Source organism: Erpetoichthys calabaricus, chromosome 6, assembly GCF_900747795.2.
Source record: "Erpetoichthys calabaricus chromosome 6, fErpCal1.3, whole genome shotgun sequence".
In the NCBI taxonomy this organism is placed as follows: Eukaryota; Metazoa; Chordata; class Cladistia; order Polypteriformes; family Polypteridae; genus Erpetoichthys; species Erpetoichthys calabaricus.
Genome location: NC_041399.2, coordinates 46,714,851 through 46,769,489, shown reverse-complemented (window position 1 = coordinate 46,769,489; position 54,639 = coordinate 46,714,851). Strand labels below are relative to the sequence as shown.

General features: G+C 38.7%; 1 protein-coding gene across 1 annotated transcript; it reads right to left on the bottom strand.

Annotated features, from left to right (window-relative positions):
* Positions 1-5,953: 5,953 nt before the first annotated feature.
* Positions 5,954-54,405, bottom strand: sdcbp (syndecan binding protein (syntenin)). Its single transcript, XM_028803558.2, has 10 exons — positions 54,203-54,405; positions 35,798-35,848; positions 34,881-34,955; positions 30,852-30,948; positions 25,521-25,630; positions 15,127-15,288; positions 14,230-14,405; positions 13,946-14,117; positions 12,649-12,740; positions 5,954-11,613 (listed from the first exon to the last, which is right to left on the bottom strand). The coding sequence occupies exons 3-10, from the start codon at positions 34,929-34,931 to the stop codon at positions 11,559-11,561; spliced, it is 915 nt and encodes a 304-aa protein (XP_028659391.1). The 5' UTR covers positions 34,932-34,955; positions 35,798-35,848; positions 54,203-54,405; the 3' UTR covers positions 5,954-11,558.
* Between the last annotated feature and the right edge of the window lie 234 nt (positions 54,406-54,639).

The window sequence follows — 54,639 nt, the reverse complement described above, 5'->3', positions numbered from 1 at the left end:
CCATAACAGCTCAGCAGTGCCACAGGCTGATCGCTGCGTTGATGCAGTAATTCATGCAAAAGGCACCCCAACCAAGTATTGAGTGCATACATGGACATACTTTTCAGTAGGCCAACATTTCTGTATTAAAAATCATTTTGTATTGGTCTTATGTAATATTCTAATTTTCTGAGATACTGAATTTTGAGTTTTCATTACCTGTAGGCCATAATCAGCAAAGTGAAAAGAAATAAACGCTTGAAATATATCACTTTGTGCGTAATGAATCTATATAATGTATGAGTTTCACTTTTTGAATCGAATTACTGAAATAAATGAATTTTTCGATGATATTCTAATTTATTGAGATGCACCTGTATAATATGAGCTCTAAGGCTCCAATGCTCCATGTTTCTTTAGCTAGTAGTACCACACCAGAGAGAAACATGGGAGTCACCAGAGAGGAATCACTCAGAGCCCTGCCCTCTCACTTTCATGCCCTCACACAAAGGGACCTCCTGAAAACGTGGGGTCTCCAAGTTGGCAAACAGAAGCTTACTCAGTTAAGCTAAAGGAGAAGCCCCCCTCGGTACAAAAGTAAATCAGGTTTCTAACTCCAAGAGTCTCTCTGAACCCCCAATGCGCTCGCCCCCTTCCTGGAGGAATTCTGGGTTTGTGGCCCCATTTGTCTGTTTAGGGAGAAGCTTCCACTCAGCTGCTCATGGACCCAGAGACAGCAGAAGCTGAAGGGCTCAAACCCGGGACCTGTGCACTACAGCTCTAAGAAAGGAGTTCTCCTTTAGTACAACTGAATAGCCAGCCATTTATGTGTCAGTGCCCCAATTTGTCAAGTGTCTCAAGAGAAAACAGACCTGACTGGCTGAAAATTCTCAGACTGATGCAAATTTGGTCCCACTTTTAGGAGTAGAACTAAAAGCACTTTATCAGTTTTCCTAATTTGGGAAACTTCTCCTATTTTACCATAAATTGGAGAGCTCATGAACTGTCCTAACCAGAAGATGGCAGTCAAGCAGAGATTGTCACACACATTCCAGGACAGGCTGAACATTTTGGAAATGCTAGCTAGACAACAATGAACTTGTAAAAAGACACCAATTATGCAGAGATGGAATGATATACTGCTCAAAAAAAATGAAAGGAACACTTTTTAATCTGAGTATAACATCAAGTCAATGAAACTTCTGGCCTATTGATACGTACAGTGCATCCGGAAAGTATTCACAGCACATCACTTTTTCCACATTTTGTTATGTTACAGCCTTATTCCAAAATGGATTAAATTCATTTTTTTCCTCAGAATTCTACACACAACACCCCATAATGACAACGTGAAAAAAGTTTACTTGAGGTTTTTGTAAATTTATTAAAAATAAAAAAACTGAGAAATCCCATGTACATAAGTATTCACAGCCTTTGCTCAATACTTTGTCGATGCACCTTTGGCAGCAATTACAGCCCCAAGTCTTTTTGAATATGATGCCACAAGCTTGGCACACCTATCCTTGGTCAGTTTCGCCCATTCCTCTTTGCAGCACCTCTGAAGCTCCATCAGGTTGGATGGGAAGCGTCGGTGCACAGCCATTTTAAGATCTCTCCAGAGATGTTCAATCGGATTCAAGTCTGGGCTCTGGCTGGGCCACTCAAGGACATTCACAGAGTTGTCCTGAAGCCACTCCTTTGACATCTTGGCTGTGTGCTTAGGGTCGTTGTCCTGCTGAAAGATGAACCGTCGCCCCAGTCCCAGGTCAAGAGCGCTCTGGAGCAGGTTTTCATCCAGGATGTCTCTGTACATTGCTGCAGTCATCTTTCCCTTTATCCTGACTAGTCTCCCAGTCTCTGCCGCTGAAAAACATCCCCACAGCATGATGCTGCCACCACCATGCTTCACTGTAGGGATGGTATTGGCCTGGTGATGAGCGGTGCCTGGTTTCCTCCAAATGTGACGCCTGGCATTCACACCAAAGAGTTCAATCTTTGTCTAATCAGACCAGAGAATTTTCTTTTTCACGGTCTAAGAGTCTTCAGGTGGCTTTTGGCAAACTCCAGGCGGGCTGCCATGTGCCTTTTACTAAGGAGTGGCTTCCGTCTGGCCACTCTAACATACAGGCCTGATTGGTGGATTGCTGCAGAGATGGTTGTTCTTCTGGAAGGTTCTCCTCTCTCCACAGAGGACCTCTGGAGCTCTGACAGAGTGACCATCAGGTTCTTGCTCACCTTTCCTGACTAAGGCCCTTCTCCCCGGATCACTCAGTTAAGATGGCCGGCCAGCTCTAGGAAGAGTCCTGGTGGTTTCAAACTTCTTCCACTTACGGATGATGGCGGCCACTGTGCTCATTGGGACCTTCAAAGCAGCAGAAATTTTTCTATAACCTTCCCCAGACTTGTGCCTCGAGACAATTCCTTTGACTTCATGCTTGGTTTGTGCTCTGACATGAACTGTCAACTGTGGGACCTTATATAGACAGGTGTGTGCCTTTCCAAATCATGTCCAACCAACTGAATTTACCACAGGTGGACTCCAATTAAGCTGCAGAAACACCTCAAGGATGATCAGGGGAAACAGGATGCACCTCAGCTCAATTTTGAGCTTCACGGCAAAGGCTGTGAATACTTATGTACATGGGATTTCTCAGTTTTTTTATTTTTAATAAATTTGCAAAAATCTCAAGTAAACTTTTTTCACGTTGTCATTATGGGGTGTTGTGTGTAGAATTCTGAGGAAAAAAATGAATTTAATCCATTTTGGAATAAGGCTGTAACATAAGAAAATGTGGAAAAAGTGATGCGCTGTGAATACTTTCCAGATGCACTGTAAGTAGCAGAGGGAGTTGTTAATCAGTTTCAGCTGCTTTGGTGTTAATGAAATTAACAACAGGTGCACTAGTGGGGCAACAATGAGATGACCCCCAAAACAGGAATGGTTTAACAGGTGGAGGCCACTGACATTTTTCCTCCTTATCTTTTCTGTTTCCTCACTTGTTTTGCATTTGGCTACGGTTAGTGTCACTACTGGTAGCATGAGGCGATACCTGGACCCTACAGAGGTGACACAGGTAGTCCAACTTCTCCAGGATGGCACATCAATATGTGCCATTGCCAGAAGTTTTGCTGTGTCTCCCAGCAGAGTCTCAAGGGCATGGAGGAGAGTCCAGGATACAGGCAGTTACTCTAGGAGAGCTGGACAGAGCCATAGAAGGTCCTTAACCCATCAACAGAATGGCATCTGCTCCTTTGGGCAAGGAGGAACAGGATGAGCACTGCCAGAGCCCTACAAAATGACTTACAGCAGGCCACTGGTGTGAATGTCTCTGACCAAACAATCAGAAACAGACTTCATGAGGGTGGCCTGAGGGAGTGACGTCCTCTAGTGGGCCCTGTGCTCACTGCCTAGCATCGTGGAGCTCAATTGGCAATTGCCACCCTGAGCACATGTGACAGACGTGAAATGGTCCGGAGAAGCCGTGGAGAACGTTATGCTGCCTGTAACATCGTTCAGCATGACCGATTTAGTGGTGGGTCAGTGATGATCTAGGGAGGCATATCCATGGAGGGGTCTGCTAGAGCCAATCCCAGCCAACACAGGGCACAAGGCAGGAACCAATCTCGGGCAGGGTGCCAACCCACCGCAGGACACACACAAACACACCCACACACCAAGCACACACTAGGGCCAATTTAGGATCGCCAATTCACCTAACCTGCATGTCTTTGGACTGTGGGAGGAAACCCACGCAGACACGGGGAGAACATGTATTATTATTCATTTTATGATTATTATTATTATAATCTTTGTGGTGAACCCTTAGCATCAGTATCAGAAAACTACAAAATGCCTTCATGAGTGGCATTTTGCTGTTCGGGTGCCGTAATATTCTTGATGTCATTCGTTGAACTCGTACTCCTAGCTAGGAGTCCATGTAGGATGCTTCAGAACTACTTCTCATGTCCTACAATGGGGAAGGACAGATTCTCATCCTAGTTAGAATTCAGTGAAATTCCCAGGAGTAATCGTGAGATGCTTGACAAATACTGGCCAGGTATGTAGCCGGATTCTCCATGTTACAATAAGTGAAGAAGGATGAGGCCATTAATGTTTTCCTGCTGCTGATGACAGGTCCTTGCAGCGTGTGGATGCACTGCTAGAATGGCTACTTTAGGAAGATTTCTTGACCAAACAACTGCAATTCAAACACAGTTTTGCTGCTCAGTCAGTGGCCTGTGTAGAAGGGATTTCTCAGCTGTACACCCAACAATTGTTTTTGTCCGTGTGTTTTAATAATTGGATAAAGGAATTACAAACAAAGTATAAATGAGATGTTCAAAAATGTAAATGAGGAACACCAACCTTCCCAACACTGGCAATCACAGCCTAGTATGAAGACCATTAAAATCTATGCCTCTTTTGAAATTAGCATATACAGTACAATCAACGACACAATGGAGCTTCAAGTCCAAACACTCTCTATGAAAAAAGAAATCCCTCATGGGAGGATTCTCTGACCATCTGATCAGATTACTTCACCTTGTACTGAACACAGAAGCCTCTTTCATTTATTACCTACCATTATGTTCTCGGGTTGCATCATTGTACAGTACACCTCCCTTTATAGTCTGTCAGTTTCAGAGCTCTCTGGATACAAAACCCTGGCGCTGGCTTACTGTGATCTTCAGGTCTTTGCTCACCATATGCATCTTTACGGCTGGCCTGTGTGAGTAATTTGAACACAGCATTACAAAAGAGTAGTTTGTCAGCTCTGCTATTGCATTATTAGAAAAACCGTGATTACAAACGCTAAATTCCCCTTTAGTAACTGAAATGGACAGAAGGCTGAGTCCTGCCATCGTTAGGGTTCCAGTTTTGGCCTTAACCTACAGGTCTTTTCAGTTGTGTGTGTACCTGTAGGGTTTAGGATGTTAAACTGCTGTACTGAGGATCTGTATTTGTAACATACAGTACTTATGATGTTTTCATGCCAGTAAATATGCTTTGGTATTTTACACCAGATTGCATCATTTGAACATTTCAAATTGCTAAATCTTTATTTTGCTGTTTTGGAATAAACTCTTCTTCTCCTTGTTATAGTTCTTAGGGAGGACAAAAAATTCAGAACGTGTCAGTCTAAATAAAATGAGAGGATAGTCTGTATTTAGTAAAACACCACAACACACTCTGAATAGGAGCGCACGCTGATCCAGCGCATTGCCGCGCCCATCACATGACAAAAGAACTCAGGATCCCAGATTAGGACCCGAGTGCAGCCATGAGACAGGTGACACCTCAGCACCACACAAGTTCAGATGGAATGGACCAGTGTGAGGTGTTTTATGGTGGCTGGAGTGCCAATTCTGCCACCAACCCCCAGGTTTTCCATGCAGGGTTGGATGGAGATTAACGTCATACCCAGGACGGAGCAATTGCAGGTTAAGGGCCTTGCTCAAGGGCCCAATAGAGTAGAGTCACTTTTGGCGTTTATGGGATTCGAACTGGCAACTTTCCGATTACCAGTGTAAATCCCTAGCCTCAGAGCCACCACTCCGCCTAATCAATGCCTAAGGTAGAATTAAAAATGGGACACGGTTAAACCTGACGCAGCCTAAGATATTCATATGAAGTTCTAAATTCCTAAATGAGTACAATAGGCCATTCAGCCTAAGATAACTTGTTAAAGTCTACTCATCTAATGTGTACAGAATATTGTCAAGATTGGGAAGTCCTCAAAGTACTACGGTCAACAACACTGCCTGACACAAGAATCAGGTTAAAATAAGAATTATCTACCAGAGATGAATAAATACAATGAAGGTCTGTCCAGCTCACTAGGGATGGAAACATGAATTCTACAGGAAATAAAAAGAAAAAAAAAACCCTGCACCAAGAATCATTTTTAATAATGATGAGATACGTATTTAATATCTAGACAGTTGAAGAGAAATGTGCATTCACGGTTGAATGTTCAGAACAGGACACTTTTATTTTAAAGCAAAACCAATAAAAATGATGACATGTTCACAATTTCTTAGTATCACAAAATGAACATCTTCAAGTCAAACTAAAAAGCAGCAAGAAAACAAAAGGTTCAGCACATCAACATCTGACTTTATGTTCAGTAAAATAAACAAGTTGCTCCCCCATTAACAAACAATTAACAAACTCTTAAAAATATTCTCGTTTTAGAAACTTTAGTGTTATTACTATTTACACATAAAGGTACATTTCCTTATTAATAAAGCAAGTGTGAAGTGAAAAACATTTCAAAAAACAAATGTCTGCAAACAGCAAACTCCACCAGACAATGCAAGCTTACCTCGTACTGAAAATGAATCCTGAAATCTTTCATACAACTTATATTTTTGTTCAAAGCACTTTAAGACAAAAGGTCAGAAAAACTAAAGTATTAGAGAAACTCACAAGGTGGTTTTCAGATTTTCTTTTAAGGCAGAAAATACAATGCAAACGTACTAATAGGAATAAAACTGTAAGACACCACCTTATTTCAGTTTTAGACAAATATGAAAGAGTTCAGTTAAGCACACAACAGTGAGATCGTCTGGTTTTTTGGGGGTTTTGTTTGTTATATGTGTTGGGTGGCACACACAAACTGTAAATGTTTGGGATGAGTCTGCAATAGAAATATAAAAAGTAAAGTACATCTGCTCTTAACATCGTTATAAATGTGTGTCCTTTTCACCCTATGCCAGGTTGTTAGTGCCTTTTGAAAGGTGCGTTGACTTTTTCAGAAAAATATTTGTGCAGAAATTCAGACGTAATGTTAAACTGACTCACTTAGTGAACAAATCTAATTTATTAAAACTACTACTGAACTCATTCCTAGTATATGAATATGCAAGTACAGTAGAGCAGCACATTTTTCTCTCGCCCAGTAATAGTATTGTCATGTCATGTGTGCAGAGGATTAATGAAACTTTTACTTGCATTCCAAGTAAAATGCAACATTTTGACACTCTTCAGTGCCGTGACAAACAAGAATACTTGCAATGGAATGTCCATTAAAGCGTGTAACTTTATTTTACTTAATAGAAACCACAAAATTCAGCTTACTTGAGGTACTTCTTACTCCCTTGCCAGTTATGTTTCCCATTCGTGAAATCCTGTGGTGTGCAGGATTTCAACTGAAAAAACGCACTCACTCAGTAAACTGACTACCATGATGACACGTGGTCTACTCTGTCAATGAATGATTGCATGGGAATGCCCATTTTATAGAATCAATCGCCCAACGAGTATTTGAACTGTTGTGCTGATCTCATCATGGTGTGATTCTTTCACTGGATTTCTCACACCTTAAGTCATAAATAGAGAAGTCAGCCCACAAACGTGTGCTACTGGTATATGCTATGCCATTTCTGAATTTTTTATTTTATTCTTACATGGTCTGCTGCATCAAAACAAAATTACTGTGCAACATTCTGCTCATTTTACATTAATCCACAGCTTAAATTTGAGCATAAAGAAAGTTATTAATCATGAAAAAATTAATAAAAATAAAAAATGCAAAGTAAGAAAAACTCATACACGTGACAAAAAGCAGCCTCACTGTACACTGCACTTATCCATGAACTATCCATCCATCCATCCATTTTCCAAAACACTGAATCCGAACACAGGGTCACGGGGGTCTGCTGGAGCCAATCCCAGCCAACACAGGGCACAAGGCAGGGAACCAATCCCGGGCAGGGTGCCAACCCACCGCAGGACACACACAAACACACCCACACACCAAGCACACACTAGGGCCAATTTAGAATCGCCAATCCACCTAACCTGCATGTCTTTGAACTGTGGGAGGAAACCGGAGCGCCCGGAGGAAACCCACGCAGACACGGGGAGAACATGCAAACTCCACGCAGGGAGGACCCGGGAAGTGAACCCGGGTCCCCAGATCTCCCGACTGCGAGGCAGCAGCGCTACCCACTGCGCCACCGTGCCGCCCATCCATGAACTAATTAAGCAAATAAAACTAACATTTGGGTTCAGTAATACTTCATAATTTTCATTATTTTTGAAATTCTTCAAATTGACAAGGACTACAATTCATGATTATTGTTATTTGCATACACCAAATCCAGCTCCACATCTGCACATTACTTATAGATGCGTTTCATAATAGCTAGTCTTCAGAATCTGCATAATATTTCTACATTTACTTAGCAGAAAAACTTTAATCTCTAAAGTATAGACTGGCTGCATTATAATCCACCACTTCTGAATATACAGTATTTTACAGGCCGCCTTCCTTTGAAAGACCCTCGACAGCCACATGAAAATAAAATCCTTTGGGAATATCAATCAATATATACTGCAATCATAATCACTTTATTTAAATAAATTTATTATTGAGTTATTACTAGCGCATGCACAAAAAACGTTGGCTAAGCATCTTAACTCATGTACTGCAAACATTAAAGGACCATGTATACAGTTGTGGCCAGAAGTTTACATACCCTGTCAGTTTGTAAGATGTGTATGATTTTTAAAGAAACATTGAGTGATCAGACAAAACACATTTATTTTTAACGGGATTCAAATGAAACTATTGCACATCACAGAATACTAAAATCATTAAACAAAACTCAGCTATAAAGGAAATAATAAGATGATCCTGTTCAAAAGTTTGCCTACACTTTAATCTTAGTATTGTGTATTGACCCATTAAGCATCAATGGTGGCTTGCTGTCTTTTATGATAGCTGTGAGTGAGGCCCTTTATTTTCTCAGGTGGTAAAGCCGTCCATTTTCCTCAGCAAAAAAAAAAATTCAGGTTCTGTAAATTCTTTTAGTTGTCTTGCATGAACTTCATGTTTGAGATCTCTTTAAAATGGCTCAATGATGTTGAGGTCAGGAGTCCGTGATGACCATGGCAAAGCCTTTACTTTTTTCTGCTGAAGCCACTGAAGGGCCAACTTGGCCTTATGTTTCGGATCAATGTCATGTTGGAAAGTGCACCTCACACGCAGCTTTCAGGTGGATGAATGCAAATTTCCCTCTAATATTTTGTGAAAACAAATGATGTTCAACTTGCCTGCAATCTGAAATAAATTTCCTCACCCACAAAAACAGCCGAGATCCATCTCCATGCTTTACAATACAGATGGTGAGGCTCTATTCACAGGACTTGTTGATTTCTCTCCAAACATAACATTCATGGTGGTGACCATACAGTTAAATTTTGGCCTCATCACTCTAAATGATTTCATTTCAGATGTTTTATAGCTTCTCTAAATGCTGTTTGGTGTATTGTCAGCAGGCTGTTTTCTGGCATTGGTGCAGCAATGACTTTGACTTGCAAACAGTTTCTATTCAAGTATCTCCTTACTGTGCATGCTGAAACAGCAACTACACTATTTCAGAGAAGCCTGTATTTCAGTTGAAGTTGCTTGCAGTTTTTCTTGACATTTTGAACAATTTTCCTGGCAGCTGTGTCTGAAAACTTTCTTGGCCTAACAAATAGTGGCTTGGTGTTAACATAACAACCTATTTTTCCACTTCTTGATCAGATTTTGAACTCTAATGATTTGCATGTTCAAATCACTGGATATCTTGTTATATCCTTTTCCTGATTTATAAAGTTGAACTGCTTTTTCTCACAGATCCTTTGACAATTCTCTTTCTTTCTCCATGCTTCAGTAGCTAGCAAAAGAAGTACAGCCCTGACTGAAATACATAAGGGTTTCTGAAGAGCTAAAAAAAAAACTCACTGTAATTAATGTCTATAAAATAGCCAATCAAACAAGGCACGGGTATGGGTACTTACCTTCATAGCCATCTTAACCAATGTGTGTATATTATCAGGCATATAACATTAACATTCAATGTTACTTAAACTTCTGTGTGATTTCATTTAACATTAGGATTACTAATGGACAGACACAATTCTGTGATGACAAATACTGTAGTTTCACCTGAGCACTGCTTCTAAACAAAAGAATAGTGTTTTGTCTGATCATTCCTATTTTCCAAAAATGGCTAACATTTTACAGATTCTGCCAGAAATATGTAAACTTACAAGAACAACCAGTATCCCAGCCAGGGCATCCGCCAAGTATCCAATCAACATTCAGAGGGGTCAAAGGTCAAAATACAACTTAAAGTATGACAAGTTGCAGACTGAAAGAAAATGCATGTAACCCTGGAAAGACACTGGGCCTCTTGTTCAGCACAAATCAGTACCAGAGGATTGTGTGTGTGTTTGTATTTGGGGGGATATGCTCATTCATCAATAACTGCTTACTGACAAAATATCTTCAAAGACTAGCTATCATAATGAACATGCAACAATAAATCTCACAGGCATGCGCACACCCCGTACTATCACTGTATAAACTGATTCGTGTCTCAAGATTTTCAATTACATGAGCTTTGCATGTAAATTTGTGATAATATACAGAATTAAGTCTAGAAAGAATCCAAATCTGTATGCTATATACAGAGTCTTCTCTAAACTACTCTAACCTGAGATGAGATACACCAGTACCAAATGGTTATAGTTGTTACTGTATGTAGTAAAATACTTGTCAACCCCCCAAAAGTATTAAAATTTCCAGAATAAGATATCTATGTTTATGTCGATGTATGTTTAGACTTTATATTGAATAAATCTTAATTATTTTAATTACAGCATATACCATGAACACAAATGTATAGATTCAAATCACTTGTCAAAATAGCTTCCTTGAAATTTAGAGAGTGAATTTGGTTAAAATAAATAAATAAATTTATATTAGATATATATCTCCAATCATTTGTTGTCTAGACCTTGTTAAGTCCATTAAAGTGTCACATGGAGCTGGAGCTTATCTCAAAATGCACAGGACATACAACTGTTTTACTGTATGACATGAAAACACACCAAAACATCAACATTTCTATATATAATAATATTAAAGTTTATTTATATATATATTAGTGCCTTTTAAAGCCAATTTACAGTAATTTATTAAGCTAACCTGCTTGTCTTTGTAATGCAGAAGAAGCTATTGTCCCCTGAGAGTATCCAAATGCTTGAGCAAAATCTCCGGCACTATGAACTATTCACTGTGCTACCATGCTGTCCAATATCCAAAATAATAATGACTTAATTAACTATGATTCTGTGGAGGAAAAATAACTTTGTAAGCTTTTTAAAAACAAAACAGCAAAAACTAAAATATTTTCAAAATAAATGAAGAGAGCAGCATAATAAAACTAGTATTAGTGGTGTAACCAAATATATTTATGCTTTTGTCATGGTTTCCATTTTATTACATTACTGTATTACCAACCTACATGATTTTATTTTTTAAAGACCCTAACACCCTGCATTTAGGCACAGATTATCTGTAGAATATAGAAAGGACAGCATTCAGAACTGTATATACAGATCAGTGTTGTGCATTTTAGTAATTCATTCATGCAGTGGCCCCTTAGCTAAATGCTTGCTTGCATGATATGAAACTGCTGAAAATACACAGAGGCAGCAACCTGGAGGATAAAGACAGAGAACTGCAGGCCAGGGCCAGCTAAATGGCTGATCTTCCAAGAATGTCAAAGACTGCCGTACACTAAACTTCTGGAACTGAGTGATCCATGAGGCTCTTCATAATCTTTGATGACATCCTAAAATAAAATCAAGAGTTAGCATTTAAATAAAACCATTACAACCGCAATTAATTGAAAATTACTGTAAATACTTCATTTTATTAATTTGAAATACAGACATGAAAAGGATCTCAAATTTGCCCTGGAAATGTATCGGTCATTTTTAAAATGGTGTTCTACCTGTATAATAATTTTCTCTGAGTTTAGTGCTCATAGTAGGTTTTAAAATACGGTATGCATGACAGTTCCACTAAAACACAGAAGATCATCTGTAGATAATTCTCCTCAACATCTAACATGCCAAAAAAATTATCAGCAAATCAAAAGTGAGATTCTGAATTAATGGTAACACATTAAATTAAACAAAAAAAAAATACTGATTAGTGTGTAAATAGTAAAGCTGAACTCATTCACATTATTTCAAACTACAGATGACTGCTTTAGCTCTGGTAGTAAAGAAGAGTGAAATTCTAGAATATTCTCCAGAACCTACTGTACAGGGTGGTCCAGATCTAACTATGCAACTGTTCGACTGACAACCATCTCCCCACCATTTTGGAATTCAGGGCAGGTGCTGCCATCTATCAGCAATAAAAATAATTTTAAGTGAAATCTCTATGTGCAGGGCAGGTTCTGTGAATTCTCTATGTAATAAACGTAAGTTACAGAGCAATGAAAATTGCATAATTAGATCTGGACCACCCTATATATCCTCTACTTTCAGTTTATTTAATACCACAGATCCAAAACTATATGGATGTCTGCAGAGTCTCAGTTTCTAGTAATTTTGTATTTGATTATGAATACAGATGCCTCTGATTTCAAAGCATAACTAGCTTAATACTTGATCTTCTGCATCTCCACATAATACAAAATTAGACTATATTAAAGCAATGTTGCTTTCCTTAAAGGCACTGCTTTTATTTAGTATGTTAAGAATAAAAAAAAGACAGAACATCAATAGGAAAGCAGAATAATTTTTAAGCAAAATGTAAAGCAAATATACTACACTGAAAATGCCTAATATAGTTCAATAAAATAAAATATACTTACTTTTTAATCATATGGTCAAAGATGAATGAAGGCATTATTGTCATAGTTATTACACCTCCTGCTGAACTAAGAATGTCAGAGATCTGAGGATCCTAAAAATGAATAAAATATAATTTAAGAAGACCAATTTCATACCAGTAGTAATAGTTCAATATTTTTCCTATCAAACCAACAGATGCAGTGTAAAGCATTAAGAAAATTAATCTTTTAGGACGTTTTATCGGTTTGTGAAAACAGACACTGTGGTGTGGTTGCTACGGAGGTGGACTTAATACCCCAATGTCACCAGTTCAATACCCACCACTGATGTACTGTCTGACCCTGATCAAGTCACTTATCCTGCCTGTGCACCAAGTGTAATAAATGTCTGCAAAACATTGTAAAAAAATAATGATTTTGGAAGTAAAAATGGCAAAAGATGTCAGCGAAACGTACAAAAATAGTAACGTGCTATATTACTTTTATATTTATGTTAATTTAGTAAATAACAAAGTATAAAGAAACAGATTTTATAAAGAGCATTTCTTCCTACAAGTCTACTTAAAGTATCCTTTATAGAATGTTAATTTAAATACCCTAATGTATATTTATCTACACTACAGGTAGTAAAGCAAGAGAGGAACATAGCACAATGTAAGATTTCTAACCCACAGTAAGACGTGATAAAAGAACAGAATAAGAGATGGGGACTTTTTCTTTGGATCTGAAGTATACCTGACTCTTTACTGTTTTTTTGTTTAATAAAAAGAGAACAAACATTGAGGAACCTGTTACAGATAGTACATTAACCAAATGACGTTTGGCTCTAGCTGATGTACACAAAACATACTGTAATTTAACAATATCAATAAAATTAAGTTTGCTTTAAAAAAAAAATGAAAATATTCATTTCTTATTTATTATGTACTTCATCACTACATATAAGGTTTATAGAATTACACAGTACAAGAAAGAAAGAAGTAAATAACATAAATGCTGAAGTAAGGTATGGTTTTTCAAACCAGAATTAAGTTACTGCACCATGACCTAATGATGTACTCGCTCACGTGATCAGATATCAGTTGATCACAAACCATGTAGAAACACAGCCTCAAAGAGACATTCCCTCTAGAGAACGTTAGAATTATCAATCAAACTGACAGTGTATTTTTAATCACTGAAGGATGCCAGTGTTGCTAGAACAAAATTAGGTCAACTAACAGATGCAGACTCATATTTATAATGCTGATACTTTAAAAGATTAATAAGCATTTGAAGATAGTGTAAATATATTTTCCCCGCAATAGAGACTGTTTACCTTTAGTCCAATGACATTTTGTCCATTGATTTCACAAATGTTGTGTTCTGTCAAAAGACCATTTCTAGCAGCAGAGCTATCTTGCACAATGAAGCTTATCTTGCCTTTTTTAAAAACAAATCCAAGATGTCCATTGTAGTCTTTGTGCAAAGTGATGGTTCGTTCAAAAGGTCTGTCAAAATGAAATGATAGGGGAAAATTCTGACCAATGTGTAAATAGTGGAATATGAAAAGCTCAGCAATATAACAATCTTTAATTATTACAGTAGTAAGGGCTCTCCCACCTGTCACGAACAACAAATGTAATCCTTTCTGCAGATGCTTGCTTAAGAATTTTATGAGCTTTGTCTGTAGACCATCCTGCACAATTCTCTCCATTGATCTGCAACACCTGATCTCCAAATCTCATGCCAGCCAAAGCTGCTGGTGAGTTGCATTGAACAAGCTGAACAAAAATCCCCTAAGTGGGTCAAAACAAAAACATACTGTCATTACTTCACAAAACACTTGTCAGTATCAATCAAATTAATAACATTTTATATAGTAACTTTCTGACATTTCACCATCACAAAGACATATTACATATTTGGATTTAAAAACAAAATAAGTGAGTAGCAAGCTCTAGTACTGGATGGCACAAAGGTGCGAGTCATGCAGCATAAATGCTGAAAAAAGGTTTGTATCAAATTGATATTCTTTTATTACACTTTACAGAAAGTACAAACAGCAATGCCATTGTTTCTAACTGTAAGAGCACAAGGGCCATTAAGAAATCAACTTTTGAAATTAGTTGAAAATCATGCAAAAATGATCCAGATAATTATTATTATAGCTGAAATGCTCCAGGGAACAAAATTGTAATAGCTTATTCTTTTCTTTTTTTTTAATGAAACCTAAGCATTAAGAATATGGAGCTGTAGAAAATAGATTGCATGATCTACTGAAGAAAGCTCCTTAAGGCTTCCTGCTCTTAGAAATAGAATTATTCTACACATTTTTTCATAAAAATAAATGAATGTCACACATCACCTCTAATCAAGAGTACCATATTGTACATCCCAATTAAAATTAAAAAATAAACAATTAAAATGTTTATGCAATGTAATAATTTGATTTTCAAAGTACCTATTCATAGCCATATTTAATAGACCGTGTACAATTAGTCTTGGAGCACTACTTACGTTGTCAACAGATTTCAAGCGTAATCCAATTTTTCCCTCAAAGTCTTTGCACAGAACTACTTCTCGAATTCCCTGTTTGATTTCAGCTCTTAGAACTCCTGCATCATTTCCAGTTACTGGTGCAATCATGTAATTTAATGCTGATGGTCGAGCTGCTATTTCCTTCATTTAAAAATAAAACAAGCAACTTAGGTATTAAGTGTTTCTAAATATAATGTACAGTATTTTAAAGATTACTACAGATTACATACTTCTATGTTTGTGAGAAAAAATTGAGATAATAAGAGCCCCTAAAGCACAACTAAATACAAGGAACTGTACATCCACAACAATAAAGATGCCAAAAGGGGTTACAATGTACATCTATGTACATTTTATATTTAGCAGGATTTTTAAAAAATGCCAGTTTAGCTGCAAACAGGGGCAACTTAAACAAAAAACACATTATGAGTCTTGTATTTCATAATGTGATACTGAACTAGCATAAACAAAAACTAAAAAATAAACCCACTCCTATAGGAGGCAAAACTGTAGCAACATACAAATCTATAATTACTGCAATTTCTTTAATGAATTAATGAGTCAAAAGAAAAAGGTTGCATTAAATACATTCACTATCTCTCTCTCTATATATATATATAAAATCCAATGTCTGTCTGTATGTCTGTCTGCTTTTCACGAGAGAACTACTTCACGAATTTAGATCAAGTTTCTTTCTATAATTTGATTGTTTGCTTTGCTTGATTGTTGATTTTGCGACTTCTCTCATTGCGCTAAGAATCATAGTTTGCTTGCAGAAGCGATATATTTGCGCTAATCTGAGACAGAGGCTGCGGGCCAAGTGGAGGGGGAAGCGCGACGTCAGGAGTAGGCAGCCAGGCAGGGCCCTCCTCACTGTCCTTTTTCACTAATACTCAGGCGGAGCACAGCTAATACAGTATATATATTGCACTTAATGTTGTCACCAAAAAAAGGAAACACCAAAAATGAAGCAAACAGGTTAATCTAATAAAGCTAAAAACGGAATAAGATTCAAAATATAATGATAAATCGTGTGAGATGCAGTATTTGCTTTTCAGCTATTATTTCAAATTCCGTCAGCTGTTATTTCAAATTTTGTCTTACAGCATCCGCTACTTAACAGCTTCAGTGCAGAAAGCCAATGAGACTTTGAATCTGCAGTTTTGGGATACTATGCCATTCCAGCATAAGAGCCTAACAAACTTGCTGGCCATTGGCAGGCAGAGGGTCATGTCGCTGGATGTTATAATCCACACCAATACACCAGCATCTATTTCCCAACATAGCTGTTACTAGGGCAGTGGTGCTTTGTCTTACATTGTCCTTCTGTAGGGCCAAGTCATGTAGGACGTGAGAGCAGAGGACCCTTCTGGATGGCCAGCAGCACAGATCTTATTTCTATTCACCCTGTCATTGATGCACACATTGAGTTTGCTGCCAGTTTCAGCAAAAGTAAGAGTGGCAGATCTGAAAAGAAGCCTCAGGTGGATCAGCTGGATGCGTGCTGGATGTGTTCTGTTCTGGTTCGGTCACCTGCTGCTCTTCTGATGAAACCTTCAGCGCACTTAGCACATAGTGGAATGGCTTCTTCCAGAACATGGAAATGCTGGCACATGACATTCTTGTCTACAGCAAGCAAATTACTCTTCCCTTTGCTTCAGGTGGTATGCAAGGCATTAGGAACAATGAGCAAAACTGAGTAACAGTGACCTTTGTCACCTTTTTAAAGGTGACATGATCAGGCTTTGTTCTTCCTTGACCTTAGGCAACCCCTGACAGTTCCAAAGATACCAAACAGAACACGTTTTACTGAATCTGAAGTTTCTGGGAAATATTTCATGTTTACACATACTTATTGGAAAAATGTGTGTTATTAAAATCTTCAGTGAATATAATAAGATTTTTTAAAGCAAATAAAGGTTTTTGATATACAAAAAAACTTAAAGGCTTGAATAATTGACATATTTGGTATGTTTTTAAGCTTTTTCTCCATACCCCATTGACTATAATGTAAAGCACCAGTATGAGATTTTTTTTTTTTTTTAATTTATAGGAAGTGATTAACTAAAATATACACAGTATATGCATAGTGGGTGTGTATGCATATTTTATATATATCTATATATCTCTATCTCTATATCTATATATACACCTGCAGCCAAACCCAACATGGACAGACGCCAGGCACAAGTTCAAGCACCACACACGTTTTATTTTGTGGTGGAAAACTCTTTGCAATCGTTCTCACCACACAATAAAACAGCACTTTCTTTTCCTTCTTTCTCTTTGTCTCAGTCCTTTCATCTCTACTCCTCCTCCATCAAGCTTCGTTCTCTTCCTCCTAACTCTAGCTCCCCAAATAAAGGCAGGCATCTCCTTTAATGCTGCACCTGGGAGTTCTCCAAGTGGTTCATAGCGAGGTGTGGAGTCACTCCCAGGTGTACGGAAAGCCCAACCAAGTAGAGCTCTGCAGTTCCCCCTGGTGGGCCCCAATGGAAACCAATAGGGCTCCCATGAAGCCCTGAGGTATTCTGAGACACCCCTGCAACCCAGGGGGGCTGCCACCTAACACTCTGAGGGAGGTACTTACTTGTGCATAGCTGCTCCCCCGGTCCTTCCTTTACGAAGAAAATGATCCCAGCCAGCACAATAATATACTGTATATACAGTATATAAGAAACACCAATTGCACGTCTATAAAAAGAATGATGAAATCCAGCACGCTTTAATATAACAGAGAGCAGTTTAATCTTAGCCATTAACCCAACTGTTATTACTGTATTCATCTAATCCAACATTATGTCAAATGGGCACAAGGCAGGGACTAACCCTGGTCTAACACTATTATACCAGGCCAACTTAAAGTTGGCAATCAACACACACAACTTTGGAATATTTAGGTAAATACAGCTGGCAGAAAATCCATTCACAGACATATGAAGAATGTGACATCTCAAAATTAACACTAATTGGGGTAGGATTTAAATCCACTCTGCCAGAACTGTACAGGAAATATTGTTTTATAAACATGTTAACAGAAACTATAAGTATGAATAAACATGAAAAATGTAATAGGAATGCAGAACCATTTGTGAAATAAGTTAGCCAAATTCTAGTTTCAGCCAGATATATAGTCTTTTTGTGCATTATTAAATAGGTCTGTATGACTTTTGTATTATTAAATATAACACACTGTTCAGCACAATTGTCAAGAGAATGAATACCTTATGTTTCAAATACAAGTTAAAAAAGGCAATTACCCTAAGTTCTTGTCTATAAGCCGGACTCATGTATTAGCCGGAGACCAAAAATCATACGAATTTTTAAAATAAAATCGTATCATAGATAAGCCGGACTCATGGATAAGCCGAACGTACTATAACCTATAACTAATAGAAGGGAGGGAGGTCAGTGGTCTCACTCGCGCCCATTTAATTTCTTTAAGGGGGGAGAGAGTGTGAGATATTGCCGTCTCTCTCACTCCCCGCATGGCGCGGTTGGAGCGGCCGGAGCGCGTTCTTTCTGCTCTGGGCGTCGCCGAGTCAACACGAGCGCGTAGCGGTCATTTAAATTGTGATTTTATATGTAAGCATATTTAAATATATATCGCGGATTTCTGCGGACAATGGGTCTTTTAATTTCTGGTACATGCTTCCTCAGTTGGTTTGCCCAGTTGATTTCATACAAGGGACACTATTGGCAGATGGCTGAGAAGCTATCCAGCTTACTTTCTCTCTCTCTCTCTCTCTCTCTCTCTCTTGCGCTGACGTAGGGGGGTGTGAGCAGGGGGGCTGTGTGCAGCTGCTTCCTGAAAGAAATGCTGCACGGAGCTTCGCATACTTAAAAGCTCAAAGGGCACGTATTGATTTTTTTTATCTGTATCTCTCTCTCTCTCTCTCTCTCTCTCTCTCTCTCTCTCTCTCTCTCTCTCTCTCTCCCTGCTCCTGACAGAGGGGGTGTGAGCTGCCGCCTTCAACAGCTTTGTACCGGCGGTGCTTCGCATACTTAAAAGCCAAAAAACCCTATTGATTTTTTTTTTGACTGCTTGCTTTGCACTCCTTTGAAAAGGAAGATATGTTTGCATTCTTTTAATTGTGAGACAGAACTGTCATCTCTGTCTTGTCATGGAGCACAGTTTAAACTTTTGAAAAAGAGACAAATGTTTGTTTGCAGTGTTTGAATAACGTTCCTGTCTCTCTACAACCTCCTGTGTTTCTGCGCAAATCTGTGACCCAAGCATGACAATATAAAAATAACCATATAAACATATGGTTTCTACTTCGCGGATATTCTTATTTCGCGGGTGGCTCTGGAACGCAACCCCCGCGATGGATGTATAAGCCGGACTTATGTATAAGCCGATATTCAATTTTTTCATTTTCACAACTTTTTTCCTTAAATAAGCCGCGGCTTATTGACAAGAACTTAGGGTATATGTGTACATAGATAATTAAAGAAACAAAAATAACAAGTGGTTGCATTTCCTATTCATTTTTTTTCCATGTGTGGGCTGCATTTTACTGGCATCTCCTGCCACAAGCTACTTTATTCATGAAAGTTCCAATTGCCTAAAGTTTATTTATAGGTTTTTAAAGAACATAAACATTTATTTATGCTAATCTAAATATTCTGGCATGATGTGTTTTATCAAGCCCTGTGGTTGTCACTGAGATTTTCTTCAACATAAATAAATGTATTCAAAACAGGATATATTTGACCAAAAAAAGAAATAAATACTTTTCTTTCCACTGAACGGCCATGGCTTTGTTAAAAAAATAAAAATCATGGAGCTGGTTATGTGTCTAAACTTCTGTTGTATACTTAAACATTTTATAGAGGGCTCTTTCATTTCCTGGTTTGAAATCACTGGTGATAATGAGACAATACCACTGACACACTTCAGACCTGTGAAGTGTCAAAAGACTGTGGTGTTCTACCATGTATGAGAATGAATATGCAGGCCTTGCATCCCCATATTAGGCGTACCTTGTATGTGATTTCTGACTTATTTCAGTCATATCGCCCCCAACCTACACTTTTTCTTTTTAAGTAGAACAGTTATATTGCTCAAGCACTTATCTTAATCTTGCTTAAAAAAGCCTTATCTTCTCAGTGACAACTGTATACAAATTATCATGTCTCTCAAGATAAAGGTTATAAAATTAAAACTGCCAGGAAATGGAAAGGTTGTTCTTTTGTCTTTTTCATGAACTATACGTCTTTTTGTGATTAACATTAACATTTATTTTTTATGTAATTAACTTTATGGACATTGGCACAGTGTGTAGTATTGCTAATTCAAGGATCTACCAAGCTGGGTTTAAAATCCATGGCATGTCACCATCCATCTACAGTTTGCACGTTTTACCCCGAAGTCTTCATAGGTGTTTTGTCCACATCTCCAAAAATGTCCAGGTTAGGTGAATTGATGATTCCACATTGGCCAATGTGAGTTTAAGTGTGGGGGATGTGTGTGGAAAGGGGATCCTTGTAATGAACAGGTGACCTGTGCATGGCTATTTCATGCCTTGTAACCAAGGCTGCCAGGATAGGCCATAGCAAATTCTGAACTGGATTAAACAGTTTTGAGAATGTTATATTAAATGCACAAAAACGGTAACACCTCTGATAACACAAAAAGCAATATTTTATATGCTGTATAAAATAACAGCTTAAACGGTAGAAAAATGTATTTGCCTAGTAATCTTAATTCTAAATTCTAAATCTAAATTTTAGTACTGTGCTTACATAAAGAAATGGCTTCAGATACACTAAATGAACAGTCTGCTTTAAAAGAAAACATAACATAATAAACACTAATAGATTAAAAACTAAAAACAGTTACCATACGGTATCTATTCTGAAAAGACAAAAAGTAACACCTGGAATAAGGAGTTTATAATTAAGATTTTTACGTTATGATCATCAGCTGTATTTTTTTTAAAGTATCAAATTGATGGAAGAATGCTATTAACCAATAAGCAAAAGTGAAACACTCATTTGAATGTGTAACACTTGTAATTAATTCAATAATCAAGGTAAAATACCGCTGGGAGAAATCACTCAAATTCTCATAATAATTTTAAATGCAATATCACTGTTTCTGATCAAGATATGAAACCAACATTGATGAGTAATGATGAATACCAATATAAATGATTTTCCTCTACGAGCAATGAGGGAAACCCCTACCTATAAAATTTACAGCAAGCTTATCTTTTTAAAAATTTGCAACATTGATCACAATGATGAGTAAAAGGAGATGCTTAATTTTACTGTATGAAGATTGGAAGAACACAGTCATTTCTTGAATGACTTTAAGACTGTACCTGAGAACTGATGCTATGACAAAATTTCAGCTAAGTTATTGCCAAATCTTAAGGAAAATAGTATTCTTGTAGCTAGTATATGTAATTATAAAGTTATACCATGTTTGTATTTATGTTCAACAAAATATTGGCTTTTTTTAACCAATAAAATTAAAAAAATCTTTTATTGGTAGATATTATTAATATTTGGTCACCTGTATAATTCAGTAGATAATGATTTGATGCAATTTTGAAAGTGGTGCATCTCTGAGCAATATGAAATGCTAACTAGTGAAACACACACACACACACACACACACACACACACACATATATATATATATATATATATATATATATACACATACACATATATATATATATATATACACATACACATATATATATATATATATACACATACACATATACATATATATATATACATACATATACATACATTTGTATATATATATACATACATTTGTATATATATATATACATACATTTGTATATATATATATATATATATATATATATATATATATACTGTATACATACATACAAATATATATATATGGATTAGTTGACATCAGCATCTTTTTAAGCATGTAAACAGAAGTTCAAACAAAAAAAGATAGTTTTATGTTGGTAACTTTCAATCACATGCAGTGTTTAAAAAAAACAATGATGTTAGGCAAAAGTATTCTTTCTGATTTTTCCCGTATATTGTACTTGGTTAATTTGGCATTCATAAATTTACTGCAGGCTTTGGATAACATTCTTGCACATTCCAGTTCGGATGTTAACGTGATTGTAAACATATAAATATGTAATGTTAAAAAGTTGTAGCATATGTTTAAAATATTCTTTCGTACTTGACTATATGTAAAGCAGTTTTAATTCAAGAGTTGTGTGACAGTACACTGTTTATTTTAGTAACCTGGCTGGCCTATTGTTCAACAGGTTATTCTCTTGATCATTACATGCGGCTAGTGATGCTCCATAATGAAAGCTGTTATACTACCTTTAGATTACAAGCTGCAGTGCATCCGGAAAGTATTCACAGCGCTTCACTTTTTCCACATTTTGTTATGTTACAGCCTTATTCCAAAATGGATTAAATTCATTTTTTTCCTTAGAATTTTACAGACAACACCCCATAATGACAACATGAAAAAAGTTTACTTGAGATTTTTGCAAATTTATTAAAAATAAAAAAATTGAGAAAGCACATGTACATACTGTAAGTATTCACAGCCTTTGCCATGAAGCTCAAAATTGAGCTCAGGTGCATCCTGTTTCCCCTGATCATCCTTGAGATGTTTCTGCAGCTTCAGTTGGTTGGACATGATTTGGAAAGGCACACACCTGTCTATATAAGGTCCCACAGTTGACAGTTCATGTCAGAGCACAAACCAAGCATGAAGTCAAAGGAATTGTCTATAGACCTCTGAGACAGGATTGTCTCGAGGCACAAATCTGGGGAAGGTTACAGAAAAATCTCTGCTGCTTTGATGGTCCCAATGAGCACAGTGGCCTCCATCATCAGTAAGTGGAAGAAGTTCGAAACCACCAGGACTCTTCCTAGAGCTGGCCGGCCATCTAAACTGAGCGAACGGGGGAGAAGGGCCTTAGTCAGGGAGGTGACCAAGAACCCGATGGTCACTCTGTCAGAGCTCCAGAGGTCCTCTGTGGAGAGAGGAGAACCTTCCAGAAGGACAACCATCTCTGCAGCCCGCCTGGAGTTTGCCAAAAGGCACCTGAAGGACTCTCAGAAAATGAGAAAGAAAATTCTCTGGTCTGATGAGACAAAGATTGAACTCTTTGGTGTGAATGCCAGGCGTCACGTTTGGAGGAAACCAGGCACCGCTCATTACCAGGCCAATACCATCCCTACAGTGAAGCATGGCGGTGGCAGCATCATGCTGTGGGGATGTTTTTCAGCGACAGGGACTGGGAGACTAGTCAGGATAAAGGGAAAGATGACTGCAGCAGGGCGGCACGGTGGCGCAGTGGTAGCGCTGCTGCCTCGCAGTTAGGAGACCCGGGTTCGCTTCCCGGGTCCACCCTGCGTGGAGTTTGCATGTTCTCCCCGTGTCTGCGTGGGTTTCCTCCGGGCGCTCCGGTTTCCTCCCACAGTCCAAAGACATGCAGGTTAGGTGGATTGGTGATTCTAAATTGGCGCTAGTGTGTGCTTGGTGTGTGGGTGTGTTTGTGTGTGTGTCCTGCGGTGGGTTGGCACCCTGCCCGGGATTGGTTCCCTGCCTTGTGCCCTGTGTTGGCTGGGATTGGCTCCAGCAGACCCCCGTGACCCTGTGTTCGGATTCAGCGGGTTGGAAAATGGATGGATGGATGGATGACTACAGCAATGTACAGACATATCCTGGATGAAAACCTGTTCCAGAGCGCTCTTGACCTCAGACTGGGGCGACGGTTCATCTTTCAGCAGGACAACGACCCTAAGCACACAGCCAAGATATCAAAGGAGTGGCTTCAGGACAACTCTGTGAATGTCCTTGAGTGGCCCAGCCAGAGTCCAGACTTGAATCCGATTGAACATCTCTGGAGAGATCTTAAAATGGCTGTGCACCTACGCTTCCCATCCAACCTGATGGAGCTTGAGAGGTGCTGCAAAGAGGAATGGGCGAAACTGGCCAAGGATAGGTGTGCCAAGCTTGTGGCATCATATTCAAAAAGACTTGAGGCTGTAATTGCTGACAAAGGTGCATCGACAAAGTAGTGAGCAAAGGCTGTGAATACTTATGTACATGGGATTTCTCAGTTTTTTATTTTTAATAAATTTGCAAAAACCTCAAGTAAACTTTTTTCACGTTGTCATTATGGGGTGTTGTGTGTAGAATTCTGAGGAAAAAAATGAATTTAATCCATTTTGGAATAAGGCTGTAACATAACAAAATGTGGAAAAAGTGATGCGCTCTGAATACTTTCCAGATGCACTGTACATAAAATATATTATCCTCCATATATTTTTAATATTGACATATAACATTTAAGTATTAAGTTTTTATCCTCCTTTACTAATCTTTTTCTGTGATTTATTAGCACCTTAAACATCTTTCTCTTGCACTCTGCACTTCAAATTCTTTTTATCCACCAGATATTTATATTTCTGTCATGCACTTGGTTAAGTTTAGCTTCATCTAAGAAAAGGCAAAACTGCATTAAGAATTAAATGATAATGGGGATGGGGATGAATCTGAAAAATAACTTTCATTGCATTTTAGTTTGCAGATCAATATAGAGCTCACACTGGTATTTAACTGAATGAATAAAAGCTGGTAAAATGCATTTCACCAACTCCTCTTGACAATGTTTTAAAAACAAACATCATACTAACAAACTTTTGCACCTATGGCTCTCACACACCTAAACACATTTTTCACTTAATATACCAAACCATTATTATTAGAGAACAATACTTTTGTGTATAATGAATTAGCTGATGTGGATATTTTTCATGCCTTGACAAATGAATTAACATTTACTGTCTTTAATATAGTAAACAAACTACAGTGTTAGTTTATATGCTATCTCCAACTTGAATGAATATGTATATCTCGTGTAATCCCACTCTGGTTTAAATTCAGACATAAGACAATTGATATCTAATTTGGATAAATTCTGTTGTTTGTTTTTGGTACTCTCAAAAATGGTTATTAACAGAGACCTAGCTTTTTTTTTCCTGTAATGCCCACTGTAAATTCACAAATACAGAACAATGTGGGAAGGTAACACATTATAAGTAGTAACTCAGAAAATGTCCATGGCATGTGAGCACATTAAATTTCCAACATTGTATTTAAAACAAAAAAAACTGTAGACAGAATGCAATCAAGCTCACCTGATGGCATTATCTACTGACATAAAAATGTTTTACAATTAGTAAGATGACTATAGGCTATGTATGCTGCGGCCAACCATACCACTACTGCAGGTAAAACATGACATTTGTAGAGGCTCAACTATAGACACAAATGCAGCTTTAACAACATTTCACAAAAGAAATGCAATATTTGCTTCACGTAAAAGAAAACAAATTACCCCAGTCTGAAGAACAGCAGGAATCAAGGCAAGATTTTGCTGGATTTCATCTTCTTTGAGGCTAAGACCCATGAACTCTGATATCTCTGGATAAAGCCTGGGATAAAGATCTAAAAATCAACATGAGAATGATAATGTCACAAACTTGCAAAATTTAAATGTATGGAATGAAAAATGCTCTGACTGCAATACACTAAAAAAGCTATATAACTCTAAAAGATTAACACTGACATAATATCCGGTTAAACACTGGTGAAGACTCGTTTGTAGTTTTGTAATCAAGAGGCAAACATTTATTGTTACTATATGTGGGCAGCATAATAAGCACAGTATTTAGTACCTTTATCTTACAACTAGAGAGTCCATGTTCCATGATTTTCCAAATGTCCAGATACCTCAAAAAACTGTAGGTTTAGTTGCCTGGCAACTTTAAATTGGCTCTAAATAACCGAACTTCTCTTTGTATTCCCACTTGCCCAATTTCAGTATGGCATGGAGTTGGCATGAATTTGACAGATAAGCACTTATGCTGTGCCCACATGTCACTTTAGACATAACTTAGTGTTCTGTGTAGTTATCTAACCACTAACAAAGGAGAGCTTTATTTAAGATGCAAGTTAAGCAGGACGAAAAGTGAAAAAATTATTACATGCAAGTCCCACCCACCCCCTTCAAACCCAAAAATCTCTTTAAAAGTAATTTTTAAGCTATTATGATAAAATGAAAATCAGAAATATGGTAATTATTTTCCATTGTCATTAATGAGAAAAGAAATCAGGTTTTGCCTGCTGCTATGCATGTGTATCTTAAGTTAAGATTGAACAGAAACAGGATCAGGCCCTGCAAGATACTTTTAGAGTGACCAAGGCATTTTTAAAAATCTGTTCTTAGTATAGCTAAGTTGTTACAGAAAAAAAAAGTCTTAAAAAAAGTCTACAATGCGTTGTTTAAGAAACAAACGGCTGTCCATTTTTACAGACAACAATACAATTTAATCATTCAATATTACAAAAAGGCTGATTGTGAAAGTGATATGCAAAAGCAGATCTGTAAAAATACCACAGTAATGCATATCATGTCTTTAGTAACATAATACTGGCATTAGGGAAAGGTAAAGCAAACAACCATTCTGTTATATCTGAATGCTAGTTTTTGTCTCTGAATAAGACTCTTTAAAAATAGATTTGAATTATATTTGAATAGTGACATTCAATCTTATAACTAAAGACTCTGTAGACTTCTACAGTAGTTTTATTCACTACTTGAAATGTGAGCAGGCTCACATCCTGAGATGGCAGTGTATACACTAGAACAATGTTTCTTTATCTATCACAACTTAAATTAGGTCACTGACATGTTTGTGATGGGTCGCTACTTAATTATGTTGTAGAATTAGCTGAGTTTGTCAAAGAGCAAATTCTGCAGTGAATGATGTAACATCCAGTAATTAGAATAATAGTTACTACTGTAGTATGGGAAACGCCATCAACGGATCAGAGTTTTTGTTTCTCTAGCACAAAAATACAATAAATATTCCCCACGATACCATCATAAAGACCCATAAGTTTGGGGGAGAGAAAGAAATGACACAGACAAGCTTATGAGGTGAAAGGAATGGTGGCTCTAGTTTGAAATGTCAAAAGGAAAATAACTGGTGCAACACAAGAATGCAACAATTTTTGGGGTATTGTGGAGGGAAGCGAGTACAATTGGGATGTACATACAATGCCGTAGCAATTTTATATGCTGAATGAAGCCTTAGTGGCTATTAAGCGGTCAGTGCTGAGCATTCACCTTTACAAAATGCATCAAATCCAAATCCATAACAGAGCTATATAAAAGATTTTTACATTAAGTTTATCATGCCTCAGCAAGGAAGATTTGCTTCTTGCAACACTATTTTTGAAGCTGAACATCGAAGCTGCTCATTTGCTTAATGGAATGCAAGGTCATTCCATTTCAGACTTTTCAGAATTGTCAAAGCCATTACATAGCTTTCTTTTCGAAGTTGCTATCCTCAGTGACCACTTCTATCTTCTTTTCCCAAGTAGTTGTGTGATGTGGTAAAGACACATTAGCATGGATCTTGGGCGCTAATGGATGCTGTGAGCAGAAATGTTTAACACTGCACTTCTATCTAGTGACCTGTTTATTATATGTGGATAAGCGAACCTCTTGTGTAGAGCTGCAGATGCATCTTTTGGCTGTCTTCTTTCACTGATTTAATTATGCAAACAGATCTCCAGTTTCTGATCAGAGTTTTGAGACTCTCCTTCAACAGTTACTCTGTAATGACTCCATTATCTGCCTCTTCCATTTACATGCACAGTTTAATCACTGGTCCTGCTTCACACTTCTCACGTGGGGTTAAGGTGAACTACACTACAGGTCCATGGTGGTGAAGGTTTTAAAATAAAAAAGGTGTGGCCACATGGGTATGTGTGTTTGTGTATCCCTGGGATGTTTAATGGGGAGATTTGGGATGATCGATTGTGTTTGCATGTGAGTGAGTGGTACTTCCAATTTCCTCATTGGCTCTCTGCGGGTCATAATTAGGACACTGCACACATGGAGGCATGAAGGACAGCCTGGGCAAGGGACAAGACAGGAAGAAAACAAAAGAAGAGCGAACGGTAAAGAGCACAGAAGGCAGAATGGGGGTGTTAGGCCAGTGCGGTGGATTGCCCCTTGCTGATCATTTATGGAGGAGTGGGGTGCAAAAGAGGTGCCCTCCAAAGGATTCACCAGACAAAGAGAGTGAAAGCTTATGGAAGACATTGGGCCAGCTCTAAATATCATTGCAGATGAGCACTGAAGGATGGAACCGCAGCTGCTGGTGTATCCACCTGCTAAGGAGACCAGAAGGGTTAGATGTGGAGATGGAAAAATGAAGACATGTTGGGTTGGGAGAGGGAGAGAGAGAAAAAGCAGCCCAATGACTGCACGGTTTTATGTATTGTATTTATTTCTTACTGATTTTAACCTTCACAGAAGTGGAACTGTTTTTATACAACTATTTATTGCACTGCACTTTTGCACTATGACTTTTGGATTGTTGTGAAAATAAAAGTATTGCACATTTGCATCAACCACCGACTGCTAAGTTATAAGTCCTCATTACCTGGATCATCCCGGTCATGACTACTTGGGTACAAGAGGGAATGCCAGCTGCGGGCACCAAGGCCATCATTGGGGTCAATGGCAACTTAATCTGCCACACTTTTCCCAGTTTCACAAGCTTGAAGCTCCTTAGCAGATGGAGAAATGGTGGTGAAGCTGCAGAGGTAAATGCTATCTTTGCCATGAGTCAAGTGACTAAATTAAGTAACCATTTAGGAGGGTGTGATATGTAACAACTACGATAATATCTTGTTGTTTTAATGATGTGTGAGCTGAAATGATCATATATGTTACTTACTTTGCAAAAAACAATCAAAAACATGGCTTGTGAGTCCACAGATTCACTGTCTCATGTAACGTAATGGTATAGAATACTGTGCATGTGCGAAGCGAGCATATAGGCATGCACGGTCAGCACTCCACAAGTTAAGCTAGCATAACTTCCTAAAAATGAGTGAGCAAACAGTATCAGGTGATAAAACAGCCTCACAATATATATCATTAGATTTAATTGCAAGATTTGGATCATCCTCACTCATGTGGAGGTGGGTTGGCTTTGAAAAGATTGATGTTGCTCAAATAACTGCATTCTGTAAAGTATGTCAGAAATCAGGCGCAGTTAAAGACAGCTTGACAACTTACTTGTTTCACCATCTGCATACTAACCACTGCACAGAATATGAAGAATATGAAAAGCTTCAGGAGTCAGCTGTCCATGACAGGTTTAAATCACCCAAGGTACAAGAACAAAAATACACTCAGCAAACTTTAGCAGACTCATTCTGCAAAAAAGTGCCGTACGATGAGAAAAGCAACAGATGACTTGAAATAACAAATACTGTCACCAATTGCATCACAAAGAAGATGGTCATAATTCAGTCGGTTGAGAGGGATGGTTTCAAACAACTTTTAAATATTTTAGACACATGATACACACTGCCTGGTTGAAAATATTTCATTCAAACAGATTTGCCTAAATTGTATGATTCACGTCATGTCACAAAACTCTGACACATAAACTGCAGATGGTTTCACATTTTGCCACAACAACAGATTTATGGTCAAGCCGAACATCCAAGCCATACCTGTCCTTGAAAGTGCATTTCATTGACTAAACATGACAACTGCTAAACTAGTGTTTGCAAACATCCTACTTCCCAGAAGACCACACTGGCGACATCATTATGCAACATCTGAATGATGCGCTGGCATCATGGTTGCTGCCAGAAGACCATATGATTAATATAACTTTTACAGATACATTTTTAAAGCATGCAAAATATTGTATAATTACCATTATTATCAAAGTCCAAGAAAATATCAAGATATAATTTTTTGCTAATATGGCACACACCTATGACCATTCATACTGCTCTTTCAAAAAATCAATGGAATCCTCGCACTCCATCTGTTATAAGGAATTTCTTCTCTCAACTTTACTAAAGCTTATGCTTGGCATTTATACCAGCAGTGAGACACCTTAGGAATCTATTCCCTGTTTTGAATGATAATTATAGTTTTATTAACAATAACCCACATTAATCTTTTAGTAAAATTCAGTAAGAAATAGGTTAGAATGGAAACAAAAACATTTACTGCTATTTTATTATATGGCCATTGCTGTTTGTCAATGTATGGCCCTGCTGTAGTTATGGTAATAATTATCTTATTGAGTCCCAGTATGGTAGTGATTTTCTAATTTTCATCCTTAGATTAAAAAGTTTAGGAACACCTACTCTTTAGTCATTAATAAATGTCTGTAAGTAGAGGAAGATGCAGCATACATTTTGCCTTTAATAGCTAATTCTGTCATAGTACTTATCTTCAAAATAAATAATAAAAAATTACTTTAAAATAATTCTGATAATAACAGGTTTTGCCAATCATAATACCAGATAAAAAAAGCAATGAAATACATTATTTTTTGCTCAATGTGATAATTACAGAATGTTAAATTTAAACATTGTTTTTAATAGGCCTACTATATATTTGATGAGGAAATAAAAAATAAAGGAATACATAAAATATTCAATTCTTTTAACACTCTGCAACATGGCCAATGGAAAAGAATTCTGAAATCAAATGCTATACTTCTTCCAAGCATTTAGAAAAGACTCATACATAGATCCCAATATTTACCTATGAATACTTCACTGTTTTGTAAAGAAAGCAAACCATAACATTTCAATCTATTTGAGGAAATAATCATACTTGATTTGTCTTCAACAACTGCTTCAACATTCTCCAAACATGATGGCTCTGGTAGTACATTTGTCAGAGGAGGGTTTGGCTCATAAGCAGATTGGGCCTAGATGACAAAAAGAAAAAAACAATACAGTGGAACCTCAGTTCACGACCATAATTCGTTCCAAAACTCTGGTTGTAAATTGATTTGGTCATGAACCGAAGCAATTTCCCCCATAGGATTGTATGTAAATACAATTAATCTGTTCCAGACCATACGAACTGTATGTAAATATATATCTTTTTTAAGTTTTTAAGCACAAATATAGTTAATTAAACCATAGAATGCACAGCGTAATAGTAAACTAAATGTAAAAACATTGAATAACACTGAGAAAACCTTGAACAACAGAGAAAACTAACACTGCCATAGTTCGCGCTATAGCGCTACTAACCGCTGGCTAAAAACACTTTTTTTTTTAATGAGTTTTAACCACAGGGGAAAAAAAAAGAACATTTGAAAAAATCAGTAATTTAATAAACCACCAAGAAAAAACATTGCAACAATGCATTCTACGAACCGATCGCTGTAAACAGAAGTGAAAACAAAATCAAGCCCAGTGCATTCTTCAACTGCCTTCCTACCTTATGCGTCCAGCTCTCTCTCGCGCTGCCTGTGTGTGTGCGCGTCTCTCTCTCTGGCGCTGCCTGTGTATCTGCGTCTCTCTCTCTCTCTCTCTGGCGCTGCCTGTGTGTCTGTGTGTCTCTCTCTCTGGCGCTGCCTGTGTGTCTGCGTGTCTCTCTCTCTCTGGCGCTGCCTGTGTGTCTGCGTCTCTCTCTCTCTCTGGCGCTGCCTGTGTGTCTGCGTCTCTCTCTCTCTCTCTCTGGCGCTGCCCGTGTGTGTGCGTCTGTCTCTCTCTACGCGCTGTCTGTGTGTCTGCGTCTCTCTCTCTACGCGCTGCCTGTGTGTCTGCGTCTCTCTCTCTACGCGCTGCCTGTGTGTCTGCGTCTCTCTCTACGCGCTGCCTGTGTGTCTGCGTCTCTCTCTACGCGCTGCCTGTGTGTCTGCGTCTCTCTCTACGCGCTGCCTGTGTGTCTGCGTCTCTCTCTACGCGCTGCCTGTGTGTCTGCGTCTCTCTCTACGCGCTGCCTGTGTGTCTGCGTCTCTCTCTACGCGCTGCCTGTGTGTCTGCGTCTCTCTCTACGCGCTGCCTGTGTGTCTGCGTCTCTCTCTACGCGCTGCCTGTGTGTCTGCGTCTCTCTCTACGCGCTGCCTGTGTGTCTGCGTCTCTCTCTACGCGCTGCCTGTGTGTCTGCATCTCTCTCTACGCGCTGCCTGTGTGTCTGCGTCTCTCTCTACGCGCTGCCTGTGTGTCTGCGTCTCTCTCTACGCGCTGCCTGTGTGTCTGCGTCTCTCTCTACGCGCTGCCTGTGTGTCTGCGTCTCTCTCTACGCGCTGCCTGTGAGTCTGCGTCTCTCTCTACGCGCTGCCTGTGAGTCTGCGTCTCTCTACAGGGTGCCTGTGAGTCTGCGTCTCTCTACAGGGTGCCTGTGTGTCTGCGTCTCTCTCTACGCGCTGCCTCTGTGTCTGCGTCTCTCTCTCGCGCTGCCTCTGTGTGTGTGTGTGTGTGTGTCACGCGCTCTCTCGCTCTCTCTCTCTTGCTCGCTGCACAGGCTGCACGAGACGTTCGTGAACCAAGGTTCCACTGTATAACCATATTTACATTTAAAACAGCAAACTCTCAAGTAGTGTTATGTAAAAAATATATGATGAGAATGAAAAAAACTTCCAAGTTAAAAAAAAATACAGTACATACAGAAACATATACATAATAAGCATAGCTGCTTCTACAACATATTAGTGATTTTACTGTTATACCCTAACAGCTACAATAAATTATGGAAATAAAAATTTATATAACATGAATTTAATGTGGTCAAGTTCCAAATGGGGATTGCTTACAAAGGAATTAGCCTCTCACTATAGCAACAGACAACAATGCAGTCACACTAAAACAGGACTCATAAACTCAGTTCCTATATTTACTTGAACCCTTTTTGTAAGTTTAGGGTCACTTCTTTTGTTAATTCAGTGTAATAATGTAGTGAGTTTTTTTGACAGGGAACTATTTCTAAAGTTTTAGAAGTTTTCATATATTTGCTTTTTTTCTTAATCAACTTCTCATTAAGAGTAATGTAAAAATAACAAGATAACCAAAAACTATCACGCTAACTTGCTATTAGACCAGTGTGTGTATAACCAAAAAACATATGCTGAAATAAAATTAGGGGAAGCAGATGAAATCAGTCCTAAACAGCATGTTTCATTTTACCACATCAGGACAACTCTATACTGTAGATAGAAGACATCCATCCATCCATCCATTTTCCAACCCGCTGAATCCGAACACAGGGTCTGCTGGAGCCAATCCCAGCCAACACAGGGCACAAGGCAGGACGCCAACCCATCGCAGGACACACACACACACACACAAACTAAGCACACACTAGGGCCAATTTAGGATTACCAATCCACCTAACCTGCATGTCTTTGGACTGTGGAAGGAAACCCACGCAAACACGGGGAGAACAAGCAAACTCCATGCAGGGAGGACCCAGGAAGCGAACCCGGGTCTCCATACTGTGAGGCAGCAGCGCCACCGTGCCGCCCTCAGAGAAAACATTGTGGATAAAGAAGTTGAGATTGTTTTGAGTTCCATTTCTGCGCTTTGAATCTTCTGTTTTTACCGGCTTATGCAGGGTGAAAAGTGAGCTGTCGTGTTAACCAGCCCTCAACAGGTCACCTGAGCAAAGGAAAATAGGCTGCCTAGAGCTTACACCATATTGTACATAAAATATTCAATGAGAATTAAGAAAGCCACCAAGCAACAAGAGTTTTTGAAAATTTACCATGGTCATTTTAACATAAACATAAACCATTAAAAAGAAAGTGGCTCATGAAAGGAACTACAGTATCTTCCAGTGTCTAAATTAAGTACTAAATTCAAAGTCAATAAATCATATAAGCAGAACAGAATTAATGAAAATTTAAAAAAGTAAGAGAGACGTTTTTGGGTGTAATGGTGGTTACAATAATAAAATGGCCTATAAACAACATTCAAGTTTCTAAACAAAACTGAGATGCCAGTAATTACTTTTTATAACCAGCAGCTATTACTTTTCTCTTGGTATTTAAAAGTAATTGAGCCTACATTTAACCACAAACAATTTCTCAGTTTTACACTAAAAATATCAAGAAAACATTACAATGTAAAGTCAGATCAGATTTAATCCAAAAACAAAAATCCTAAGAGGTACCAATTGTACCCAAGGTGTTGTACTTTACACATCCTCATTGTTAAATTTCTGTTTTTCCATTCTTCACTCTTCCATAATCCAAGCTATCATTTCTAACATTCCAGTTATGGATGTAAAGGTATATAGTTAGTTTTCAACCTTGACCAGTACCGGTTTCCTTACATTTCAGTATATCCCAAATTAAAATATCCTTTAATCGAACCTGGGGCGGTGTCTTGGCAGTTGTGTCTGGGGTTTAGGGCTCCGATTTGCCCCATAGTGGCCACAACAAGATTTCGAAATGCATCCCCCTTATTTGAATTTCACCACAATTTGAGAAATTAATTAACAAATACAATATAGTAAAAACAGGTGGACTGAAAAAAGTATAAACATTTTTCACGAGTGGAGTGAGCATTGGCATTAGCACAAACACCTGTGTCAAGCTACTAGTCTAGTCATTGTATGCATGGAGTATACACTGTACTCATGGGCATTTTCTCCAGGTATTCTAGTTTCATCCATATCTAAAAGATGTGCATGTAAGATTAAACACTGATGCTAAATTGACCTGGTATTAAGTTGAAAAACAGTGCCCTTCACAGGAATGGCATACCATTCATGATTAGTTTCCCAGCTTGTACTCTGAAAACCAATAAATGAAAAATGAAGAAATGAATTTGTTCAACATTTACTTTAGAAAATGAATATGAAAGAAATTATTTAAAATTTATACCATAAAAATATTTTTCTTCTTACCTGAATGAATTTATCCACTTTTAAATCTTCCAGTGATGGATACAATGACATTTTTGACAAACCTTTCTTCAAAACCTTTATGCAAAAATGTTACAAGATATATTATTAATTTAACTATAAACTAGAAATTGCAAGAATGTTACAGATCATAACTCTATAATATTGGAGCTTCAAGCAGTGTAGAAACACGTGGAAGAACACAAAAATATAATCCGGAAGGTATAAAGGTCCATAAATAAAACAAGGCCCAGTTGATATGAGTTGGCAGAGTTATTGGAAAAAAGGCTAGGATGCACAGCACCAATGAAAACCTGAAAGGATAAAAATGTATGGGCTGAGTTACTGACATGACCTGACCCATGCACATCAACAGTGAAAGGAACACACAAGTAAACAAGAAACAGAACCTGAAATTTATAACTATCAGTGTCAGATCATTTGTGAATCTTTTTAACAATGTAACATTAAATCAGACCTGTTTATTTTAAACTCTGGGTTGTGAGTCAAAGCTTAGTCATTTGCCACTTTAGAAGCTAGTAGTTTTAGATATTTATTTAAATCTATAGAATATCTCAGGTTTAAAAGTTGCCACTCATATTACAGAATAGTTACCTTTGCAAACTTCTGTTTATATAGAAATAAACCAATCAGACAAGGAACGACACTTAACAAGAAGGATATATTACATTTCAATCTGAAATTGTTAAACATAAAAGACCAACAGTACAAGCGCCAGTGACTTTATCAAATAGGCTACTTTCCTTGCATAAATATATCTGTTTGAATGTTACCAAAGACCTCCAGACAAATGTAACAAAGGAATTAAAGAATGATATTCAATAGTGCAACAAAAAATAGTAAAGATATACAAAAGATAACATAATAATAAATATGTTACTTCTAAACAATGCACCCACCTGTCTTTAGAAGATGTTCTGTTCCAAGTCCTACTAAATGGGAGACTAGACCTAGTAAAACAAAAATTTTGTCATTAGTACAAGTTATACAGAAAGTAGATGTATTGAAGATGTGAAAGATTACATTAAGAATCACCTTTTACACAGAATACACATTTAGTTAGACACATGAATACTGATGATGATTATGGGGATATTACAAACAATTATGATTAAACATTACAAACCCTATATTAATACAATTAAAAACAAAATGACAATGCATTAGTGTATTGTGTTGTTATATTTATCATTCACTTAATAAAGCAGACGCTTTTACAAAAGACAATATACAATAATCATAAAGCAAATCATGTCACCTGCAGAAATTCCCATGTAGACCTGCACTTTGGGTGTATTGATAAGGGGATGAGAAAGTATAGGAGTCAAGTAGCAGAGTTTGTTTCTTGGTGTAAAGAGAATTGTCTGCATCTTAACATCAGCAAAACCAAGGAACTGGTTATTGACAATCGCCGCACCATGAACCCTCTATGTCCTGTCACTATTCAAGGAACAAAAGTACTGGTAGACCACTCCTACAGGTACTCGGGGGTCCACATTAATGATACGCTGGACTGGTCTCGGAACATAGAGTAACTATATATGAAAGGAAAGAGCAAGATCTGTTTCCTTAGAAGACTGCACTCCACTAATGTAGGAAGTGACATCTTTCACATCTTCTATAACACTGTAATGGCCAGTACAATTTTCTATGCTGTGATGTGCTGGGCTGGTAATATCACTTCAAGAGAGGCCCACTGAATCAACAGGCAAATGAAAAGGGCAAGCTCACTTAAAGGACACACTCTGGACCCACTAGAGGTAGTATCAAAGGAGAGAATAAAAACAAAAACTGAGTGCCATTATAAACAATGCTGCATATCTTCTCTCTGACACACTAACACTGTGGACTTTTAGCCAACAAATTATTCAGCAGAAGTGCGTCAACAAACACTACTGGGGATCCTTTGTACCAGTAGCAATACATAATAATAAATAATAATAATACATTTTATTTGAAGCGCCTTTCAAAAAACTCAAGGTCACTGTACAATCAGGTTAAAAAATAAACATTCAATAACTAGAAAATTTAAAATCCAAATAAAACATCAGATAAAACAGCAATAACAGTTACAATGAATAAGCAATTTTGAACAGATAAGATGAACATTATACATCTGCATAATGCCTCACTGTGATAGTGACAGATAAGTCTTTCATTTTATTTTCTTGCTTTATTGTCATTCAGATGTGTGTGTATATTTATTATTTATCTGCCTATTTATGTATGTATTTATTTAAAGAGCTTCTGTAAAAAAACTAATTTTCCCCTGGGGACAAATTAAAGGTCTATCTGTCTATCTATTTACATGTTTGACAACAGTGGAAAGTTAACCAAATAAATTACCCTTGAGTAGTTCAAATACTGCAGTAGTGTATTTAGCAAAGAAACTAGATGAGAAATTATTAATTTAGGAGTTCAGGGAGTCAAACTACAGATCTTGGTCCACCATTATGGCAGTCAAATCTTTCTCGTATGGACTGGCATATTAAGCCTGCTCTGTAAACTTGTAGTTGTATGGATTTGTTCAAAAAACATGCAGCTAAGATTACATTCAGCTCAACAAAGGTTGTTTTTTTCCTGTTCACCTAGTGCTTCCAAAATTTGGCTGGGATTTAACAGTCTCTATTGTACTCCCAATAAAATGCTTTGTTATTTGCGTCATGCATTCTTAACCAATGTTAGACATCCTTCCTAAGGTTACCCTTAACTAGTTACGATCTGCTGTCATATTCATGTTGTAGAAGTCAGTTTAAAAGTAACAGCTGGCATTCGCTTTATTTACTAATTTTTTTTAACACTTTTATCATGTCACCTCTTTAATCTTTGTTTCATTAAACTGTAAAGTTTAAACTCTAATTGTTTTTATTTCTCATATTCTGCAGTCTGTGAAAAAGGGTTCCGTTGTATTATTGTGATCGTTTTATAATATGATGGCAAAATGCAAAACATTCCACAAGTGTGTTATTCAGTTTAAGCATAACCTTTCTTCACTTGTATTTGCTATAAACCCAGCCTTCTAGTAGAGACATAAAGAAACCAACCTTTAGTTTGGGAAAATAAAGAAAAAAAGAAAGTAAAATAATTTTCCTTACATCTGAGGAAAAGGATGCAAGGTTAAGAGACTTGATGAATTAGAAGAGAAAATTTAGACATGTATATACTAAGATTGAGAAGCCCAGTCACTCAGGTGGCCGTGACAGGAATTTAGTAGAGAAAGTGAAGCACAAAAGGGACAGAATGCACTATGTTGGCAGCAGAAATGCAGAGGAGTTGGGAAGGTCATGTATCAGTTACAGGCATTTCTAGTAGTCCAGAGTTGATACAACAAGGGCCTGACCAAGAACTTGAGTGTCAGAGACAGTAATAATATACCTTCATGGATGTTAGGGGGCAGCCTTAAATTCTGTTTCTCTGACAGACGTTTTCCAAAACACTTAACCTTCTCTTCCTTTCCACTATTTAATATATTAAAAATAACCATTACTCTGCGGTGGGTTGGTGCCCTGCCCGGGATTAGTTACTGCCTTACGCCCTGTGTTGGCTGGGATTGGCTCCAGCAGACCCCCATGACCTTGTGTTCAGATTCAGCAGGTTGGAAAATGGATGGATGGATGGATGGATGACTATTACTTCTAGTGCACAAGTGCCAATAAAAACAGACAAAAGGTCAAATGTATCTGTGCTTTAGACAGGTAGCAAATAAAAAAAGTAGTAGGTGTTAAATACAGTCAGTGAAATATAAAACAAACAACCTAAATTACCTTTCAGCTAGTATCAGTAAGTAAATGGGAACCTCAGAACAAAAACACCACTAAACTATGACTAAATTTGCTCCTATATCTGCCTACATGTCCTCTTTCCATTTAGACCTGATGGTTGGGGAATTTAAAGACAGTAAAAAAAAAGAAACAAAAAAACAACCCTCAAGTGAAACTAAAGAATAAAAGGAGTGTAAGAGCCATATGTTAGTTAGTCAGGTTATGTTAAATTGATAGAAGTATTTTCTTAGTTATGTTAACATAAGTGCATAGTTAATGGGAGGTTCTATTATATCCCCCACAAGTTAAATTGTAAATTGAATGCTCTCATTATTTCCTGTCCTTCGCACTACAGACTAGTTCCAGTTTTATGATCTGCCTTTCAGTTGGTAAGGCAAGGAAGGCAAGCAGTTTCAAACCGTACATACAGAATGTACTGAATGTACCAAGTAAAGCCTCAGTAAGTTTGCTATTGAGAAATAACACAATCTTCAAGTATAGAAAGTAACTGAAGTTTCACATGAGAAAGCTCACATTGTAGTGAAATATAGAAGAAACTTTTTTGCCTTTTATTCTGCATGTGTAATAATTTTTTTCCTTTTCAAATTTTCACTAAACCTTTTTAAAATGAAATTTATTGTACCGAGAAATTTCTTTTGTTAAATATTTGACTCATGCTGGATCCTAAACTGTCAACTCATGAACTGCTCGATTTTGGGAACCTGGGAAAGACACAGCTACAAAGTGAGTTTACATCCAGCTTTTGTTCAAGTTTTGAATGATGGGCTGAATCAGCTATTAAATTGTTTAAAAGATGATTTCTAGAACACAGTCTGTAGCACATCAATAATACATAATCTGGTTAATAATGCCACATTATTTCTAGGCTGGAACCAAACTTTAATAAAGTATATTCTTATTATACTTATGCAATAAACTTGCATTGCCCCAAAGATGGTCATCTTAGAACCATAAATCAACTTAACCTGCACATATCTGGGATTTAAAAGGAAAACAAAACAAATAGTTTAACGTATATTCCACCTTTCACCATACGAACACCACAAATTCACAAAATGGTTGGATCAGTAAATTATTGTTTCAAAAAGCAAAAGACACTACAGCCCTCAAAAATAACTTGGTAATTACATATTGGTTTTATTTGAATGGTTAAAGATAAATTCACTCACTAGAAATAAAATCCTTTCTTGGAAGCAAAAGCTAATACTACATGTTATAGTTTAGTACACTAAACGAAAATAACTAGACCTCTCCATCTGGTTTTCGAATCCTGATCCTGGTCATGGTGAGTTAGTACCCATACCCTGAAAAGGAAGCTGGTCCATCACAGGACTAAACCCACATTCATTAAGACTCATATGCTCACACCAGGCCAATTTATGATGGACAGTTAATATAATGTTTTTTCAGAAATGGGGAGAATGTGCAAACTTCTCCCTGAATACAGCCTAGCTTACTATTAAACTGGAGTCTACAGCCTTTGAGGTTTCAAATAATATATCTGTTATTGATTAATTTGTACTGAGTTATTTCAGTTAAGGATGACAAAAGCTTTTGAGTTATTGCAGTTATCCTTACTAGAGAGAAGCAATGTGTTGTATGTTGAATAGCCCATACAAGTAGGAATTAAACTGTACTCTGTACACATGACAATAATGACCATACAAATAAGATGTCCTATAAATTAAAAATCCTTATGGAAGCACTACAATTTCTAAATAAATAAACAAGATGCTAGATATTCTGAAAAGACCATGTTGATTATTGAACTGTTTGAAAAAATGACAATAATAAAAACCAAACGTATAAGAAAAAATAAGCCTTTCACAAATCAATGTCCTTTGTAAAACTACAAAACACAAATGCAACTGAAAGCATGTGCCCAAAAATGAAAATAACTGTGAAAGGCATTACATGAAGTGAGCCACATAAGGGGACATAACTCAATCAAATAATCCATCTATATTAATCAAAGTTATGGGGATATTGGAGTTTAACTTTGCAAAGTCAGGAGCCAAGCCAGTACATGACACCAGTCCGCTGTAAAGCACACCAAAGACACATTTTGAGTCACCAATTAACCTAACAACAACATTCCATAGAAGAAAACCTCATCAGCACAAGAACGTGTATACTAAAGTGAACAGAAATTAAACCGGGTTCAAAAGTCTTCAAGGCACCATTGCTACCCTGTCTGCAAACATGATACTTTCCATGCAGATGACAGAGTAACACTGCACGCATTTACTTCATTAACATTAACTTCTGCATTAAAAGGAAACCGCATAGTGCTAAACTTGGCATAAACAATTACCCACAAACTATTAGCTTTTATCTACTGTGACAGATTGGGGGCACGGTCGTCCCCTTGAACCCTCAGACGCCAGACACCAGATAAAAAGTCCAATAAATTATTTTATTTGGACAATAATGTGCATCAAGCACCTTCCACTCCACAATACTCAAAAAATAATAAAATAATAACTACAATAATCAATCCTCCACTCCCAGACGCGTTGTCACCCTTCCATCCGACTCAGCTCGCCCGTCTGGGATCTCCCACAGTCCTTTATAGTCCTTGACCCGGAAGTGCTTCTGATCCCTCAGTCCATGTGATTATCCAGCACTTCCGGGTCAGGTGAAAACTCTTCTTCTTCATCCCGGAAGTACGTCATTTCTTCTGTCGCTGTGACTAGGACGTACTTCCGGGTTATTGTGCACATAAAAATCCTTATGCCTCCCTGCAGCATCCTCTGGCAGCCCCCATGGTATCCAGCAGGGCTGGGAAGGAAAACTCCAATGTCCATGATTCCCTGAACATTTTGACCCTGTTTCATCCCCTCTAATTTCTAACTATAATATATAGTCAAAAAAGCCATGCATGCCTTGCTATGTATGTGCTAATCATAAGCATTTAAAATCATCATATTCTTCAGGATGTTCTAATGTTCTGACATTACCTGATCACTAAATATTTCAGCACATTTATTTAACAGCTAGTACTATTACATTAAGACAATGTAAGTAAATGCCAAGAGTTTAGAGCCAGCAAGCACAGAAATACCAATGGGCAGAGACAATATTTGCAAGGGCAGAGTACCGCATATACTCAAATATAAGCCGAGTTTTTCAGCACCCACAATGTGCTGAAAAACGTCACCCTCGGCTTATATTCGAGTCAGGTCCCACTTCCCCCAAGTATACAAACAAGCCAGTTTCCCTTTCGGTTTGTACGCGGCGATGATTTCCGCATGTGTTCAGTCTCTCCCTGTGCATTTCTTGTGCAGCAAGCGAGAGAGAGTGAGACACACACACACGCGCGCGCATGCGAGAGAGAGACACACACGCGTGCGCGAAAAACAAAAACATTTAACTTACTGATGCCTCAATTAATGTAAGGTAATTTTATTGGTATTTATTTTGATTTTTGAAACTTACCAGTAGCTGCTGCATTTCCTACCCTAGGCTTATACTCGAGTCAATAAGTTTTTCCAGTTTTTGTTGGTAAAATTAGGTACCTCGGCTTATATTCGGGTCGGCTTATACTCGAGTATATACGGTAATCATGTTCAATAGAAACAATATACCAATTCATTCCATTTTTGAATGTGTAAATTAACAAGAGAATGAGAATAACAGAAAGTTTAGGTAAAGTTTTGAAGGTTCAATCTGAGCAAATGTGTTGCAATTCTATTCAGCAAGAGTACTTTCTCTGAAAAGTATTTGTGTTATTACTAATAATAGTACAATTTATTATTATTATTTTTTTAATAGTAACAGTTGTCTAGTTATAGTAGCTGATATCTATATTACTAAACGACAGTTTAATTTATGCACGGACGGCGGACAAACCGCATGCGCACTGCGCCTCAGAGTCAAACCCAGCGGCTTCCAAGAGTCAGTAGGTGGCGCCCAAACAACACAACCTGTGAACTAAACCTGCTCTAATCCACTGTGCCAGCGGTCTGTGTGGCATATTTGAATCACATAACGGAAATTCAGTATTAAAAGTAAGAGTTGTACCTAACGACACAGCCACAGAGAAACAAAAAACGAGACCGCATGGATAAAAACAATAAACGGAGGCTCCTACAACGCGCTTCAGAAACACCAGAAACTAGCCCGTATGGATAAAAACAATGAACGAAGGCACCTACAACGCGCCTCTGAAACAGCACAAGCAAAGGAGTCACGGCTCCAAAAACAAAGAGCTCAACGATTAGAAATACAAAACCGAGCCCATATGGATAAAAACAATGAACAAAGGCACCTACAACGCGCTTTGATTTGTAATACAAAACCGAGCCCGTAGTTCCCAAAGTCAGTGTGTTGCGCCCAAACACCACAACCTGTAAACTACACCTGCTCTAATCCACTGTGCCAGCAGTCAGTGTGTGTAAGTTGGAGTATGCTTCCTAACAGTAAACGAGTTCTACCTAGCGACACAGCCACAGAACAACAAAGATGAGACCGCATGGATAAAAACAATACACGGAGGCTCCTACGACGCGCTTCAGACACACCAGAAGCAAAGACGTCACAGCTCCACAAGGAAAGAGCTCAACTAACGGAAATACAAAACGAGCCCGTATGGATAAACACAATGAACGAACGCACCCACAACGCGCTTCTGACACAGCAGAGGCAAAGGAGTCACGGCTCCAAATGTAAGGAGCTCAACGATTAGTAATAAAAACACGAGCCCGTATGGCTACGACCTGTAAACGAGCCCATATGGATAACAACACTTTACCATGGCTACGACCTGTGAACTAAACCTGAGGTAAAGCGTGCACGCAAGGTTGTACAGCCGCCCGAATGCGACCGCCCACACCATCGCATATACCACGTTCGTTTAGTAATGTAGCCCTCCATGCCCGGATCCGCCGCCATGGTCACTTCAGCACACAAATCCGCCGCCGTCAGCAAACGACTTCTCGCTGACGACACAGCCATAGAATAACAAAAAAGGGACTGCATGGAACAGAAAGTGATTGCCATTCTTGGATTTGCGATTCTTTCGAGAATCGCGGGCTTGCTGGTTTTAACACGAATATACAACAAGATCCATGTTGACTTAAAGACACAGTCTTGGGCTATTGATATTAAGCTGGTTCTATGTGTGAATGTGTTATTTTGTTATGTGCGTTGCAATTAACTGGAGTCCCAACCAGGGCAGTTTGCTGCCTTCTCCTGTTGGACTTGAACTACACACCAGCACCTTGCAATTAAAAAAAATGAAGTCTGAAATTAACGAGTCTGAAAAATTGATAGATGAACAACTGAGCTCTGAATTCAACAGGACAGATTACTTCCATATTTAGAAGACAAGAAAATGTGATGTGGCCCAGGGAACTATTACATAAGTAGATTAGAACATTTGCTTTTGTTCACAAAGTGGCAAACCAGAGTTAGCTATGTGCATTAAATCCAATCCCATATTATTATTAGGATAAGGGAATGCCTCATATACCCATTTTCCTATATACAGCTGAGAGCTTTTTAGGAGATGTTTGTACTCTTTCTGTTCATATTGGTTTTCTCTAGTAATTTAAATTCGCTATTATTTTTTGTGGTGTATAATTTTCCCTCATGGAAAATTCTGGCAATGAACTCAGTGTTGCCTTGATGAGCTATCTGTGACTTTTTCATTGAAAAATGGTTCTGAAAATTGACAGATGTTTGGAAGATGTATCTCAAAAACACTATCAACCTGCCAAAGTCCATTTTCCCAAAGATTGATTAAAAGGATTTTGCAGCATGAAGTGGCTATCATCCACTTAGCGATACTGCGCTTCAGTGTTCTGCCAAACTTGAGATCAGCCTCATCATACAAAATCTATTCAAAGGACAGTTAGGTTTACTTTCATCACTACACAGTGTAGTATTTCTTAATTAGTTTTCTTTGATAGATATACTGTATGTTAGAATTTGTACACAGATTATAATGCAATGCTAAGTATTTGAATATTTGCTCTTTGCTCTTATATTTATCAATTTCTATCAATGAAAACATCATCTGCTTTCACTTTTCATAAGTCAGGGTTGAGGTGATACAGTATTTCCAAGCAGCATCAGATATATGTTGGGAACCAAATCTGGCTGGAGTGGCAGTCCATCTCAGAGCACTAATAGAGGACTATTTTAGAGTCTCCATTTAACCTATCACATGCACCTCTTTAATGTGGGGTAAAAAACAGTTGGAGAAAAATCTAACTCCACACACACAGCAACCAGGACTGAATTTGAACATAGAATCCTGCAGCTGTGAGGCGCCCTACTAACTGTATATCTGCTGTGAGAAAACAGCCCGGACAGAAACAGACGGGCACCGGCAGTTCTAAAGAACACACACATTTATTCCACAATGTCCAAAACACAAGTCTCGCACACACACAGTGCACCCTTTAATTCCAAGGCCTCTCAATGGTCCTCCTTGGGCCGCCTTTCCTCCTCATTCCCGAGTGTTGCCTTCTTCCACCCAACTCCGGCTCTCTGATAGTAGGAAGGTGGTCCCCTTTTATCCCCACACGGATGTGATCCAGGTGCCCCCAATGAACTTCCTGTTGTGGTGGAAGTGCCGCATGAGCACCGAAAGCACTCCGGGTGACCCTGGAAATCCTTCCACCAGCACTTCCTGGTATGGCGGAAGTGCTGGTTTCCAGGGCTCTAGGATCCTCCGGGTACCCCCTTGCGGTGGCCACGGGCCCCAGTAGGGTTGAGCTTCCAAGCTCGGTTCCCATGGCCCCCATACTAACCAAAGTGGCAGCCCTCTCGTGGTCCGGGGGAGGTATAGTCTCTCTCCCGGTCCTTCCAGGCATCCCGCCCACACTGGGCAAGGAATAATATTGATAAAGGAAAATGTAATAAGGTACATTAAGAATGTTCAGGTTCAGGCTTTAATTTCAGCTGGTCCTAACACTTTACCTGTTTAACTGTTCTTAAATTTATGTTTTTAGAAAGATGTATGTGTAATTTACTTTTATAAGAAATTAAGAAATATAAGAAATTAAGAAAAAGACTTTTTTTCAGGGTTTTTTCTCAGGGTTGGTAGCAAGATCCTGCCCCAAGTGGAGGAGTTCAAGTATCTCGGGGTCTTGTTCACGAGTGAGGGAAGAATAGAGCGTGAGATCGACAAGCGGATCGGTGCAGCATCCGCAGTAGTGTGGGCTCTGCATCGGTCTGTCGTGGTGAAAAAGGAGCTGAGCCGCAAGGCGAAGCTCTCAATTTACCAGTCGATCTATGTTACTACCCTCACCTATGGTCATGAGCTATGGGTAGTGACCGAAAGAATGAGATCGCGAATACAAGCGGCTGAATGAGTTTCCTCCGCAGGGTGTCTGGGCTTTCTCTTAAAGATAGGGTGAGAAGCTCAGTCATCTGGGAGGGGCTCAGAGTAGAGCCGCTGCTCCTCCGCATCGAGAGGAGTCAGATGAGGTGGCTTGGGCATCTGATCAGGATGCCTCCTGGACGCCTCCCTGGTGAGGTGCTCCGGGCACGTCTAACCGGGAGGAGGCCCCGGGGAAGACCCAGGACACGCTGGAGGGACTATGTCTCTCAGCTGGCCTGAGAACGCCTTGGGATTGCCCCAGAAGAGCTAGAAGAAGTGGCCGGGGAGAGGGAAGTCTGGACATCTCTGCTCAAGCTGCTGCCCCCGGAACCCGACCTCGGATAAGCGGAAGAGGATAGATGGATGGTTGGAAGAAAAAGACTTGCTACAGTGTTGAATACTGACTTTTGATTTATTTTCCTCTCTGAGGAGTTTACTTCCATTACTGTATTTTGCACTGGGGAGTGGAAACGGTTATACAGTAAAACATCTGGATGATACATTTGGACAGCTTAGCTATTAGTTAACCAGCCAAGCTTCAAGGACTGAACCTTTGTCTCACTTCTTATGTTCCTATCCAAATAATCGCGTTTCATGAAGTGCAGGCTTCAATTGGGTGCGGGTGTGCGCAAGTGTACTTCACTTTGGCGATTAGGGGTACTTGGCTGATTGCACACACACATGCAGAGACAGGCAGATCAGTCAGATGTCTCATTCATGCTTCGGAGGTAACAGCTTATCACTCCTGCAGCCAGTCACAAAGGCAAGATATAAAGAAGCCTGAACTGCAGCTACAAAAATAAAAAATGACAGAGAAAGAGACAGACCAAAAGAAAAGGAAAAGGTCAGATGGAGAGATCAGAAGTTGAAAACAAAACAAAAAAAAAAGAAAGGGCAGCATCACAATGGAGCTGGGGTGCTGAAAGATGGAAGGAGGCAGCCAGGAGAGCTCCTCAGAGGTGCATAGGGCTGACGCTCGGGGGGTGGGGAGCATGGGATAAAGGGGTCTACTCAACTGAGCAATTTTTATGGAGTAGCTAGAGTAACCCGATGCTCATAGGGGGCTCCCGAATAACGCTGAGGAGAGGCAGCAGGAAACAAAAATTTGGCATGGAGCGCTGCAGGGACCCGAGTCGGTGAAAAAGTTTTCTAGAGGAACAGAACAAAAAAAAAAAAAAACATACACACAAATACAACACAACCAATGATCCACTAATTGCTCATTACTCCAGTTAATTTTCCCAAATATGTTTCTAGCCAGGCACAATTTCACCTGTACAGTGTCCATTTTAGGACATCCTCCTCCCTCCAAAAAAACTCCATCCTTCCTACTACCTTCGATAAAATATTCCTCCTCCCTGCAAGGAATCCCCAGTCACCCCTCCTCCCTCCTCTCTCCTCCCTCCTCCGTCCGCTCTCAGTTCTCCGATGTCCGTTTTCCGCCATCCACCCTCCTATCTCCGTCATCCGCCTTCAGCTCTCCATCAAACCCCACACTCCCCCCCGCCCCCTCATCGACATTTTCGTTAATGAAGTGACGTAATACTTCAGCTCCACCTTCTTCACAAGTTCATTAACCAAATTATTTGTCAATTATATTTCACAGTAAGAATTTACAGCACGACTCAAACGTGGGAACGTGGTCATTGCTTTCCAAATACTGTACATATTTCCTAATAAGCTCTTCATTTTCTGTAACATAACAAAACCCAAAATGAAGTAAAACACTCAACTTAAATATGGACAGACTATTAAGAAATGACTGTAGCAGCAGATCCAACATTTGCAGTGTGCCATCCTTTGGAATGCATATTATTGTATAACAAGGGGGCTCCGCCCCCTGCTCGCTTCGCTCGCCTACCCCCGGTGTTGGGTAACCCGAAATACATTGATGAATGTATGAGATATATTGGAGTGTAAAGGTGTAGATGACGAACAAAGGAAGTATATTCATTAATCCTAATGAATGTTCACTAATAGTGGACTCATTACAGAATGCGTTGTCAGCTAATTGGCGGAATTGTTTAGCGGCCGTCTGTCGTTCCTTTCTTTGCCATTTATCTATTGACTCTGCTGTTTGAGAGGCGCGTTGTAGGCACCTACGTTCATTAATTGTATTCAGGCGGGCTCGCTTCTGTATGTCCGTTAGTTGAGATGTTTCGTTTTGGAGCTGTGACTCCTTTGGTTGCGTTGTTTAAGAAGTGCGTTGTAGGCGCCTGCGTTCATTTGTTTTATCCAGGCGGGCTCGTTTTTGTAGCCCCGTTAGTCGAGCTCTTTCTTTTTGGAGCCGTGCCTGCTTTGCTTGCGGCATTTCAGACGCGCGCTGTAGGTGCCTGCGTTCATTGATTTTATCCAGGCGGGCTCGTTTTTGTATCTCCGTCAGTTGTGGTCTTTCATTTTGAACCCATGCCTGCTTTACTTCCTCAGTTTCAGACGCGCGTTGTAGGCGTCTATGTACATTGTATTTGTCCATGCGGGCTCGTTTTTGTAGCTCCGTTAGTCGAGCTGTTTGGTTTTGGAGCCGAGACAGTTTTGCTTCCGCGGTTTCAGACGCGCGTTGTAGGCGCCTACGTCTATTGTTTTTATCCATGCGGGCTCGCTTTTGTAGCTCCGTTAGTTAAGTTGGATCGTTTTGGAGCCGTGACCGTGACTCCATTAGTTATCCGTTGTCTACCGTTAGTAATATGGATAATTGCACTTACTGTTAATACGGAGCGTTTTCTGTGGTTGTACTGTTAATAATGCATCACTGTAATGTGATTCACATATGCTATATGGTTTGGACGTGTGAGGATGCCGTACATTTAATACGGAGAGTTCGTTTATTCTTATTACCCGGACCATGCTGTGTAGTGTGGACGTCTAGTTCAGAAACGCGTTGTAGGTGCCTGCGCCTTTCGTACTCTCTTTGTGGACCTTTGCGGACCCCGTAGTGTCTTCCGTTTGACTCTGGGGTGCAGTGCAGAATCCTCTTTTCTGTGTGGCGTAAGTTGAGCTATTTCGTTTTTGAGCCGTGACTCCTTCGTTAGTTGAGCTCTTTCGTTTTTGAACCGTGACTCCTTCGTTCGCGGTGGATCAGACTTCGCTTGCGGTTTATGAGACGCGCGCTGTAGGCGCCTGCGCACTATGTCTCCTGCGTCCATTGCCGTGTACCTGGGTCCATGCCTTCCGGTTTACCATTCTCGGTTAGTAATATGGATTATCAATAAATGCATTGATTTTATATCCCCACAGATAAACCCAGAAAACATTAGCATTTCTGCAGAGATGCATATATCAAGACCAGGAGCAAAAAAATGCAAAAAAAAAAAAAAAAAAATCCACAAACTTGACCTCAGTTTATCAATGGCATATTGACACTGAAAAAACTGCAAAATTCAATTATTCTTTATTAAATCAGTTCAGCTGCAAAAAAGGGAAAACACATCATTAGTTCACATTTTCCAAAAGATTTGTTTTTAGCAACAAGATAGATGCATAATCACATCATTGATGAAACTAAAGATAATAAATAGGAACGCTAGAGAAACATTAAACACATTTGCTCTATGTTATATAGAAAAATATATATTCTGTTTCCAGGGGCCTATCTTTTAACAAATCTAAAATTTGTGAAGAGCAAAATAAAACTAAAAAGTGAACACTAAACTGCACTGCATTTCCACTGAGTGACCTGAACATGATAAATGCTTGGAAAAGCGTAGTTTAAAAATTAGTAGACATACTGACTATTTCAAAAGACGAATATCCAACTCAATAGCTAAATGATATGAATATCACAAAATAAAATTGTACTACAATACACCAGCTTTAATAAGCCAGGTGTTTAGCAATATGCAGGGGCATTAAGGCCAGCAGCTTAATGGAATACATTTTTAAATTAATTCTTCTTAATAGAGTTTTTACTTTGGTACACACTAAAATAGAAACACAATTAACTTTATTCTGTGTCTATTCTCATTCTTTTTTGAAAGTTGAACATTTTGTCCTGGGCTACACACGCAGTCATTGTCTAAGCAGAATTTGTATATTTTCCCCATGCTTGCGTGGACTTTTTAATTTATTTTTTTTATTTTCCTTGGCACTCCTGTTTTAATTCCATGTCCCAAAGATCCATGTACAGTATTAGAGTAAATGATGATTCATACCTGGCCATTGTGTTCAAATGTAAAGGGCCTAGCAATGGACTAGTGATTCTGTAAAGGGCTGGTTCTTGTGTGGTGTCTAATTCTACTAGGACAAGATCTGGCCACCCTCAACCATAAAGTGTATTATGCTGGATTGAGAAATTTTATGTAAAATTTCATTTATTTTGAACAGGTAGATTTAGTATTTCATTTTCATATTGACATACCTTTCAAAACAAATAATCACACCGATTATAAAAATAACCTTTCAGAGTAAAGCTTAAAGTATAAATTACAACAGATTTAGGCACGTTTGATGTCTTTGAATTGTAGTAAACAAAGTAAGAACATTCAAACTCCTCAAAGAAAGCCTTCCAGCAACAAATCAAACCAAGGGCTCAAGTCCTCAGAGGTACAGTATGTGGAGAATTAAGCTAAAATTGAAAAGCCTATTTACACAGGACAGAGTAAATTCAGTAATTACTTGATGGATCAGCCATTAGATATTGCTAGCCAAATTTAAAATTCTATTCAAAGTTTTACTTTATTTTAAAATTGAGAAAGCATTTATATTTTCATATAGAATTGTTAAAAGGTCAAATTAAATAAAAAGGACATTTTTTTAAATCATTATTCAAAACACATATTGATGTTAACCGTTTGTAACTATAATATTACTACTACTACAACATGTCTCAGAAATAACAATACAAAAAATATTTGTTCGGTATATTATATATATACAGTATATATATATGGAAGAGAAGGTCTGTGATATGGTTTGCATATTTGCAGTTGGAGATCCACAAAGGGAGAAAAAACGAATCACGTATCATAAAATAGTTTTATTCCTGAGCTTTCAACCCCTGTCAGGGGTCTTCATCAGAGGATAATGCTTAGACTTACAAGAATCAAAGGCAATATATAGCAACACATTCAGTGGGGGGTGGGTGGAGGTGACTAAGTCCGTATGATCAAAGGGGGGGGGGGTGTATCGTTTAATTAAAGTGCATATGTCCTTCTTAAGTTGGCATATGCTGGGTTTATGTCCAAGTGTTTGTTGATGGCATTTTCATCTGATAGCCAAGACTCGGCCAACTCTCTGGCGCTTTTTGTACTGGCCTTAAATTTTACTTACCCCCTGACAGGGGTTGAAAGCTCAGGAATAAAACTATTTTATGATACGTGATTCGTTTTTTCTCCCTTTGTGGATCTCCAACTGCAAATATATATATATATATATATATATGCTCAAACAAATTAAAGGAACACTTGGAAAACAAATCAGATCTCAATGGGAAAAATAAAATCCTGCTGGATATCTCTACTGATATGGACTGGGTAATACGTTAGGGATGAAAGGATGCCACATCATTTGATGGAAATTAAATTATCAACCTACAGAGGGCTGAATTCAAAGCCACCCCGAAAAATCAAAGTGAAAATATGATGCGGCAGGCTAGTCTATTTCACCAAAATTTCATTGCAGCAACTCCAAATCGTACTCAGTAGTTTGTATGACCCTCATGTGCTTGTATGCATGCCTGATGACGTCGGGGGCATGCTCCAAATGAGACGACAGATAGTGTCCTGGGGGACCTCCTCCCAGATCTGGACCAGGGCATCACTCAGCTCCTGGACAGTCTGAGGTGCAACCTGGCAGCGTCGGATGGACCAAAACAATGTCCCAGAGGTGTTTTATTGGATCTAGGTTAGGTGAACGTGGGGGCCAGTCAATTGTATCAATTCCTTCATCCTCCAGGAACTGCATGCATACTCTTGCCACATGAGGCTGGGCATTGTCGTGCACCAGGAGGAACCCAGGACCCACTACACCAGCATAGGGTCTGACAATGGGTCCAAGGATTTCATCCTAATACCTAATGGCAGTCAAGGTGCCGTTGTCTAGACTGTAAAGGTCTGTGCGTCCCTCCATGGATATGCCTCCCCAGATCATCACTGACCCACCACTAAACCGGTCATGCTGAACGATGTTACAGGCAGCATTACGTTCTCCACGGCTTCTCCGGACCCTTTCTCGTCTGTCACACGTGCTCAGGGTGAACCTGCTCTCATCTGTGAAAAGCATAGGGCACCAGTGGTGGACCTGCCAATTCTGGTATTCTATGGCAAAAGCCACTCAAGTTCCACGGTGCTGGGCAGTGAGCACAGAGCCTACTAGAGGACGTCGGGCCCTCAGGCCACCCTCATGAAGTCTGTTTCTGATTGTTTGGTCAGAGACATTCACACCAGTGGCCTGCTGGAGGTCATTTTGTAGGGCTCTGGCAGTGCTCATCCTGTTCCTCCTTGCCCAAAGGTACAGATGTTGATGGGTTAAGGACCTTCTATGGCCCTGTCCAGCTCTCCTAGAGTAACTACCTGTCTCCTGGAATCTCCTCCATGCCCTTGAGACTCTGCTGGGAGACACAGCAAAACTTCTGGCAATGGCACATATTGATGTGCCATCCTGGAGAAGTTGGACTACCTGTGCAACTTCTGTATGGTCCAGGTATTTCCTCATGCTACCAGTAATGACACTAACCGTAGCCAAATGTAAAACTAGTGACAAAACAGTCAGAAAAGATAAGGAGGGAAAAATGTCAGTGGCCTCCACCTGTTAAACCATTCCTGTTTTTGGGGTTGTCTCATTGTTGCCCCTCTAGTGCACCTGTTGTTAATTTTATTAACACCAAAGCAGCTGAAACGGATTAACAACCCCCTGTGTTACTTAACTGACCAGATCAGTATCCCAGATGTTTCATTGACTTGATGCTATGCTCTGATTAAAAAGTGTTCCTTTATTTTTTATGAGCAGTATATACAGTATATTGTATATATAAACAAAGAGATAGAGAGATTAGATTTATTTAAAGAGCTTATGTAAAAGGCCATATTTCCCCCTAGGGACAAATAACGTTAATTTCATATCATTATTTGTTATACTAAACATGCAAAACATACCTAAAAGTTTGAAAAGAAAGGAAGCTGCTAATAACCGACCAATCATCCACAGTAACCATTAACAAATCACCTAACACCCTAGACCCCCCGATCAGTTTCAAATATGGAGGATGTGCAGTCTAAAAGAAAATTATTTGGCAAATCGGTCAATATTAGCATATTGTACTTCATTTAACAAAATTCCCCAACTGTCCTAATTCCGTTTCTTGACAGACTGCTGTAACTTCTCCTCTCCTTGTAATGAATAGCTCCACTTCATTCTGTTACGGAGGCCTTTTACAGTTGACACAATATTTTGCAATGCATGTCGTACCGCAAGATGAAAAAAATCAACACTTGAGTCATTATTGTGGCGACAAGTACAGAGGCATCCTGTAAGACAGTTAAGTAGCAGTGCGAATATGGCGAGCCTTATCTCAACCAGCCATCTAACAACTAAAGATCAAAAGATAGTTGTAATACTTTCGTATCATGACAGATTTTTAAGCAACTCTGGAAAGTACGCAGTACTTGCTGTCACTTGTATACTGTATCGCATCTACCTATCTCGTCATCGTTCGTTTCATTATGTGGAAGGCCAATCCTTGAAAACATATCCACAGCGGCATCTATTATACATGAGCATCTTACTGATATCGGGTAACAAACTGGAACACCAGAGCTAAGTCTTTTGTTAACAGTTCTGCTTTTTTTTTTAATATTCTCTGTTGTTTGTGCTTTTTTATGAATCTCGGTCAAAATATTCAAAGAAGGGCACTTGAACGTCAGCATAAAGCCAACGTTTCCACACAACAGTTGATGTACTTCACCTGCAACAAAACACATCCTATTGACTGAAAATGACATGCAGTCACAACATTGTACCCCGAGATATTTGCTGCAACTACACATTAAAAACAAAATAAACGAACACACGAAGAACTCACACAAGCCTTTAGCGTGAGAAGAATGATACGATACTCTTTTATCTTTGCGTCTCTTGGGGGGCTGCTTGCGGTCGTGGACTCTTTCCATCTGTCGCGTTTATATTATTTCCGTTGCCTGTTCAATTCTACGCGACGCTATGATGTAGAGAATAGCTGCAAATGCATGCGCTGCACTCACCTTCAAAGAGTGGAAAACGTCTGCACTCTCCTGTTTTCCTGTGGGTTTCTTATTTGGTTTGTCTTTGCCTGTTGTTGTTATTATATTATTTTCACTCTGTATGGTGAAAGCTACCTGACTGCGCCTTTTCTTCCCGGAGGTCTTTCCGGTTTAATAGGAAACTTGCAGCACCAGGAGCGCATGTGCAAGCAGCAACGCGAGCTCCCGGCCGAAGAGCGAAGCTTTCACATTCCTGCCCTAATACGGTGTAAGTGTCCTAATGCCGTCAATACTACCTGGAGCGTGTCCATTCAACATGAAATTCCCTGCAATCGGTGGCATTGCTGGGATTTGATGGGCCCTACGGCAAAACATAAATTATTTCCAAATGTGAAATTAATTTAATAGAAAAAGAAAAATTTGGAATGGTGATACGCTACTTCCATGTACATTTCACA

Bases quoted from the DNA above. Each gene is read 5' to 3' on its own strand.
- sdcbp (XM_028803558.2), bottom strand. From the start codon at position 34,931: ATGTCATTGTATCCATCACTGGAAGATTTAAAAGTGGATAAATTCATT. The intron at 14,118-14,229 runs GTGGGAGAGCCC...TCATTTTGACAG, and splicing joins ACATTTGTTGTTCGTGACAG to ACCTTTTGAACGAACCATCA. The intron at 11,614-12,648 runs GTAAGTATATTT...ATTTTATTTTAG, and splicing joins TTTGACCATATGATTAAAAA to GATGTCATCAAAGATTATGA.